We start from the raw sequence: 72,089 nt of genomic DNA on the forward strand, positions 1-72,089 counted from the left end.
GGGTTCGATTCCCGGCGGGGTCAGGGATTTTTTTCTGCCTCAAGATGACTGGGTGTTGTTGTGTCCTTTTCATCATCATTATTCATCCCATCACGGTCGGAGGAAGACAATGGCAAACCATCTCCACTAGGACCTTGCCTAGTAAAGCGGTGCGGGTCTCCCGCATCGTTCCCCTACGCTCTGCAAAGAAGCATGGGACTTCATTTCATTTTTCATGGATGAAGAAGTGTTATTAAAAAGATAAATAATCATCAAAACATACCTCCTGCTCCCTTTATGGTTAGTTCTAGTGGACTGAGGGAGAGCAGCAAACAAGAACGGAAAGCGCTTGACTAGAAGTCGCAGGAGGTCTGACAGGTCGACAGTATTCTCTCTTGCGTCCTACCCGCATGGAGCCTCGGCAAGTTATGTGACAGAGATTGGCCTCCGATGCCTGTTGTTGTTTTTTTTTTTTCTCCTGTTTATCTCGTCATCAGTAGACAAAGCCGTTTGGTCGGCTTCACTTCCGTCACTCGATATTTGTTCACCTGTTTTTACTCAGCGGGCTGCAAGGTTGCATATTTATCGCTTAGCTGCAATAAAGGCCTGAAATAATGGTAGCTGATATGAAGCGGTTATAAGAGAATCTATATTCACACTCTGCGTAAGTGCTCTTCGGTAATTTGCATATATTTGCTAGGAATCTGCTTATCTCACTTGGAAAAGTATTGTGGTATTGTATCATTAATGCAATTTGCTGTCATATGCATCTTAAGTAACTCTGCCTACTGGCATTCGAGATAAGAATAACAACAGGCAACTCAGATCAACAGCAGTCTATTTACGTCCCTTAGTTTTTTTTACAAAGCTCTGTAGACACACACACACACACACACACACACACACACACACATATATATATATATATATATATATATATATATATATATATATATGATGAAAAGTATCCAGACACCTTGCTGAAAATGACTTACAAGTTCGTTGCGCCCTCCGTCTGTAATGCTGGAATTCAGTACGGTGTTGGCCCACCCTTAGCGCTGATGGCAGCTTCCACTGTCGCAGGCATACTTTAAATCAGATGCTGAAAGGTTTCTCGGGGAATGGCAGCCCATTATTCGCGGAGTGATGCACTGAGGAGAGCTATCGATGTCGGTCAGTGAGGCCTGGCACAAAGTCGTCATTCCAAAACATCCCAAAGTTGTTCTATAGGATTTAGGTCAGGACTCTGGGCAAGCCAGACTATTACAGGGATGTTATTGCCGTTTAAACATTCCGCCACAGGCCGCACATTATGAACAGGTGCTCGATCGTGTTGAAAGACACAATCGCCATCCCCGAATTGCTTTTTAACAGTGGGAAGCAAGAAGATGCTTAAAACATCAATGTAGGACTGTGCTGTGATAGTGCCAAGCAAAATAAAACAAGGGATGCAAGCTCTCTCCATAAAAAACACGACCACACCATAACACCACCGACTCCGAATTTTACTGTTGGCACTACACACGCTGGCAGATGACGTTCACCGGGCATTCGCCATACACACACCCTGCCATCGGATCGCCACATTATGTACCGTGATTCGCCACTCCACACAAGGTTTTTCTACTGTTCAATTGTCCAATGTTTACGCTCCTTACACCAAGTGAGGCGTCGTTTGGCAATTACCGGCGTGATGTGTGGCTAATGAGAAGCCGCTCGACCATTAAATCCAAGTTTTCTCACCTCTCGTCTAACTGTCATTGTACTTGTGTAAGTAGGCTGTTTAGGTTTTTTTATTGGTAACGCCACCTCAGTATGAAAATCACCGGCTGTGCCGTGTGCAGTCTGTGGCTGCTTTGCATTGTTGTAATACTCAACCATTGTAGTGTTAGGCAGCTGGCTGTGAACAGCGCGTAACGTTGCGCAGTTGGAGGTGAGCCGCCAGCAGTGGTGGATGTGGGGAGAGAGATGGCGGAGTTTTGAAATTTGTCATGAACTGCTATATTTATAAATGATGATATCAAGGTAAATACATTGTTTGTTCTCTATTAATATCTTTCATTTGCTAACTATCCCTATCAGTAGTTAGTGCCTTCCATAGTTTGAATCTTCTATTTCGCTGGCAGTAGTGGCGCTCGCTGTATTGCAGTAGCTTGAGCAGCGAAGATTTTTGTGAGGTAAGTGATTTGTGAAAGGTATAGTTTAATGTTAGTCAGGGCCATTCTTTTGTAGGGAATTTTGAAAGTCAGATTGCGTTGCGCTATAAATATTGTGTGTCAGGTTAAGCACAGTCCTTGTAAAATTGTTCAAAGGGGACGTTTCACATGTCGACCCTTAGCCTAGGATACCTCACTGGAATCTTCTGATTTTTTCTTGTAGTTTGTGTAATTAGTGTAGATTTTGTTTATTGCTAGCGCGTAATTCTAGAGAGAATCTCCTTTGTAGTTGTAGTTTTTCATTGTTGTATAGTAAAATAGTTGTGGCATGCATGTAGATTTGCACCAAGTATTTCGCAGCTGCAATTAACTAGATATTATTTTCAGTGTTATGTTAATGTGTTCTCTTAATTTTGCTCTTCAAATTGTGTTTTTCTGTGTTGTCGTGTGAAATACTGTGACAATAATGGCGTGTGAAAAACGTAATACTAGGCTCCAAAGTAAACTGAGAAATGACAGTAAAAATGAAAGCAGTGTGTTAGCGTCACCGAGTAATGAATTAACTGATGTTCAAAATAGTAATTTAGTAACTGTGCATAGGGAAATGGAGCGGGCGGCAAACAATGGCGTAGGCGGTGAAACAATTAGTGAAGAGGGAAGCATTATCGATCGATCGGTCGGCGATAGCTCGCCTCAGGAATCCGAAATGACAGGAAACAATCTCACAAATGCTGTGGATTCAGGATTTGGGTCCTCACCGTTTTCTCAAATAAGTCAAGACACATTTTCTGCTTGTCAAAATGTGAATGTTGCCGGTGCAACTTCACTGCCGAAAAGCACTGAGGAACGTGTTTCAGACACCAGTGCATGTTATTACAATTAATGCAACAAATGGAACAAAAGCTTGAAAAATTAGACACAATTGAACAAAATCAGAAACAAATGGAACAAAATCAGAAACAAATGGAACAGCACCAGTTAGACGCAATGGAACAAAATCTTCACACCACGCTTGAACAAACACGTGAAGATTTAACTACTGAGTTACATAACATCGAATCGAAGTGTCAAAAAGTATGTAATGACGTAAAAACACAAATTTGTGAGCATTTTCAACCTATTTTTTCGCGGCATGAAAATGCACTACAGAATCACGAAGCAGCCATAAAAGAACTGCAAACTATTGTTCATGAAAATCATGAGACCTTGCAAGCTAAAATTCACTCAGTTGCGTCTACCGATTCGGTTACGCAACTTGCAAAAACTCAGGAAAACTTAAAGGACACAGTAGAAAGACACATGGAGGAAATTAGTACATTATCAGAGAAAGTAGCCGAACTTTCGGATCAGTTCACTAACTTATCTACGAAGGTAGATGATAATCTGAACGACACAAAACCGGTAGTCTTTAATGACACAGAAGAGTTCGAACAAATTAGGAAACTGAAACAAAATCTGAATCAAATTAATACGCAACACCAAAGAGAAATCCGGGAAGTACTAGATCAGCTGACACAGGTAATACAAGAATTACGTATTTCAGAGGACACTCGCGCTCCAACACGGGAAGAGGGACTTAGAAATACGGAAAAGCCGCAAAATAATAACACAGGGCATTTCGGAAGTTATGATTGAAATTGGCAATGTGCACCGAATTTTGAGATGGAACGGCCGACACGACCTAACAATGACCGATATGCGACTCACCGACATGATGATTTTGACTATAAGCTGTTCATCACTACACGTAAATTCAAAACATTTAAGAATTCTGGCAACGACATTCATCCACAAGCATGGCTCCATCAATTCTCTCATTGTTTTCCTCCCAACTGGTCATTAGAACACAGATTAGAATTTATGTGTGGCTACTTAGAGAATGAACCAGCTGTGAGAATGCGATCGGTCATTCACGATTGCCACAGCGAAGGAGAATTTTACCATGCCTTCCTCTCAGCATATTGGTCTCAAGCCACACAAGACCGAGTAAAACATAGCATCATAATGATGAAACGTTTCGAACAATCTGAATTTTCCAGTATTATGAAATATTTTGAAGACATGTTGCATAAGAATCAGTATCTTTCAAACCCATACAGCCCCTCAGAACTCATCCGCATTTGCTTAATGAAATTACCTGAACATATACGACACATTATTTTGGCAGGACGTTGCAAAGACGACATTGAAGCATTTCAGGGACTTTTACAAGAATTAGAAATTGACACTGACAGTCGCCGGATGCGAAAACAGGAAAACAATCACTACAGGTCACATACGTCACAATTCCGTGACGACAGAAACAAGAACTGGACACGACAGGGCTATTCTCACAACACAAATCGTGACCAAAACAGACACCACCCGTATGACAACCGTTGGCAGAGTAGTAATAGTTACAGAGAAAGATCGCATTTCCGAAGTAATGACTATCACAGAGACAATCAGAGAAACAGACAATATGGGAACCAAAACAATTATTATCAAGGGAGGCAGAATAACTTCAGACGCAACAGTTCGGCGCACAGTTACAATTCAGGGAGAAATTCTCCACCACGTGACGGACAAGGAAGAAACTACGGAACCTACCGACATGACGACAGACGATATATTCGTAACGACAGACCTGAATTGCATCAGAACTGGCGGGATTTAAACACGGCAGGGCCCTCTCGGCAAGGCGAATTTGTAAAGTTCGGTCTCCGAATCTCATTAACGACGCGCGCCAACAAAGAGGCAGGCACTGACCCGCACAGCAGGCAGCCGCGTGCGCCAGCTGGCTCAGGGAAAAATAACATAGCGCTAACCTTGAAAAAAAAAATTCCAGTATTCTTTACCGACTTATACCGCATTCTGCACCACATTTCACATGTAAAACCGTTTATTGAAAGATAATCTGCTTTTTTTTTAATGCAACATTTTGGTTTATTTGAAAATACATTCTGAATTTAAAGTGCTTTCTGAGGGATACCAGATGACACAGAGGTTAGTTTATGTGACAGCTACACGACTATATCACGACGCTATTAATGAGTGACAATTTACAATGTTGCTTTTGCGGTGTATCTGTTTTATATCTGCACAGTTTTTCTGAATTCTTCTGTAAAGTAAAACATGTTTTAGTAGTAACTTTTGTGGTATAGCAACAATGAGACATCCTTTTTCGTAGCACAACAATACGTTACAATACAGTACTTTCTTCATCACAACAATAAGCGTAATAACTAAGATATCTATACGCAAAGCATTTCACTATTGTTTATCATGAGGTAAGTACATTGACTTCTGCAGAACTTAGCTTTCGGAGGACGATAACTACGAGACTTCCACAGAGACTATCTTACAACATGACGCACAGTTTAGCGCTACAGGACACGTATTTGAGTGATTAATTTTGTACTTAAAACATTTATTTTTAAAGATTTTTGAATTGCAAAGAAAGTTTTCCGTGATACATTTCATTCCATTGCTGTAATCTGTAACTCCTGAGGGTATAATTACATTAATCCTCAGGGGGGTACACGCCTACTTTCTGTACCATGTGTTTGGCACGCACAAGGAGCCCTAGCTAATATGGTATTTGCTTATACAACTTTATACATCGGTACCATATTCCTCTAACACATAATTACACAGCTATCTGATTATTTGACAGAGATAAACATTTTTTTTACTACATCAGTGACACATGTTTTACGTAATTACACAGTTGAATAATTTCACACTTATGAAATTGTATTTTGTCAGTACTTTGTGAGCTGTTCACATTTTTTCGGAGCCATTGTGGTACTATGAGAGCTTTGAATGATGTATTTGGTATGAGATAAAGATTTTTAAAGTACGTTTGAGGTAGATGACACTATTGAAATGAGCAGAGAATTTTTCTTAGGTTTTGAAATTATTGGAGGAAGCTACGACGATTTTGAGAATTGACTGAGATGTTATGATATTTTTACGACGACGATGTGTATTATGCTGTTGAGGTATGTTTATGATTAATAAGCTGATGTTATATGAAGAATTTGATTATGCTATGTATCTTATGATGAAGTATTGAAGAAGCATCGACGAATTTGTATATGTGTAATAAGGTAAGGAGTAATGAGTAGCGGTTAGAAACTCTGCCTTGTGAAGACGTATGTTGGAAACCGAGAATCGTACTTTTAGAATTATGAAATGTGTGTAAATGCGTGAATGTATCACAATGCCGACGAAAATTTTTTTGGACACTGTTATATCAATAAGATTTTGTTTCTACAGATTTGCAACGCTAATTCTTGACCTATGAAATTTTTATATGAGACTGTCGCTGTAGCGAAAACTGCTGTCGTAAATATTTCGTTAAGAAAGGTAAGTGACCGTGAAGTAATTCGTTGTGAGTGGCCAGGTGTGCCAGCCGCCTTGAGAAAAAGCCATTATTGCGAGCAGCGGCACAGGTAGAAAAAAAAAAAGTGGCCATTAACCTCGCTTCTGACATTCCTTTGTAGAGAGCATCGCAAAAACGACACGGTCGAACTTGAAAACATATGTTTACACTGTGGAGCTTTTAATTTATGATATTTACAGAAATGCCTAATGAAATGACGAGAAATATTTTTACATCTGCACACCTGATTATGACAAGCGTCTTTCTACGAGAGTTGAGAGAATGTCTACTAACTTATGAAATGTCTCATGACTATTGAATGATATTTTTATGCTTTGCCTTTCATAGTTGCTTATTTCATTTGATATCTAGTTTCCAGCTGTGTTGCAGCATGGGTTTTATAAAAAAAAATTCATTTGCTAATGTGAACACTTTCTGTCAACAGATCTATTAAATAATTATTTTATGACCCACATTCTTCGAAAAAGGAACTCTTGGAATGGAAAGAACAATAAGAAGGGACTAATAACAGGAACTGCATACATAATTTTCTTTTCAACTACTTGGTAATTTTTTTTCCGTAGAGTAAGTTTTTGTGATGCATCACTCTAGTGTTAAGATGTGACATAGGTATTAGACATGGCCATTTTTACTGTAATATTTTTTCTGCTTGAGCTATGTCATGTTTAGGTATAAGTTGCTGCTGTTTGCCAGGCATAGTGTTATTGAATTTGACTTTGTATTATTCTGTTAAGCCAGTTTTACTAATGATTTATTTTTATTGTTTGCTGCACATTGCCTTAGATTAGTTGTAATATTACAATTGCTTTGCTAATTTCTTAATGCTGCTTGCTTCGCAAATCTGCGTTTTTTTATTGCTGTTTATATTAATTGTTTTATGTGATGCTGCATTGCCTCGTTCCTTAGTTTAGCATCTGAGCTCAGTAGATTTAAGTTAGCTTAAGAGGGGGTAGACTATATAAGAAACTAACTATGATGAATTGGAAGAAATACATTGAAAATCTATAAGAAAATGGTTTGGCCAAAACAGTATTTTGAAATAGGATATGAACCAAAAAAAGTAGGGTTTAGGGACAACAGGTTTAGGTAGGATTTTCTTGGAAATAAATGATGAAGTAAGATAATGGAAAATAAATAATGAGGTAAGAAATATGTGAACATATATATACAGAAAGCATGCTTGAATAGGATTTTTTTGGTGGAAACAAATGTGGAAATAAGACGAAAGATCTATGGAATGAAGTTTTGGGTTGGACTGCAGTACCAACAGTTACACTGAAAACGAACCCTGTCCTTTCCATTGTGTTATCCCCCTATGTGTTTGTGTACCCTTGTGTATTTGTTTTCTTCCTGTCTCTGTGTAGTTTCATAGAATTTTTTCTTTTCTAATACTATTCACCATGATGAGGAATACTGTTATCCTCAAATATAATTGGTATTAATAATATGTTATTTACTTTGTAAAGATGTTAGACATTAGTAATTCTGTTCTGTTTTAATGCTCATGTGTGAAGTCGATGTTTCAATAATTATTCTGATCTTTTATGTATGTACTTATGTCAAAATTCCTATAACATTGATGTATATGTTTATTTCTATTCTATTGTAAAACCTGTACTACAAATGTTATCTGTATTGTTATGTTCTTTAATGATGTATTTTGTACCTTTGTAATTGTATTCTTCTGTTATAAAATTGTAATTGACACCAGGTCATCAAATTAAGTAACTTGTAAGTTCCATTTCACTGCACACGTTTCTGTTGGTCATAGTATATCGACAATATGTGAGAAGTAGGGACTGATAGTGTTTGCATGTGTGTTAATAATTCAGCAAGGGACTGGATAACAGCATTGCTGGTTCTAAGGACATTTCAAACAAATTTTTTGTGAATGGACAAGTGGTGGTTTATGGACTTGCTATATTATCCGCAAGACTCTTCAATTGTGATTGTGCACCTGCACAGTCACAACGGATGGCTGCTGGCCGTCTCTACGAGGACTACAGTGGGTCTACGTCGTTGCTGACTCACCAGTACCATAATCTCTACAAGGACTACAGTGGGTCTACATCTTTGATGATCCATCAGTACCATTATTTCTACAAGGACTGCAGTGGGTCTGCACCTCTGGTGGCCCACCAATACCGTAATCTCTACCAGGACTACAGTGGGTCTGCTCTGTGATGACCTACCCACGAATACTCTTCAAAACTTCGACTGACTCCGCTATGGGTTTGCTCTGTTGTGGCCCATGACCTGTCTGCATGTCGAGAGTCAGCACTGTCTTTCCGTTGGAAGGACAACGCTACTTCTTCAAGATTGCATGGAAATCCAATACTTCCGTGTGGATTTTCTTTTCCTGCTCAGACTTTGAGAAAAACACTGTAATTACTATTATGATGAATGATCAGGACTATCTTTATGGACTGTGAGAAAATTTTAGCTTTTGACCAACATTGTATCAATAAGTGTGAGCATTTGATTTCTTTGTTATTGTAATTACGATTATGAAAAATTTTAACAAATATGTATTGGCCAGTGCCCAAAAAAAATTTGTAAAATTTTTTGTGGGTAGCATGGGGGCTATGTAAGTAGGCTGTTTAGGTTTTTTTATTGGTAACGCCACCTCAGTATGAAAATCACCGGCTGTGCCGTGTGCAGTCTGTGGCTGCTTTGCATTGTTGTAATACTCAACCATTGTAGTGTTAGGCAGCTGGCTGTGAACAGCGCGTAACGTTGCGCAGTTGGAGGTGAGCCGCCAGCAGTGGTGGATGTGGGGAGAGAGATGGTGGAGTTTTGAAATTTGTCATGAACTGCTATATTTATAAATGATGATATCAAGGTAAATACATTCTTTGTTCTCTATTAATATCTTTCATTTGCTAACTATCCTTATCAGTAGTTAGTGCCTCCCATAGTTTGAATCTTCTATTTAGCTGGCAGTAGTGGCGCTCGCTGTATTGCAGTAGCTTGAGCAGCGAAGATTTTTGTGAGGTAAGTGATTTGTGAAAGGTATAGTTTAATGTTAGTCAGGGCCATTCTTTTGTAGGAAATTTTGAAAGTCAGATTGCGTTGCGCTATAAATATTGTGTGTCAGGTTAAGCACAGTCCTGTAAAATTGTTCAAAGGGGACGTTTCACTTGCAGTGGATCCTGATGCAGTCTGGAATTCCGGTGTGATGGTCTGGATAGATGTCTGCCTAATACTCATCACGACCCTCTTCAACTGTCGGTGGTCTGTTCAAATGTGTGTGAACTCTTATGGGACTTAGCTGCTAAGGTCATCAGTCCCTAATCTTACACTCTACTTAACCTAAATCATCCTAAGAACAAACACACATACCCATGCCCGAGGGAGGACTTGAACCTCCGCCGGGACCAGCCACACAGTCCATGACCGCAGCGCCTAAGACCGCTCGGCTAGTCCCGCGCGGCTGTCGGCGGTCTCTGTCAGTCAACAGATGAGGTCGACCTGTACGTTTTTCCACTGCACTATTAGATCGGAAACAGTGGACCAAGGGATGTTTAGGAGTGTGGAAATCTCGTGTACAGACGTATGACACAAGCGACACCCAATCACCTGTCACGTTCGAAGTCCGCAAGTTCCGCGGAGTTCCCAATTCTGCTCTCTCACAATGTCTAATGACTACTGAGGTCGCTGATATGGAGTGCCTAGGAGTAGGTGGCCGCACAATGCACCTAAAATGAAAAACTTATGTTTTTGGGGGTGTCCGGATATTTTTGATCACATAGTATATATACGGAGTATTTTCAACGTCGGCGAAAACAGTTTCCCAGTATCTAGACGATCCATATGATTAAGATGGTCATTTTATTTTCGTCCATGTTTTGAAACATTGTGAGCCATTATCCAGTGGCTTTAAGAGGATTTTATTTCAGGAATACATTTATAAGAAACTTTAAAATAATCTGTTTATTATTCTATGTCATTGTCGTTCACATGGAATCCGAACCTTTTCCTGTTGTTAAATATCCGAGTTTACTTGCTTAAATCTGAAAGAATGTTATTAAAAACGAATAATAACTCTAGTTTTTTTGTTTACTGGAAGGTAAAACTGAAAGTAGTGATACCTCAATAAGGTAATTGTTCTGTCGTACAGTAATGTTCAGAGATGAAGTTCAGTTTTGAAATCTAGTTATGTTTAAGTAGTTCTAAGTTCTAGGGGACTGATGACCTCAGAAGTTAAGTCCCATAGTGCTCAGAGCCAACCTCATAGTCTTGTAACGACATTCTGAACGTATTTTCGTCATTTCAGGGTGCAGTTCAATCGTTTTCTGGTCTTCCTTTATGTCCCATGTAATTACGTACATTGTGAAAAGTAATTGTCCTGCAACACTCGCTTGGTGTACGTCGTGCTTCGTCCTTTGTGCCTCATATCCCATATCTCTTGAGGTAGGCCCTCAATGTCTTGTTACGCCATTTTCAACGTGTGTAAAAGCAAAGTTAATTGAAATACTGTGTTACTGGCATGTTACCATTTTAAACTTAATTTATAATGATGGAGCACGCACAAACGAGACAAATAGAAGCTTCAGTTTACAGAGGCAACGATACTATGCTGGTCTGGTGGAATGACTCTGAAAGATAGAGTAGCAGACGATCACAACCGAAGCTCGTTGAAGGAGGCAAACATAGAGGGGAATTTCCCAGAGAATCACCTACGCTAACATGGGCATGACATGCGCCATGAACCAAACCCTATGACACGAACAGTACGTGACATAAAAGAACGTAAAAGAGACCACGGACGCCTACCGAATACAAAGACTAGAAACCTAAAGAAAGACCTGGGAACGATGGAACTGCACCGTGAAACGATACAAATACGTTGAAAATGGCGTAACAAGACATTGAGGGCCGACCTCGAGAGATATGGGCTATGAGGCACAAAAGACGAAGCACGACGTACACCAAGCGAGTGTTGCAGGACCATTACTTTTCACAATGTACGTAATTACATGGAACATAAAGGAAGACCTGAAAACGATTGAACTGCACCCTGAAATGACGAAAATACGTTCAGAATGTCGTTACAAGACTATGAGGTTGGCTCTGAGCACTATGGGACTTAACTTCTGAGGTCATCAGTCCCCTAGATCTTAGAACTACATAAACCTAACTAACCTAAGGACATCACACACATCCATGCCCGAGGCAGGATTCGAACCTGCGACCGTAGCGGGCTCGCGGTTCCAGACTGTAGCGCCTAGAACCGCTCGGCGACTCCGGCCGGCCAAGACTATGAGGGCTGACTTCAAGTGGCATGGGATGTAACTCACAAAAGACGAAGAAAGACGTGCACCAAACGATAGTTGCAGGACCATTACTTTTCGAAATATACGTAATTACATAGCAGGTCCCTCCCGAGAGTCGTCAGCACATTTTATCTGGTATTTCGGCAGATATTTGGAATATATTTTCTGAAAAGTATAGCTGAAGTCAGCCCAAACAAATACACAAATACTGTTCTTCACGCTTTTCATGCGATCCCCAATATATATATATATATATATATATATATATATATATATATATATATATATATATATATATATATAACCGGAAAGCGTCGCTTTGTTTCCCATTAAAAACTAAACGATTTTTGAAGCGGGATTTGAGCTGCTCGTTCGGTACAACAGTTGTAAATTTGTTTAGAACGATATTCGTTTCATCTACTAGGTCTACAACCTTGCTTCCACCGTTTTTTCTCGAAGTTCGGGGCTTTATTGCGAAAAACTTACAAACAAATTATGGTTCATAATATTGCCCATCGCTGGCCACTACATTCCCCCATATTTCGATTAGCATACTAACCCCGTGGCGGAAGAACTGGGCGTCTTTTGTGGGGATCCATGAATCGGTTCAATTTTGCACTTGTTCATATGGTCGGAAGTGCTGGTCAGCCAGACTGTATGCCACTGATCGAAAAAGGTGGTAGTCAGAGAGAGCATTGTATGGAGAATACGTTGGGAGGGATAGGACTTCTAATTTCAACGTTTCCATGTATGTTTTGACGGGTTTTGCGACATGGGGTCGAGGACAGACCGGCTGCAAAATTACCTTCACATGTCTATCGCTATATTGAGTCCGTTTGTGTTTCAGTGCTGGGCTCTAACGCATCAATTGCTTTCGGTAATGATGTTCTGTGACTGTCTTCGTCTGTTTCAGTAGTTACGTAAACGTTCTGTCTTCCACCGCCATGCCGGTCTTCGACATCAAAATGACCATTCGTAAGGCGTTGAAATCATTCTTAGCACGTTCTTCCAGTAATAGTTCCTTCACAAATGGTCTTACCCAGCACGGTAAGAGCCACAGCCGCAGATTTCTTCATGTTAAAGCAGAAAAAAAAACTTCCCGCAAATAGCGAGAAATGGGCACGCAAGTTGACGTACTTAATCGAGAATAACATTATGATGCAGTCACAAATCGACTAATATATTTATGGCATTATGTTTACAGATGCCTAAGTTTACTGTATTACACCTATGACTAACCTCATGAACCCCACTTGCCGCTACTGCCCTCTATTGCAAAACGGCGGAAGCAAAGTTGTAGACTTAATATATGTATTAACAGCGTCAATAAAACATGAAGAACAAGCAGAACTCCAGTAGCGACTGAGCGGCGCTGCTACGTGCGGTAGTAGTTGGCACACAAGTCGCTCTTTGAGTTTTGGTCATTCTTCGTGGTATACTGTGGCTGTTAATACATATCGATTATAAGAATATCTCCTAGCCTAATTTGGGACCGCTCTATCGACTGGAGACGTAAATTTCCTCTTTAGAATCATTTTGTTTGTAGTGGGTAAGAAACTGACGCTTTCCGTTGACACTGAGCACTGCATGAAGGACGCGAAGAGCTATATTTGCCTGGACTGATTCCAACTACGCATTGCAAAAACTGGAAATATCTTCCGAAACGCCTGAGAAATTGCGCCTAACGACTTTTACAACAGACACGAGGTATATACACCAGTGTGCAAAATGTAAGTAGGAAAGTAATATTCGCATTATATGTCGCTGCCAAGTAACATAGCTCCAAGATACTTGGACCAGACAAACAAAGAACTGATACAGTACAGAAGGTAACTGAAAGAAATAGGCAGTGACACTTTTATTCAAAAGCATTATTACGCTGAAGTTATCATGATTCATTATGGGCCCCAGGACAACTATAAACAGTTCTCAATAGGGTTCGACAATGTTGCTGGGTGCATTACGTATTCCTATCCCTCGCCGCATGAGGTTGCGTCCAGCATTGTCCAACATGATCGTTTTGGTGGTCCAGTTGTTATGATGCAGGGAGGCAGGGCGTACTGATCTCTAAATTTTTGAACACGGCACACTCACTGGTCAACGTTATTGTGACAATGTGCTTCTCCCACAAGTGCATCTTTTCAGAGATGCATTCGGCCCTGATTTCATTTTTATGGATGAAAATGCGCAGTCGCATCGAACAGTGCAGGCGGATGAGACGAGACGAGATGATATTCGGCGAATGGACTGGTCTGCCCGTCCCCCCTCCCTCTCCACCGGACTTAAATACACTACTGGCCATTAAAATTGCTACACCATGAAGATGACATGCTACAGACGCGAAAATTAACCGACGGGATGAAGATGCTGTGATATGCAAATGATTAGCTTTTCAGAGCATTCACACAAGGTTGGCGCCAGTGGCGACACCTACATCGTGCTGACATGAGGAAAGTTTACAACCGATTTCTCATACACAATCAGCAGTTGACCGGCGTTGCCTGGTGAAACGTTGTTGTGATGCATCGTGTAAGGAGGAGAAATGCGTACCATCACGTTTCCGACTTTGATAAAGGTCGGATTGTAGCCCATCGCGATTGCGGTTTATTGTATCGCGACATTGCTGCTCGCGTTGGTCGAGATCCAATGACTGTTAGCAGAATATGGAATCGGTGGGTTCAGGAGGGTAATACGGAACGCCGTGCTGGATCCCACGGCCTCGTATCACTAGCAGTCGAAATGACGGGCATCTTATCTGCATGGCTGTAACGGATCGTGCAGCCACGTCTCGATCCCTGAGTCAAGAGATGGGGACGTTTGCAACATAACAACCATCTGCATTAACAATTCGACGACGTTTGCAGCAGCATGGACTATCAGCTCGGAGACCATGGCTGCGGTTACCCTTGACGCTGCATCACAGACAGGAGCGCCAGCGATGTTGTACTCAACGATGAACCTGCGTGCACGAATGGCAAAACGTCATTTTTTCGAATGAATCGAGGTTCTGTTTACAGCATCATGATGGTCGCATCCCTGTTTGGCGACGTCGTGGTGAACGCACATTGGAAGTGTGTATTCGTCATGGCCATACTGGCGTATCATCCGGCGTGATGGTATGGGGTGCCATTGGTTACACGTCTGGGTCACGTCTTGTTCGCATTGACGGCACTTTGAACAGTGGACGTTACATTTCAGATGTGTTGCGACCTGTGGTTCTACCCTTCATTCGATCTCTGCGAAACCCTACATTTCAGCAGGATAATGCACGACCGCATGTTGCAGGTCCTGTACGGGCCTTTCTGGATACAGAAAATGTTCGACTGCTGCCCTGGCCAGCACATTGTCCAGATCTCTGACCAACTGAAAACGTCTGGTCAATGGTGGCCGAGCAACTGGCTCGTCACAATACGCCAGTCACTACTCTTGATGAACTGTGGTATCGTGTTGAGGCTGCATGAGCAGCTGTACCTGTACACGCCATCCAAGCTCTGTTTGACTCAATGCCCAGGCGTATCAAGGCCGTTATTACGGCCAGAGATGGTTGTTGTGGGTACTGATTTCTCAGGATCTATGCACCCAAATTGCGTGAAAATGTAATCACATGTCAGTTCTAGTTTAATGTATTTGTCCAATGAATACGCGTTTATCATCTGCATTTCTTCTTGGTGTAGCAATTTTAATGGCCAGTAGTGTATATTGTTCGGTGTTAAATCGCTTCCACCCGTTAATTTGTTCCTGCTATCAGGTCCGGAATTAAATGTTACGTGCCCTAGTTTAAATTGGCCGTTTATTCATTTGAGTGGTGGTGTGTAAGGGAGAATAGATTTGAATGGCACAACTGGTCTGAAGTTCCTCAGTGAGTGCGTCCGGTTTCAAGATTTTTGTTGTGTGAGTATCGAAACTTGTCCTAGTCGATTCTGTACCTTTTGTTTAGTTCTATTCGATTACGCTTCCGTCACAAGCATCGTTTCTAGCAAGTTTAACCTAGCTGTATTATGCTTGTATCAGGTTTTCCAGAACTTGTTGTTGCTTTATTATGCAAAAATTAATAGCTGTTCTCGTTAGATATAAGCACCATTCCTTTTAGTTATTCTTATTTGTGGGGTTTAAATTATTTATTAGTGTTGTGAAAGGTTATTTTAAACACATATCTTGGCGCCACTAATGCAATGTACAATCCTGAGAAACTTTCAAGAGCCGCCTCTTTTTGTAAACTGCTTGTTGTATGTTTGTTAGATCCAAATGTAATTGTGCTAGGAGTACCAGTGACTGCGCTGTTTGGTCAGCGTCCCGTGGAATGTGTGTCCAGTGCTCTGAACTGGTGCCGAGTATGAATTCTGCCCACCCCTTGGATTGTAAAAGTATGTTAACTGGAAATCCCCTGCATTTATAATTACATTTTAAACGTTTGGACGACCATTTGTATCCTATTACTTATTGAGTGGAGTGCTGGTTTATTTTAATAAAACTGTTACTGAGTAAATGATGTTTATTTGACGGCCTGGCTCTACCACTTCACAAGCGCCAAGCTCTCTGTGAACATTACCTGTTTCCATTTGTTTTACTGTGTTGAAGTGAGTCTGGAAGTGAAACTGATTCTGTGGGTATCCTAACGTTAACTTTGGGTGGCAAAATTTGACTGCTAGAAAGCATAGATAAATTTAACTGCGAATATTAAGAAAATCATACCCAGTCTGACTGTGAACTCTGATAAAAGAAAACTAATTACTTTGGAGTAAAGTTGGTTCAAAAAATGGTTCAAATGGCTCTGAGCACTATGGGACTTAACTTCTGAGGTCATCAGTCCCCTAGAACTTAGAACTGCTTAAACCTAACTAACCTAAGGACATCACACACATCCATGCCCGAGGCAGGATTCGAACCTGCCACCGTAGCGGTCGCGCGGTTCTAGATTGTAGCGCCTGGAACCGCTCGGCCACCCCGGCCGGCTTAGAATTGGTCACTGTGAAATTTGATTAAAGAATTAATCTGTTATCTTCATAATTTGTTGTATCTGGGTGCAAACTGCTCTTGTGGCTACAGCAGAGCTTCAAAATCTAAGTGCAGAGATACGCAGAGGTGCAATGCGTACTCTAAAAGCATTGTTATCATTTTTGGTTCATAATTTTCTGATAATTGTTTTTAAATATTAGAAAATTAATTACCTCTTCCGATGTCGACAATGATTCCAGTTTAAGTGAACTCACTTCGAATTTGATTCCAGTTGACTTAATAACGTTTAACGAAACTTAAACATTGCTTATAACCCAAAAATTACAAATATTAAACTTCCAGAAATTGAACTTCACATGTATATGTCTCCTTAAACGAATTCTCAAAATCTAATTGTTAAATCCATTTCTCTCTCAATGATCGATAAATTATAGCAGAAAAAATGAAAAGCAAAAAGATTTCTGATCTCGATGTCTGACGAACCAAGCATGTAGCACTGTCAAACAGCTGCCGAAAATAAAACAAACTTAATAATTAATTACTTGTAATCCATTCTTCACAAATATTATCGTAGAACGTAAATACAATTATTTTTCTTTCCGGAATATTACTTCTACTGAATCATAATATAATTCCAAAAATCACTGTTGTTTGTTCCTTGCTGCTACTAAACCAAGACTCGACTGTTCATGTCTAACGCCAAAGCTCAACTGATCGTCTCCTCTCCTCGAGATGAACAGATGAATCTGGCCTGCATCTTGGCAGAACAAAGATCACCTCTGACTCACTCTCTGCAGCGCAGCGTCTCTGTCGATGCTGCGGTCGTATGTCTACGCAATTCAAACCTTACGAGCGCGATTCCTGGCATCCAAAACAAGAAAAATCAAAAGGTCATTTTGGAATCGCTTCCCTGGCACGATCGCCATAACTGCTGTACTTGGTTCGCAAGGACGCGGTGTTGGCCGTTCTAGACTTCAACTAAATTCCATTGGCTGAGGATTCGGATCATGTTATAGCCTTTTGTACTGATTGTAATTTAATACTTAAATTTACCCAGCTGGCTGCACCTTTGAACCAGTTACGTAGGAAAGGGGAGGCGTTTTATTGGTTGAAAACCAGCAGCCGGCATTTGATGCATTGAAATCGGCATTAAGTAAAGCCTCTGTTCTGGCTAGCCCGGATTTTCATCAGCCATTCATAGTCCAGACCGATACATCTAATTTACGTGTCGTGGCAATTTTGCAGCTGGATCAAGACAGTCCAGGTCTTTGTGTCCTGCCGAGGTAAAATATTCCGTCTATGAATCAGAGGCATTTTCTGTCCTCTTCGCACTAGAAAAATTCAGATTCTATCTCGAACATCAAGAGTTTTTCCTTGAAACGGATAAGCACTCTTTACGCCAGGTCCTTGCTTGACCACGTAAAACCTGGTTGCATTGCCTATTGGGCCATCCGTATTTCAGAATTCCGTCAAACATATAAAGAGGCTCCGACTATCCTTTGGTTACTGCTCTAAGCCGCATGTTTGAAGAGGATGTTAGGGATCTTAGTAATCCTGAATACACGGTCGGGGAGGCTTGGATTAGCTGAGATACTCTCCTTGTTTGGTAATCTCAACGAGAGACAAGGACAAGACACCAGCCTTCCGGAGATGAAACGGAGACTTGTCACTGGGGAGGAAGTACTTAGTTACCATATACAATAGGACTTGACATGCTATCTTGCTCGTGGGAACAACAGGGTGAACCTCTGCATTCTGTGAGAGTCGGTGCTAGCGATTTTCAAGTATTTTCATGAGTGCGCTACTCGGTGGGCACTTGGGAATATATAAGACCATTCAGAAAATCAAGGAATATCTCACTAGGCCATACTTAAACGAAGATGTGAGGAGATTGGTGCATCAGTATGGAGCTTGTGAGTTTTCCAAGCTGAATTCCGACACATGCAAGGGTTTTCTTCATTCCAAGTAGGATGAGAGACCAACGGAAAAGGTGTTTATTGATTTTATAGGACATCTGTGTCATACGCAGAGGGGTAATGAGTATGTACTCGTCGTTAGTGATGCCTTTACACATTTCTTATCGATGATCCCTAGTGGAGGAGTAACAGTTGTACTAACGATTATATGTCTTCACAAAACAATTTCCGTATTTGGGGTACCTAAGTCTATAGTGAGTGACAATGCAGCTGCTTTTGTTCCAAGGGAATTTGAGAGATTTAGCTTTCATAAAGGATTGTCTCATATGACGACCACTTTTTACCGCCCTCAGTCTTTCCTGACTGAGAAGATGAATCGTAATCTAAAGTCTGGTCTAATAATATTCCATTCTCGAGCTGAGTCAGAATGGCACAGGTGTAATCGTTGCTTGAATCTAGGATTTAACACCACCTCTCACGAGGCCCGTAAAATGACCATGACGTCTTTAATGTCTGCTTATTCTATCAATTCTCCCTTGTCGAATCTTTGGTCAGTGAACGACCTCCTCCTGGGAAAAGCGACCCATGAAGTCATTCTGGACAACTGGAGGTTGGCAAACATTAATATTGACCATGCACATTGGAGGGATGCTGTGCTGTACAACCAAGGTAGGCACCCCGCGAAATTGAATATCGGATGCGTAGTTTTCATTAAAAATTTCCATGTCCAAAGGAAAGTCGATAAGAAAATCTCAAATAAGTTGTTACCCCACTTTGTGGGAGCTTGTAAGATGGTGCAAGTCCTCACACCACTCAACCTCTGGGTGAGTACCAATCCACAGGTAAAAAGCATCATGTTAAGACTGGTTCTGGTACTGAAAATTTTGCAGAATCCCTCCATGGCGAATTTAGTTAAAGGGGGCGGGGGAAATGAACCATGCTGAACCTTGCTGATAGTGCGCATTGTTACGCTCTTTGGCTGCTACCCAGCAACAGCTTTCCTCCCAGCTCTGGAGAGGGCGAGCGCAGTAACTTCCAGGCTTATACAGGTGTGCCGGGCTGGTCGAAAGCGTGGATGGCTGTCAAGATGGAAGTTCCTGCTGGAAACAGGAGCATGGAATACATTCCAGCTGCCAAACTCAGTTGTCACCTCCAGAGCACGCCTTGGCCGAATGCACGACGACGGTGCTGTGCTTATGTGAGCATGCAGACAGGAGACGAACTGGGTGGATCTACATTGAGCAAAGCAGTAGTCAAGTCGTGGGGCACGAGCAAAGGAAGGCTGGTGTACCAGTTACCACTTGGAACAGCCCCAGATCAACCAAACAGAATTGAACATGGTGAGCATGTTTGAGAACAGTTTCTGTTGGTGTTCGCTCGTGCCGTGGTGGGCTCCTTTAACATACAGTCCAGTCTACTTTAGTGCCATTTGCCGGAGCTTCATTCCCTATTGGTTTGCACTTGATTTCTTACTAGGAATTTTTGACTCGAGCCGACGGACTTGAAAAGGATTAATTATCGCACTTGATTTCTTACTAGGAATTTTTGACTGGAGCCGACGGACTTGAAAAGGATTAATTATCTATTGTTTGGTATTAAATCGCTCATGCTCATTAACAAATTTGTGTTGTTGCGGACGGAATTAAATGTTATTTGTTCTATTTTAAATTGGCCATTTATTCGTTTGAGTACAGGGATGTACGGGGAGAACACATTTGAGTAATACAGCTGGACTCAACATGCTCAGTGAGTGTGTCCGGGTTTAAGATTTTTATTATGTGTTTACTGTAACTTGGCCTAAGCTTAGTTCTACTCGATTAGACTTATGTCATCAGCACTGTTTCTTGCGAGTTTCAAGATAGCTGTATTATGCTTATATCAGGTTTCCCAGGGCTCGTTGTTATTGCTTTATTATGCAGAAATTAATAGTTATTCTCGTTAGATAGAAGCATTATGTTTTTAATTCTTCTTATTTGTGGTGTTTAAATTCTTTACTACTGTTGTGAAAGGCTATTTTGCATATCTGTTTGTAGGTGAGCGTAATCCAGCGTGTGAACCTGTGAAACTTTGAAGAGGAACCCGCTTTTGTGAACTGGGTATTACGCGTCTGTTAAACGTATGGTATTTATATGTTTTAGAAGCACCAATGACTGCCCTATCTGGCCAGCATACTGTAGAATGGTGCGTCTGGTATTGCGAACTGGGCCCATGTTTGAGTTACGCCCACACTCAGTAGATCGTAAAAAGAAGATAACTGGACAGCTGCTGGCATTTATAATTACATTGTAAAGTTTTTAGCAACCTTCTTGTATCTTTTTACTTAATGAGTGCAGTGTAGGTTTGTTTTATTGAAACTTTTATTGTGCAAATGATGTTTATTTTGTGGCCTTGCTGTACCATTCCCCAAGCAACTAGCTCACTGCCCATCTCAGTGGTAACAGAGTGTGGTACTCTGTCAGCCGGACCTCGTGTTGAGGCTGTGGCCGAGTGCACGATACCGGAATGGTACCTACGAGGTGCATTCAAGTTCTAAGGCCTCCGATTTTTTTTCTTCGGACTGGAAAGAGATAGAAACATGCGCATTGTTTTCAAATGAGGCCGCGTTCATTGTCAATACGTCCCAGAGATGGCAGCACCGCACGGCAGATGGAATTTTACCGCCAGTGGCGAGAATGAGAACTGTTTTAAATACTTAAAATGGCGACGTTTTCCTTACTTGAACAGCGTGCAATCATTCGTTTTCTGAATTTGCGTGGTGTGAAACCAATTGAAATTCATCGACAGTTGAAGGAGACATGTGGTGATGGAGTTATGGATGTGTCGAAAGTACGTTCGTGGGTGTGACAGTTTAATGAAGGCAGAACATCGTGTGACAACAAACCGAAACAACCTCGGGCTCGCACAAGCCGGTCTGACGACATGATCGAGAAAGTGGAGAGAATTGTTTTGGGAGATCGCCGAATGACTGTAGAACAGATCGCCTCCAGAGTTGGCATTTCTGTGGGTTCTGTGCACACAATCCTGCATGACGACCTGAAATTGCGAAAAGTGTCATCCAGGTGGGTGCCACGAATGCTGACGGACGACCACACGGCTGCCCGTGTGGCATGTTGCCAAGCAATGTTGACGCGCAACAACAGCATGAATGGGACTTTCTTTTCGTCGGTTGTGACAATGGATGAGACGTGGATACCATTTTTCAATCCAGAAACAAAGCGCCAGTCAGCTCAATGGAAGCACACAGATTCACCGCCACCAAAAAAAATTCGGGTAACCGCCAGTGCTGAAAAAATTATGGTGTCCATGTTCTGGGACAGCGAGGGCGTAATCCTTACCGATTGCGTTCCAAAGGGCACTATGGTAACAGGTCCATCCTACGAAAATGTTTTGAAGAACAAATTCCTTCCTGCACTGCAACAAAAACGTCCGGGAAGGGCTGCGCGTGCGCTGTTTCACCAAGACAACGCACCCGCACATCGAGCTAACGTTACGCAACAGTTTCTTCGTGATAACAACATTGATGTGATTCCTCATGCTCCCTACTCACCTGACCTGGCTCCTAGTGGCTTTTGGCTTTTTCCAGCAATGAAAGACACTCTCTGTGGCCGCACATTCACCAGCCATGCTGCTATTGCCTCAGCGATTTTCCAGTGGTCAAAACAGACTCCTAAAGAAGCCTTCGCCGCTGCCATGGAATCATGGCCTCAGCATTGTGAAAAATGTGTACGTCTGCAGGGCGATTACGTCGAGAAGTAACGCCAGTTTCATCGATTTCGGGAGAGTAGTTAATTAGAAAAAAAATTGGAGGCCTTAGAACTTGAATGCACCTCGTATTTGAGTGTGCAGACAGGTGGCAAAATGCGTGGCTGTACTGCAAAAAACTTGAAAAGAGCTGATTAATTGTTGTTTGGTGTGTACGCAGGGAATAGATTTGAGTGGTATAACTAGTGTGAACTTAGTGAGTACGTACATTTTTAAGACTTTAATTACTTAAGTATTGTAGCTAGTTCTAGTCGATGGCGTACAATTTACGTAACTCTATAACCACTCATCAGCAATGTTCCTCGCAAGTTTCAAATTAACTGCCGGCCGGAGTGGCCGAGCGGTTCTAGGCGCTACAGTCTGGAGCCGAGCGACCGCTACGGTCGCAGGTTCGAATCCTGCCTCGGGCATGGATGTGTGTGATGTCCTTAGGTTTGTTAGGTTTAATTAGTTCTAAGTTCTAGGCGACTCATGATCTCCGAAGTTAAGTCGCATAGTGCTCAGAGCCCTTTGAACCATTTCAAATTAACTGTTTACGCATTTCTAATGGCGTTTAAACATTCAGATAACCATTTTTAACTTGCTGCTTGATGAGGATGGTGTTAGTTTAATTTAACAAAACTGTTAATGTGTGAATGATGTTTATTTGACGACCTGGTCCTCTCCATGCGCTCAGCTTACTGGCCATCACAGTAAATAGGATTAATAGAAGAAACAGAAAATAGAGAAGCTATAAAGAAGAGCAGCGAATACCGTCAAAGATTCGTTTAACAAGCGCGAAGACGTCAAGGAGATACTTAACCAATTGCATTGGTAGAGACTACTACAGAGGTGTTCTTCACCCAAATATCACTTACTGTTAAAGTTCTCCGAGCGTATGTTCATAGGAGAGTCAACTAAAATTATGATTAACGCATCGAATATCTCATGAAAAGCCCATTATGGGAAAATTAGGGAGTTTCGACCTCAAGTGGAGGTTGGTAGTATAGCTATAGGGCTTCCAGCGCATGGTATGCTAAGTACCGTACCAGATTTAGTACTGTGCCCCTGACGTCTCACAAAGACGTTGCCTACATGCTGCGGTAGAAGAGCGAAGAGATGCTTTATTGGCACCAGCCTGACATTGCGTCATCAGCAAAACACACACACACACACACACACACACACACACACTACATGCTGCGGTAGAAGAGTGAAGAGATGCTTTATTGGCACCAGCCTGACACTGCTTCATCAGCAAAAAAAACACACACACACACACTACATGCTGCGGTAGAAGAGTGAAGAGATGCTTTATTGGCACCAGCCTGACACTGCTTCATCAGCAAAACACACACACAAACACACACACACACACACACACACACACACACACACACACACCGGCCACTGCTAGCACGTAAAAGCACCGCAACACGACGTGGCATGGACTCAACTAATGTCTGAAGTAGTGCTGGAGGGAACTGACACCATGAATCCTGCACGGCTGTTCATAAATCCGAAAGAGTACCTGGGGTCGAGATCTCTTCTGAACAGCACGTTGCAAGGCATCCCATATATGCACAATAATGTTTGGCGGCCAGAGAAAGTGTTTAAACTCAGAACAGTGCTCCTCGAGCCACTCTGTAGCAATTCTGGACGTGTGGGGTGTCACATTGTCCTACTGGAATTGCCCAAGTCCGTCGGAATGCACGATGGACATGAATGGATGCAGGTGATCTGACAGGATGCTTACGTACGTGTCACCTTTCAGAATCGCTTCTAGATGTATCAGGGGTCCCATATCACTCCAACTACATATGCCCCACATAATTACAGAGCCTCCACCAGCTTGAAGAGTCCCCTGCTGACATGCAGGGTCCATGGATTCATGAGGTTATCTCCATACCCATGAACTTCCATCCGCTCGATACAATTTGAAACGAGATTCGTGCGACCAGGCAACATCAACTGTCTAATGTCGATGTTGACGGGCCCCAGAGAGTCGTAAAGCTTTGTGTCGTGCAGTCATCAAGGGTAAACGAGTGGGCCTTCTACTCCGAAAGCCCATATCGGTGGTTGGTTCAAATGGCTCTGAGCTCTATGGGACTTAACATCGATGGTCATCAGTCCCCTAGAACTTAGAACTACTTAAACCTAACTAACCTAGGGACATCACACATCACCCAGTCATCACGAGGCAGAGAAAATCCCTGACCCCGCCGGGACTCGAACCCGGGAACCCGGGCGCGGGAAGCGAGAACGCTACCGCACGACCACGAGCTGCGGGCCATATCGGTGGTATTTCATTGAATGGTTCGCACGACACTTGGTGGTGGCCCAGCACTTGAAATCTGCAGCAATTTGCGTAAGGGTTGATCTTCTACCACGATGAACGATTCTCTTCAGCCGTCGTTGGACCTGTTCTAGCAGGATCTTTTTCTGGCCTCAGCGATGTCGGAGATTTGATGTTTTACCGGATTTCTGATGTTCGCGGTGAAATGATGATACGGGAAATTCCCCACCTCATCCCTACCTCGGAAATGCTGTGTCCCATCGCTCGCGCGCCGGTTACAACACCAAGTTGAAACTCACTTAAATCTTGATAACCTGCCATTACAGCAGCAGTAACCGATCTAACAACTGCGCCAGACACGTGTCTAATATAGGCGTTGCCGACCGCAGCGCCGTATTCTTCCTGTTTACATATCTCTGTATTTGAATACGCACGCCTGTACCAGTTTCTTTGGGGCTTCAGTGTATATTTGCATTTGCACACACGCACGCATATGTGCGTAGTTTAATGGAATGGGAAAGACATTTATCGAAATATCGTCCACAAAAAAATTACAGATCACACAGGCATATTGTAATATGTAAGCTTGTTTTTTACATTATGCAGTATTATCAGCTCCCCAAATAATTATTCATGACAGTTGTTACCAGCAGCTTTTGATGCAAGTAGCAGAGGTAAACGGTCACCGAGCGCGCAGGCACATAACTCTCTAGCTCAATCTCTCTCTCTCTCTCTCACACACACACACACACACACACTTTTGTCCACAAACAACATGTCAGAAAATGGTTTAATGAAATGAGAGAGACATTTGTTGAAGTATTGTCCAGAAAAAATTTACAGAACACAAATGTGTACTGTAAAACGTAAACTTGTTTCTTACATCTCGCAATATAGCAGCTTCACAAATAATTTCATTGTCATGAGAGTCGTTTACAAACACGCTCACACACACACACACACGCACACACACGCACACACACACACACACACATACATACACACACGCACGAATGTGACAATGGTTACTTTAAGTTATTAAATTAGAACAGAACACTTAATGGTTCCATGTATAAATACGGGGATGAGTCTGGACAATGACAGGCTGACAAGATTTTACTTACGTTCTATTATCTTTCATACTTTACTCTTCCATTATGTTTTCATGCTAATCAGTGTATAAGATCGAGTGGGGAGCGATAAAATGGATATTGTATTTGCCGACCATATGATTGTGTGTATTTCACAAAATTGTCACAAAGTAGTCCATAACGACGCAAATATCTGTTGAACACATTTCGTATCACTCACTCACACATGTCACTACTGCTGTTAAAAATAATGAATGAACCATTCTGGAACTCCTTAGGCAGAAACTGATGTTAACACGGACAATGCCACGTACTTCTCAATCTAAAGCAAAACACATTTTTTGTCACTGGTATCTGAAATGATACAGTGTCTACCAACATTGTCTCCCTGAATTTTCAAGAAGATGACCTGCTCTTATTTGTACCACATGCGGAATATTTTGTCACCAGGGACAAGGTTTTTCGGCGATGAATGATCACTGCTCGATAGCAGGTCACACGAAAAACTTTGACTTATGTAGCTCATAAAAATTATGTAAGTTTTTTCTTTATTTCTGTCTCAATAAGTGTCTTATGATCACCTTTTAACAATCCATCGACAACACGTAGGTTACAGTTACTTTTTCATAATACAGCTACAAGTATGTTTCATTTTGATGGCAGTGGTGATGACAGTTGTCTGACAGCCCAAACTGCAGATTCAGACAATCTGGGTGACACATGCAATGAGGGCGCAGCTCAGATGAAAAAACAGCTTGACAAGATAAGAGACAAGCACGTGACACAATACCGCACTCTCGTTAGGTAACACCGACGTACACCAACTAAGCTCTCAGAGACATTCACCTTCTGTGACGGGCATGTAATATTGGCCCTAGGATTCTGCCTGTGTGTTCAATACTCCTTTGAAATCAAATACGGTCTCTTGTCACCTGTTCCCAAGATCTAAAGCGTGTTGTTTGATACGCGAAATCCCAGACAATAATTGCGTGAGCTGTTTATAAATATTTCGAAATTGCGAACTGAAACTTTTGTAGCATTCTTCCCACCGAATGGTTGTTTTCACACGCAGCTTCCCATTCTGCAGTTGAGTCATTTACTTCATTTTCTGTAACTATCAGAAACATCGGGCAGTAATTGCTGCTTACCGAAGTTCCTCTTCAGTAGATGCTACTTCATTACTACGTGAATTACTGCCTATCGCTTTAGAAGCTAGCAAGAAATATTTTCGCTCTACAAAATGACTGAATTTTCCAGTGGACATAGTGCATATGTGCTGATGTTTAAAAAAAGAGACCATCTTCTATTCTTGAACGTCAAGTCCAATTTCGTTCTCTTGATGCTTGTACATTCTCATGCTGATATGTATGTCTTCGTCTTTCAAGAATTACCCACCACTTTTATCTATTGCAGGATTAACTATATTCCTATACTTGTAGCCTCTGCTGAAATTTACAGGTTTGCAAGAGAGACAGTTTTGCTTATTTGCATTGGTTCAAATGGTTCAAATGGCTCCTAGCACTATGGGACTTAACTACTGAGGTCATCAGTCCCGTAGAACATAGAACTACTTAAACCTAGCTAACCTACGGTCATCACCTACATCCATGAACGAGGCAGGATTCGAACCTGCGACCGTAGCAGTCGCGCGGTTCCAGACTGTAGCGCCTAGAACCGCTCGGCCACTCCGGCCGGCATTTGCATTGGTAGTTCCAAGAATTTTTCCGCAATGTCACAGCTCTCGTGTTGTATAGCTTTCTTTGTTGGGTTCAGTTTTAAACAACAGATTCTATTTCAATGATATTTCCGCCATTGGACTGTACAAACTTCTCTATTTTACATTACTATCATGATTTCATTCTTAAGCCAGTAGGAAGTACAACAGTGTTGGATGTAATTAGACTTATTAAGTGAAATCATCGTCGAGACCTATTGAACTGGGTGCCCCATCGTGTAGTCTTGATGATGACTTCACGTAACAAATTCTAATTATACCCAACAGTAGTGTATCTGGTAACGTCTTAAGGCCGAAATCGTGACAATAATGTAAAACAAAGAGATTTGTACAGTAAAATGTCGCAAATATCATTCAAAACTTATTACCCCACTGTGGCCCAAAAATATAAGAAGAATAGGTTATATAATCCTCTCACTTTCAGGTATCTTAATTTGTGAATTATTAAATCGTCTCCTTCGATATCTATCAGTGAATCACCAATCATTCACATTCTTATTATTGCATCGAATCTGTTGCTGTGGACAGTATCGTGCATTTTGTCTAATGATTTAGCAAATAAGTAAGTATCGCTGCTAGTCTGTCTCCTTTCTCTGCGACAGTTTTCTTTCGTAATATTTCTTTATCTTGTTCAGAATCATCATCGTAATCATCATCTTCCTTATCATATCATCTGCTTCTTCCCCAAAGTCTCCACCTTCTGCCTTCTGCTTTCACAAATACCTTGTTTTCTTTGGCATTAACTTCGTCTTTTTCTTGGTCTTACTTCTCGTTTTGGAGCTACTGCCCTTCTGGGCTCAGTCTCTGTAGAGGCTGAGAAACGCTTTTAAATGCTTTTCCCAGTACAATGTCAACTTCAGTCTTCCTTTTTTGCAGCAACAACTGCTTCTCGGAGATATTTTATCGGTGTTTCAATAAGACCTAGCGAGATTATTTTATATCCAACACATTAGGCACAGACGGAATGGGGTATGGAAGTGAGAACAATGTAATATCTCATTAATATATCCATTAATTGACGATAAGAGATTATGTAAATATTTTACTTAACCTTCTTTTAAATAATGATTCACTGTGTTTGTCGTCGGTAACAGCAATAAAATTGGATACTAGTTTCACGTTTAAATGTTCACCCAGTTACTTTTATGTAAAATAATGATTTCTCAGCTGATTAAACTGTAAAATTTTGTGTAAGTAGAAAAATTATTGTTAGCAGACTCAGTTTTCATTTTACGACAGAACCGCTGTACCATCATAAAATTGTAACAAATTGTCACAAACATTGCCATTGTATACCCAGTTACAGATAAGCGTCAGTCAGGTATTCTATAACAACAAACCTAAGGAAACTGCAATACAGGATGACCCAGAAGTCTGTTAACATTTGAAAACGCACTTATTTACGGAATGATGTACTTGATACTTGGAACACATGCCTGAACTGACATGCGATTTTGTTGAAATCAAAAACCAGTGCAATAACTGCCAAAGAGATGGCGCTAGACAGCGACATGTCAATGATGCCGCCTGCTAATCACGTATAAAATAAGCTGTAGTGAGAAAGGGAGTCGTATGTGCCAGCAATCGCGGCATGTTGACATTACCGGAAAAGGCACTGTTAGTGAAGCTTAATGGAGAAGCCGCTACTACAGCTTTATGATCCTGTTGCCATAAGAAGGATATTCTAACGGGTAAAGGTCCCGTGAGGCTGCTCCCGGCGGAGGTTCGAATCCTCCCTCGGGCGTGGGTGTGTGTGTGTTTGTCCTTGGGATAATTTAGTTTAAGTAGTGTGTAAGCTTAGGGACTGATGACCTTAGCAGTTAAGTCCCATAATATTTCACACACACACATAAAGGTCCCGTGACAAGTGTCGCTGTGGAGAAAATGATCACGAAGTTCGAAGCCGTGGGTTGCTTAGACAATCGGCCGCATGGTGGGCGACCAGACACAAGTGCTACTGCTGCTCGGACAGTTCAGGAAGAAATGGAGACTTCAGGGGGTTCATTGGACAGCACTAAGGCGACCCTCCAGTGCTATCCGTACAAAATGCAGCATCGTCACGAATTGTTGGCCACCATTTTTGTGAGACAGGGAGCATCTGTACTGTGGGCAATTCAAAAAATGCGCGAAGATGACGATTGATTTTCTAACGTACTCGCGACAGATGAAGCCCATATAACTTTCCGAGGGTTTGTCAGCACCAAAAGCTGCAGAATTTTGGCTACCGAAACTCCTAGAACTGTTGTGGAAAACTCAATGCAAGACGCGAAAGTCACATTGTGGTGTGGGTTTAGCAGATCAATCCAGATCGGACCCTTTTTCTTCAAGGAAATGTGGGACACTGCTTATCAAACTGTCAACATGATGGGTACGAGGTACGCTAATATGTTACAGAATCACACCATCCCTAGCGTGGCTTATAAACACTTGTTGGTAGGTAACGACTTTTGTGCAGGATGGCTCTCTACCTCATATTGCTACATCTCTGAAAGATCTTTTGTGTACATCGTTTGCTGAGGATCGTGTGCTGAGCTACCGCTTCCGTATTCCGTAATGCTTGGTCTACCTAGGTACCCTGACCAAAATCAGCGTGTTTATTCGTTGTGAGGTTACTTGAATTCACAAACCAACCCGATCGTCCGACCTCATTATGGATGCTAAAAGACAATATCCGGAGGCTATTTCTCGCCGTACCTACTGATATGCCGTATAGTGCTGTTCACAAAATTGTCCCTCAACTACAGATATTGCCGATGAATGATGGCTGACCTGCTGACCATTTGCTATAAAGAACGTCATCTCTGCTAAAAATCAGTTGTTATGCTAAATACTTCATTTGTATCATATGAAGCTGCTTCTGTTACTCATTTTGTGCACTTAGTTGGTTTCACGTCATCTCAAGCACATGTGCCAATTTTCACCCCTCTACCTACATTATTCCGTGAACTATTGTATTTTCAAATGTTAACGGACTTTTGGGTCACCCTGTGAAATTCTCCATGTTTCGCCATCTCATATCCCGTGACATACAAGCATAAATTATTTTATTGTAATGACTAGCCCCGATATAACTGTAACAAACTGCCCCAAAATCATCATTTTATATTCAGATAACATTAAGCATCAGTTTGAACACGATAACAACTAGTTCCATGGAAACTGTAACAAAGTGCTTCAAACATAACGATTTTATATTCAGCTATCAACAATTTGTGTCCGTACTGTAGTAGGAAGACTGGTGCTATCTCTTACATGGGGAAACATTTTACATTTAAAGCTGAGTTAAATGCTGGTAAAAACACACCTTTCTTCTAATAAATGTTATCACATGACGGTAGTGTTCAGCTGCAGACTAGAGAGCGGGTTGTCAGTATTAGAAAGACTGACCACTCAACCAACCAGGGACACTAGAAGAGTCTAGTATAAAATCCCTGAGGAGGTGTCGAAACGTTGATTATAGAAAGAAGGTACCTGGTTAGGAACATGATGCAGCCTAACAGCCTAGACACTTCAATGACAATGGCCATGGAATCATGAAGACTTATACTTTTAGTATATCTTGCAGACACTGGGCTTTGCACGGTCCAACATGTCAAGAGCATTCTGTCAGTTTGGGGAGAGCCTCAATTTCCAGCTTAACTGCCGTTGTTAACAACGTACTGATGATAGGAGACACTAATGCTTAACGTAGATTACGACAGTATATAGGTTGTTCAATCTTGCACAACAACAATCAGTGACCAGCCATATAATCTACAACCACCTTCACGGAAGGGGGTAAGGAACCCACCGCTCCAGACATGTATACTTCTTTGACGTTACAGTACATGAAAGGACAAACGGAAGCATATACCTGATGACTGCGTAATAGGTGTGCTGTCTTAAGAAATGGTTCTTGTGTCAGGTAAACTTAACTCGGCAGATACGAAGAACCGTGCCTTCTAACAGTCCCTTGTAACGACTCCAGTAACTCCTTAAGAACTGCAGTCTGACATCAGTATGAGAGAACGAAGTTAAACGAGCAGCACAAGACTACATTAATCACGCAACGGAAGAATATCAGACATAGTATCAGAAATTGAACAGCAGTGAACATCGGTTAACAAGATCCCAACAACATCGAAAGTTCAAAAATGGTTCAAATGGCTCTGAGCACTATGGGACTCAACTGCTGAGGTCATTAGTCCCCTAGAACTTAGAACTAGTTAAACCTAACTAACCTAAGGACAGCACAAACATCCATGCCCTAGGCAGGATTCGAACCTGCGACCGTAACGGTCTTGCGGTTCCAGACTGCAGCGCCTTTAACCGCACGGCCACTTCGGCCGGCCAACATCGAAAGTGTTGCAGTGAGCAGCTTATAGTTTATCACTTTGCATCAGGGATGTTGATGTTGTTGTTGTGGTCTTCAGTCCTGAGACTGGTTTGATGCAGCTCTCCATGCTACTCTATCCTGTGCAAGCTTCTTCATCTCCCAGTACCTACTGCAACCTACATCCTTCAGAATCTGCTTAGTGTATTGATCTCTTGGTCTCCCTCTACGATTTTTACCCTCCACGCTGCCCTCCAATGCTAAATTTGTGATCCCTTGATACCTCAAAACATGTCCTACCAACCGATCCCTTCTTCTAGTCAAGTTGTGCCACAAACTTCTCTTCTCCCCAATCCTATTCAATACCTCCTCATTAGTTACGTGATCTACCCATCTTATCTTCAGCATTCTTCTGTAGCACCACATTTCAAAAGCTTCTATTCTCTTCTTGTCCAAACTGGTTATCGTCCATGTTTCACTTCCATACATGGCTACACTCCGTACAAATACTTTCAGAAACGACTTCCTGACACTTAAATCTATACTCGATGTTAACAAATTTCTCTTCTTCAGAAACGATTTCCTTGCCATTGCCAGTCTACATTTTATATCCTCTCTACTTCGACCATCATCAGTTATTTTGCTCCCTAAATAGCAAAACTCCTTTACTACTTTAAGTGTCTCATTTCCTAATCTAATCCCCTCAGCATCACCCGATTTAATTTGACTACATTCCATTATCCTCGTTTTGCTTTTGTTGATGTTCATCTTATATCCTCCTTTCAAGACACTGCCCATTCCGTTCAACTGCTCTTCCAAGTCCTTTGCTGTCTCTGACAGAATTACAATGTCATCGGCGAACCTCAAAGTTTTTACTTCTTCTCCATGAATTTTAATACCTACTCCGAATTTTTCTTTTGTTTCCTTTACTGCTTGCTCAATATACAGATTGAATAACATCGGGGAGAGGCTACAACCCTGTCTCACTCCTTTCCCAACCACTGCTTCCCTTTCATGCCCCTCGACTCATATAACTGCCATCTGCTTTCTGTACAAATTGTAAATAGCCTTTCGCTCCTTGTATTTTACCCCTGCCACCTTCAGAATTTGAAAGAGAGTATTCCAGTTAACGTTGTCAAAAGCTTTCTCTAAGTCTACAAATGCTAGAAACGTAGGTTTGCCTTTTCTTAATCTTTCTTCTAAGATAAGTCGTAAGGTTAGTATTGCCTCACGTGTTCCAACATTTCTACGGAATCCAAACTGATCTTCCCCGAGGTCCGCTTCTACCAGTTTTTCCATTCGTCTGTAAAGAATTCGCGTTAGTATTTTGCAGCTGTGACTTATTAAACTGATAGTTCGGTAATTTTCACATCTGTCAACACCTGCTTTCTTTGGGATTGGAATTATTATATTCTTCTTGAAGTCTGTGGGTATTTCGCCTGTCTCATACATCTTGCTCACCAGATGGTAAAGTTTTGTCATGACTGGCTCTCCCAAGGCCATCAGTAGTTCTAATGGAATGTTGTCTACTCCCGGGGCCTTGTTTTGACTCAGGTCTTTCAGTACTCTGTCAAACTCTTCACGCAGTAAAAAAATGGTTCAAATGGCTCTGAGCACTATGGGACTCAACTGCTGTCTTCACGCAGTATCTTATCTCCCATTTCATCATCATCTACATCCTCTTCCATTTCCATAATATTGTCTTCAAGTACATCGCCCTTGTATAAACCCTCTATATACTCCTTCCACCTTTCTGCCTTCCCTTCTTTGCTTAGAACTGGGTTGCCATCTGAGCTCTTGATATTCATACAAGTGGTTCTCTTCTCTCCAAAGGTCTCTTTAATTTTCCTGTAGGCAGTATCTATCTTATCCCTAGTGAGACAAGCCTCTACATCCTTACATTTGTCCTATTAGCCATCCCTGCTTACCCATTTTGCACTTCCTGTCGATCTCATTTTTGAGACGTTTGTATTCCATTTTGCCTGCTTCATTTACTGGGTTTTTATATTTTCTCCTTTCATCAATTAAATTCAATATTTCTTCTGTTACCCAAGGATTTCTATTAGCCCTTGTCTTTTTACCTACTTGATCGTCTGCTGCCTTCACTACTTCATCCCTCAGAGCTACCCATTCTTCTTCTACTGTATTTCTTTCCCCCATTCCTGTCAATTGTTCCCTTATGCTCTCCCTGAAACTCTCTACAACCTCTGGTTCTTTCAGTTTATCCAGGTTCCATCTCCTTAAATTCCCACCTTTTTGCAGTTTCTTCAGTTTCAATCTGCAGTTCATAACCAATAGATTGTGGTCAGAATCCACATCTACCCCTGGAAATGTCTTACAATTAAAAACCTGGTTCCTAAATCTCTGTCTTACCATTATACAATCTATCTGATACGTTTTAGTATCTCCAGGATTCTTCCAGGTATACAACCTTCTTTTATGATTCTTGAACCAAGTGTTAGCTATGATTAAGTTATGCTCTGTGCAAAATTCTACAAGGCGGCTTCCTCTTTCATTTCTTCCCCCCAATCCATATTCACCTACTATGTTTCCTTCTCTCCCTTTTCCTACTGACGAATTCCAGTCACCCATGACTATTAAATTTTCGTCTCCCTTCACTACCTGAATAATTTCTTTTATCTCGTCATACATTTCATCAATTTCTTCATCATCTGCAGAGCTAGTTGGCATATAAACTTGTACTACTGTAGTAGGCATGGGCTTTGTGTCTATCTTGGCCACAATAATGCGTTCACTATGCTGTTTGTAGTAGCTAACCCGCACTCCTATTTTTTTATTCATTATTAAACCTACTCCTGCATTACCCCTATTTGATTTTGTATTTATAACCCTGTAATCACCTGACCAAAAGTCTTGTTCGTCCTGCCACCGAACTTCACTAATTCCCACTATATCTAACTTTAACCTATCCATTTCCCTTTTTAAATTTTCTAACCTACCTGCCCGATTTAGGGATCTGACATTCCACGCTCCGATCCGTAGAATGCCAGTTTTCTTTCTCCTGATAACGACGTCCTCTTGAGTAGTCCCCGCCCGGAGGTCCGAATGGGGGACTATTTTACCTCCGGAATATTTTACCCAAGAGGACGCCATCATCATTTAATTTTACAGTAAAGCTGCATGCCCTCGGGAAAAATTACGGCTGTAGTTTCCCCTTGCTTTCAGCCGTTCGCAGTACCCGCACAGCAAGGCCGTTTCGGTTAATGTTACAAGGCCAGATCAGTCAATCATCCAGACTGTTGCCCCTGCAACTACTGAAAAGGCTGCTGCCCCTCTTCAGGAACCACATGTTTGTCTGGCCTCTCAACAGATACCTCTCCGTTGTGGTTGAACCTACGATACGGCCATCTGTATCACTGAGGCACGCAAGCCTCCCCACCAACGGCAAGGTCCATGGTTCATGGGGGGATCAGGGATGTAGACCGAAATAATAAAAGTCAAATACGAAAAACTGAGTATCTGGTAGTATTATGATATACAGTCGGTTGAATTATGTCGTAGTTTGAAAGATTTAAATATACATGGTGAACCAAGACGTGCTAGACACCTTTAGAATTATGCTTAGCATTCCTCTAATCAGCATCCATCGTCAAGACCTACTGCAGTAGCTGAAAATGCATGCATAGAATTGAGTTATGTGTTGTTAAAAATGGGGTATTCTATATGTAATATGAAAGTCTCGATGAAATTTATCAAATGCAATATTTAGCTGAGATAAAGATAACGTCTCATAACATGCGATAACGAAATGGTGTCGGACGAAAGTATACGCTAACTTGCATTTAAATACACTGTTCGACATGGGTTCTATTTCTGATATTAAAGTATGTGCTTCTAGACCATTTTACCGTGGGAAATTCAAATATGTAAACAAAAAATCGTTGTCAGGGATACTTTACAATTCATGGCAAACACAGAGATGTTTTGGAGAAATACGGGTATGTTGCCGCATCCAGTAGTGATAGAACGTGATAATTTCTTGTGCAACAGCAGGTGGGAAGAATCAGACATCATTAGGTTACCCCCGGCACACCTATGTCATTAAGACCACCTGAAACATCTCATTAAATCGAACGGCGACAGCCGGTCGCTGCCTCGGCAGTAAAGCTTCACGCCTCCGGGCAGGTGCATCGAGTTTACAACAGTGGTGTTAGCCGCAGTTTGTGTCAGTCTTAACGAGTGGGTGTTTTTGCTGACAAGTAACTGTCTGTCGTATTTCCGAGCACGGATGAATTTTTTAATTCCTGTGTAAACTGATTGAGCCTGGTGCTGAAGGTAAAACGACTGCTTGTTTTTACACATCAGCGTTCCTCTAGTTCCCTACTATTAAGATAATACAGGTGTATTACCAAAGCGGTATTTTTAAATTTGCAGAAATGCCACGTCGTCGTGGATGTCGATATAAGCCGGACAACTTCTGCTACATCTGTGGGAAGTTCACTTTTGCCAGAAATAGGAAGAAAATTTCTTCAGTCATAAAGAAAGCATACAAACATTACTTTGGAGTAGAGGTGGAGACCAAGATAAAGAATGGGCACCACATTTCTGTTGTGCTACATGTTACTGCAAACTAATTCAGTGGAAAGGTAAAGAGAATGTGGCGATGTTTGCTGTTCCCATGGTGTGGAGGGAGCCTAAGCATCATGTTACTGATTGTTATTTCTGTCTAACAAAAATTCAGGGTTTTACAAACAAAAAGTCGAAGGGGCACATTGTTTACCCAGATCTGCCTTCAGCGAGAATGCCAGTGCGGCATTCGGACAACCTTCCAGTACCTTCAAGAACTCGAGATCAAATTCCGAGTGACAGTGAAATAAGTAGTACTGAAGAAATCACAGATGATGATTATTTATATCACTGCACAAGTGAGTCATCGCCACATTTGTTAACACAGGCAGATTTAAATGATTTAGTACGTGATCTAGGGCTAAGTAAACAAAAGGCGCAGCTGCTTGGTTCAAGATTACAAGAGTATAATCTACTGCACCGAAGTACTAAAATCAGTGTGTTCAGGCACTGAGAACATGCCTTTATTTCTTATTTTTCAACTGACGAAGCACTGACATTTTGCAATGATGTTGCTGGCCTCATGAAAGTGCTGAACTTCACTTATATTTCACAGGAGTGAAGACTTTTCATAGATGCATCAAAAACAAGTCTGAAGGGTGTTTTGCTCCATAACGGAAATAAAATACACTCTGTTCCAGTAGCTTACGCTAGTTTGACAAAACAGAATTACGAAATCGTACAAAGGATGCTAAATTCATTAAAATACAATGAACACAAATGGAAAATATGTGCAGATTTCAAGGTAATTGCTATGGTACTGGAAATGCAACAAGGCTACACAAAGTATGCCTGTTTTCTTTGCGAGTGGGATAGTCGAGACCGAAATTCTCACTTCGTGAAAAAGAAATGGCCTAGGCGGAGATGGAAAGTTGGCGAAAGTCTGATAGCTCCTGAATATATACTACTTCCACCGCTTCACATCAAACTTGGCCTGATGAAACAATTCGTGAAGGCCATGGATCCAACAGGCTGTGGGTTTGCATATCTAGCTACCAAATTCTCCTGTCTTTCAGCTGCAAAAATAAAGGAAGGTGTATTTGTGGGCTCACAAATCAGGGAGCTGCAGAAAGATGCAAATTTTGAAGCATGTTTAACTGATAAAGAAAAAACCGCATGGGACTGTTTCAAGATGGTGTCGGAAAACTTCCTCGGAAGAAAAAGAGCTACTAACTACAAAGCAATTGTGAAGGATATGATTGAAGCATATCAGGATTTGGGGGTGCAATATGTCTTTGAAGGTATATATGATGGACTCTCATCTGGACTACTTCACAGAGAGTTGTAGTGACGTATCGGATGAACATGGGGAAAGATTCCATAAAGACATTTCTACCATAGAAAGGCGCTATGAAGGGAAGTGGGTACCTTCTATGTTAGCAGATTATTGCTGGAATATCATTCGAGAGAAGAAAGATTCACAATACAAGAGAAAAAAAGTGATGTGCATTACAAGGCAGTTGTTTGTCAATTTTCTGCAATTTCTCATGTCAAATAAATGCTTCAAAGTGTATAGACATAGGTTACTGTGTTATATGTTAGATCCCACCCTCCATTAATGTGATGAACTTATAACATCATAAAGATGTGCATTTGTTTGTCGAATTTCACCTCACGTTTGTTGCACTATATCAGAAACTGAAAAGAGAAATAAAATTGCGATTACTCATAAACTATCCCTGACAGAATAAAACCAAAAACAGTTTTCAATTCAGCACTCAAAATACAACTAGGATCACAATATTTTTTATCAGAAATAGAAAAAAAGTTTTTTTTTTTTTGTAGAACAGTGATATCCAAGAAATGATGAGGAAGGTTGAAATAAGAAATAGTGTTTGACTTTCAATTATATAATTGGTTCAAAACAGAATAAACATAATAATACATGACCGCTTAGAATCAAAAAGACACGTGAAATACAAGTAATCGTAGGATAAAGCAAACTGAAAGAAAGCATGAGTGGATTAGTGCGTAATGTTTCGAATTAAATAACAAAAGTTAAATTTTGTAATCAGATGCATAAGATTCGTATCTACTGACTTTACAAAAGACGCATACCGTTTGCTACAGCACGCAGAGTACATGTTCATTCCCACCATTCATAACAAATTTAGCAGCGCGAATTAGTAAGAATTAACCGTGGACTATAGGCACCTTTTATATGAAAAGTACCTTCGAATAACCGTGAAGAGCTTAATAGAATGAACTCATCAAAACTACAATCCCGTTTAACACGAGTCAGCCGTCGGAATATTGTGAACAGAGGGTCATTTGAAAAGCTAATGGCCAGCATACTTCTACACGGCCTAAACACTGATTGGCTGAAACGCCAGGAAACGAGTGACCAATGCTTCCGCCAAACATCACAGACAAACCGCATCAATGATCGTGACTGTCTATAGTCGGTACTGGCCACCGAAACGTCTTTGCAAAGTGTCGCGAGATAAAGTCAGAATATACTTGAAAAACTGCAAGACAACAGACAACTTTCAAGCGTAATCCTTGGAAAAAGCCTGGAGAAGGCCATTATCCAGCACTGGCTGTCAAATGGTGGTTGTAGTTGTGGTTGTGGTGATGGTGCTGGTAATAATGTTGATGACCAGAATTGACAATGGAGGATATCCTTCTACTTCCTACTTGCTTGTTACCAGACATACTTTTAGTTACATTTCCTGTATTGTTCTCACTTTTTGGGGGTCACCAGTCTTCTGAGTGGTCTGATGACACCCATATGAATTCCTCACTCTCCAGCGCTAACCTTTTTCTTCACGAATCCTTTCCTCTCCAGTGCTAACCTCTTCATCTCGGATTACCGCTTGCACTCAATTTCCTCAATTATTTGTTGCATATATTTCAGTCGTTGTCTTTTCCTACAGTTTTTACTCTTTACAGATTCATCAAATACACCAGCTATTGCTTGGTGTCTTAGCACATATCATCATGTCCCTTCTTTTACACACAGATTTACATATCTTCCTCTCCTTGCTGATTATAGAGAGACCCTCCGTATCTGGTATTCCATCAGTTCACCTAATTTTCAACATCTTTCTGTGACACCACATCTGCAGACATTTCGATTCTCTTCTTTTCCGGTTATTCCATAGTCTCCTCAAAACACGAAACTGATCGTAGTTGAGGTATTAGTCACAAGCGGAAAACTGCTCATGTCGGGGCACAGAGAAGGCGATTGTGCTCCTCTTTAAAAGGATCTGACAGAAAAGTGGGATATCAGCTGCCTCAACCTTCGCTCCGCCTTCCTCACCAAAAATTTTGGCCTGCGAACATATACAGGCTGTTTTAATACAGAGCATTCTAGATCCTTTCACCCAGTCCCTCTTTGTAATGAAGCCTTCAAACGCAGCATCTCCCTATCTTTGCCACTGTCTACATATGTGTCCCACTCGCTGTCTCCTTTTTCTCCCATTGAAACTTTCTCCTTCTGTCCCTCCCACTGTCACTTCTGCATTCATTTCTCTCACTCTTCCTGTCTCCTTCTCTGCCACTTCCACTGACATTCTGTCCTATTGCCATTGTCTTTGTCCCTTTCTTTTTCTCTCCAACGGTCACTGTCTTTCTTTCTCGCTTACAGTTTACTGTTCTTCTTTTCATCCACCTTTGTCTCTTCTCCACGCATGTTCTTGGGGATGGTTTGCTCGACTGGAAACTCCTCGACTGGGAACTTCAACAACACATGGGCGAAGGGGATGGACAAAATTGGGCAAATTTTTTCGAGTTAACATTCGTTGGTCTAGTTGGGGTGGGGTCCAGGCCCTCCAAAGCGTATGGATGGCCTCTACTCACATCTCTTTTTCATTTCCACTGTCTCTCCTGTCTTTAACTCCCACTGCTACTATTCCCATTCTATCTATCTCTTTTACTGCCACTGTCTCTCACTGTCTGCTCTCTCTTTGGCTCCCACTGCTATTTCTTCATACATTTCTCTTTTTCTTTCACTGTCACTTTCTCTCTCCTTACCATCACTGTCTCTTCTGATTCCCTCCCACTTCCATCGTCACTGTCTCTCTGCTCTTCTCTTTCAGCACAAAAAGTGCGAATATGTTCGCATGCCAAAATGTTGGTGACGAAGGAGGAACTGAGGCAGCTGATTCCCCAGTTGTCTGTCAGAGTCCTTTAAAGAGGAAGATATTCGCCTTTTTTGTGCTCAGACCGGAGCATTTTTCAACAGCTTCCCTTCTTTTCCCTGTTACAGGATGGTGCGCTGCTTACATAAAACGAATTCTGTAGGTCAGTAAAGGTTTGACAGTTGGTTTATATACTTCGACACATGTACACACTTTGAAACATGTCAACAACAAGTAAGTACGTATAATATAAGATTAACATAAAATCACCTCCTATCCAACACTAGTTCACTTTACACTACTTTACATACAAATGCACAATATTTTCAGGCTAACACAAGTGTACCCAAAAAAGTGGCGTTTGATTTGTAAGTACAAAGAATTTCGTATGAAAAAATAGTTTTTTGCAAGGTACTTGCGCGACCAGGTGGCACTGTCTAATAATTTCCATATTAAGACAACTTGTATAGGGGTGAAGGGCCCAGACAGTGCATCATAAGATTTTATTGGTGAAAAAATGGCGACTAAAAACAGAAAAACTGAAACTAACAGAAAAACCCAAAACAGAACACTTGCAATTTGTTCATTACTTCAGTTAAAACTGCATTGATGTATAAGACCGTCCCAAAAGAACCTAACCAATTAAACTAACGAGGGAACGGCACAATCCGACATGACGAAACGTGCTTTGCAGTTTTTTATACAGCAAGAATACACTGAAAGAAACACAGCGTTAAAATTTGGGCTGCTAATCACACTTCAAGTATTTTTTTTAAAAAATGGTAACAATTGCCAAATTTGTAGCTTGTCAGGCGGCTGGAGAAATGTACACCCCTACAGTAGCATGCGGAACATGGTAGGCCATATCTTGACTAATGGCTCATTTGCAAACAAGTAACATGGCACAGTGCGATCGTAATTTGTGATGCGAATTTCAGTGTCCGTTGATGGATTCACTGACGCAGCTGTTCACGGTTACTATTCATTCGAATTTGCAACTCACTTAATGTGCCCAATAATTAACTATTGCCTCTGTGGTGTCGCTAAGTGCTAACAGCGGAGTTAAAAATGAATTCATTTTCTTTGTGTTTTCTTTGTATCTTCTTCCTAGCTGCATCAGTCTTTGCGTAGGTTTTCAATCTTCCAAGGATGAAATACGAAGAACATGTTAGTAATCGAAATCACCTACTTCTCGTGACGATCTACGTAGGTTATAGCCTCGGTTTCCCACGGTATGATTTATCCATTGCTTCGGTTTCCCAACGATTTGTGAGCTTTCTACATCTACATCTATACTCCGCGAGCCACCTTACGGTGTGTGGCGGAGGGTACTTATTGTACCACTATCTGATCCCCCCTTCCCTGTTCCATTCACGAATTGTGCGTGGGAAGAACGACTGCTTGTAAGTCTCCGTATTTGCTCTAATTTCTCGGATCTTTTCGTTGTGATCATTACGCGAGATATATGTGGGCGGTAGTAATATGTTGCCCATCTCTTCCCGGAATGTGCTCTCTCGTAATTTCGATAATAAACCTCTCCGTATTGCGTAACGCCTTTCTTGAAGTGTCCGCCATTGGAGCTTGTTCAGCATCTCCGTAACGCTCTCGCGCTGACTAAATGTCCCCATGACGAATCGCGCTGCTTTTCGCTGGATCATGTCTATCTCTTCTATTAATCCAACCTGGTAAGGGTCCCATACTGATGAGCAATACTCAAGAATCGGACGAACAAGCGTTTTGTAAGCTACTTCTTTCGTCGATGAGTCACATTTTCTTAGAATTCTTCCTATGAATCTCAACCTGGCGCCTGCTTTTCCCACTATTTGTTTTATGTGATCATTCCACTTCAGATCGCTCCGGATAGTAACTCCTAAGTATTTTACGGTCGTTACCGCTTCCAATGATTTACCACCTATGGCATAATCGTACTGGAATGGATTTCTGCCCCTATGTATGCGCATTATATTACATTTATCTACGTTTAGGGAAAGCTGCCAGCTGTCGCACCATGCATTAATCCTCTGCAGGTCCTCCTGGAGTACGTACGAGTCTTCTGATGTTGCTACTTTCTTGTAGACAACCGTGTCATCTGCAAATAGCCTCACGGAGCTACCGATGTTGTCAACTAAGTCATTTATGTAAATTGTAAACAATAAAGGTCCTATCACGCTTCCCTGCGGTACTCCCGAAATTACCTCTACATCTGCAGATTTTGAACCGTTAAGAATGACATGTTGTGTTCTTTCTTCTAGGAAATCCTGAATCCAATCACAAACCTGGTCCGATATTCCGTAAGCTCGTATTTTTTTCACTAAACGTAAGTGCGGAACCGTATCAAATGCCTTCCTGAAGTCCAGGAATACGGCATCAATCTGCTCGCCAGTGTCTACGGCACTGTGAATTTCTTGGGCAAATAGGGCGAGCTGAGTTTCACATGATCTCTGTTTGCGGAATCCATGTTGGTTATGATGAAGGAGATTTGTATTATCTAAGAACGTCATAATACGAGAACACAAAACATGTTCCATTATTCTACAACAGATTGACGTAAGCGAAATAGGCCTATAATTATTCGCATCTGATTTATGACCCCTCTTGAAAATGGGAACGACCTGCGCTTTCTTCCAGTCGCTAGGTACTTTACGTTCTTCCAGCGATCTACGATAAATTGCTGATAGAAAGGGGGCAAGTTCTTTAGCATAATCACTGTAGAATCTTAAGGGTATCTCGTCTGGTCCGGATGCTTTTCCGCTACTAAGTGATAGCAGTTGTTTTTCAATTCCGATATCGTTTATTTCAATATTTTCCATTTTGGCGTCCGTGCGACGGCTGAAGTCAGGGACCGTGTTACGATTTTCCGCAGTGAAACAGTTTCGGAACACTGAATTCAGTATTTCTGCCTTTCTTCGGTCGTCCTCTGTTTCGGTGCCATCGTGGTCAACGAGTGACTGAATAGGGGATTTAGATCCGCTTACCGATTTTACATATGACCAAAACTTTTTAGGGTTCTTGTTTAGATTGTTTGCCAATGTTTTATGTTCGAATTCGTTGAATGCTTCTCTCATTGCTCTCTTTACGCTCTTTTTCGCTTCGTTCAGCTTTTCCTTATCAGCTATGATTCGACTACTCTTAAACCTATGATGAAGCTTTCTTTGTTTCCGTAGTACCTTTCGTACATGATTGTTATACCACGGTGGATCTTTCCCCTCGCTTTGGACCTTAGTCGGTACGAACTTATCTAAGGCGTACTGGACGATGTTTCTGAATTTTTTCCATTTTTGTTCCACATCCTCTTCCTCAGAAATGAACGTTTGATGGTGGTCACTCAGATATTCTGCGATTTGTGCCCTATCACTCTTGTTAAGCAAATATATTTTCCTTCCTTTCTTGGCATTTCTTATTACACTTGTAGTCATTGATGCAACCACTGACTTATGATCACTGATACCCTCTTCTACATTCACGGAGTCGAAAAGTTCCGGTCTATTTGTTGCTATGAGGTCTAAAACGTTAGCTTCACGAGTTGGTTCTCTAACTATCTGCTCGAAGTAATTCTCGGACAAGGCAGTCAGGATAATGTCACAAGAGTCTCTGTCCCTGGCTCCAGTTCTGATTGTGTGACTATCCCATTCTATACCTGGTAGATTGAAGTCTCCCCCTATTACAATAGTATGATCACGAAACTTCTTCACGACGTTCTGCAGGTTCTCTCTGAGGCGCTCAACTACTACGGTTGCTGATGCAGGTGGTCTATAGAAGCATCCGACTATCATATCTGACCCACCTTTGATACTTAACTTAACCCAGATTATTTCACATTCGCATTCGCTAATAACTTCACTGGATATTATTGAATTCTTTACTGCTATAAATACTCCTCCACCATTGGCGTTTATCCTATCCTTGCGGTATATATTCCATTCTGTGTCTAGGATTTCGTTACTGTTCACTTCCGGTTTTAACCAACTTTCCGTTCCTAATACTATATGCGCACTATTTCCTTCAATAAGAGATACTAATTCAGGAACCTTGCCCTGGATACTCCTGCAGTTTACCAATATTACGTTGACTTTTCCTGTTTTTGGTCTCTGAGGACGGACGTTCTTTATCAACGATGATGATGTCCTCTCTGGTAAGCCGTCAGGTATTTTATCGTTTCGCCCAAGGGGGGGTCCCTCTAACCTAAAAAACCCCCGTGTGCACGCCACACGTACTCTGCTACCCTAGTAGCTGCTTCCGGTGTGTAGTGCACGCCTGACCTGTCTAGGGGGGCCCTACAGTTCTCCACCCAATAACGGAGGTCGATGAATTTGCAACCATTATAGTCGCAGAGTCGTCTGAGCCTCTGGTTTAGACCCTCCACACGGCTCCAAACCAGAGGACCGCGATCGACTCTGGGCACTATGCTGCAGATATTAAGCTCAGCTTGCACTCCGCGTGCGATGCTGGTTGTCTTCACCAAATCAGCCAGTCGCCGGAAGGAACCAAGGATGGCCTCAGAACCCAAGCGGCAGGCGTCATTCGTTCCGACATGTGCTACTATCTGCAGCCGGTCACACCCAGTGCGTTCAATAGCTGCCGGAAGGGCCTCCTCCACATTACGGACGAGACCCCCCGGCAAGCACACCGAGTGCACACTGGCATTCTTCCCCGACCTACCCGCTATTTTCCTAAGGGGCTCCATAACCCGCCTAACGTTGGAGCTCCCTATAACTAATAGGCCCGCCCTCTGTGACTGTCGGGACCTTGCCGGAGAATCGGCCACTGGCCCAACAGGCGAGGCATCCTGTGGTGGCTCGGAAACGATGTCATCACCACTAGGAAGTACCCCGTACCTGTTGGAAAGGGGTAAGGCAGCTGCCACGCGGCCAGATCCCACCTTCGCCTTTCGGCCAGGCACGCGCGAGCCCACCACTGTCCGCCATTCACCCTGGAGTGATGGCTGACCGGTAAGATGCTCACTGCCGGAAGACGCAGCGACATCAGGGGTTCCATGCGATTCCAAGGCCACCGAAGTAGGCATAGGTCTCACCACAGTTGCCCCAACGCCACTACGAGCCGACGCCTGCGCCTCGAGCTCGATGAGCCTAACAGACAAAGCCTCCACCTGCCCCCGAAGAGTGGCCAATTCTCCTTGCGTCCGCTCACAACAACCACAGTCCCTACACATGACTATGTTTACCCTACAAGCGAACGGTGTACTCGCCTTATTAGCAGCAGGAAATCGAAGTGCTCTCTCACTGACGGTCTAACCGACACTGAGCTGTTCTAACCAAACAAACAAAAGCCTGTACGATACGAGGGTCGATAGCAACGGCGATACTGTACACTACACTGTTATTAAAATAAAAGGTTGTGTCTAGTAGGCACTCAAACACGCAAGAAATTACAAAAATAAAATAGTAACTACCCAGATAACTGAAATAAGTTGTACCTGTTTGAAGCTCGTAAAAATGTGTAACAAGCGAACGGTGTACTCGCCTTATTAGCAGCAGGAAATCGAAGTACTCTCTCACTGACGGTCTAACCGACACTGAGCTGTTCTAACCAAACAAACAAAAGCCTGTACGATACGAGGGTCGATAGCAACGGCGATACTGTACACTACACTGTTATTAAAATAAAAGGTTGTGTCTAGTAGGCACTCAAACACGCAAGAAATTACAAAAATAAAATAGTAACTACCCAGATAACTGAAATAAGTTGTACCTGTTTGAAGCTCGTAAAAATGTGTAACAAGCGAACGGTGTACTCGCCTTATTAGCAGCAGGAAATCGAAGTGCTCTCTCACTGACGGTCTAACCGTCACATTCATTTCGTCAAATCTGAGCGTGAATTGTATAAGTGGAACAAAGATCTGTATAAAGTACGATATATGCACCAAAATGAACTTCGCAAAAGTGTGAAAGAAAACTGTTTGAAAGAATTGGAACTGTACGCGAGAGTTAGTGCATCGTTACTGAGGGAGATCAATGACGCTGAGCCCTCTGAATTACAAGTGAGACAGACATTACTGGTTTCCAGGATTCTTCTAACTGGTGAAAGAGGTTCGGGAAATTAACAAAAAGGAAGTTGCAGTATTATGAAATTTACTTCAAGTAAACGTGTAGTGTAGGTGTGATTGAATTGGGTAATACTATAAATTCGTAGCTGACATGAAGACGAAGCTTCTTGTTATCCCCTAAAATGCTGCCGGCCGAAGTGGCCGTGCGGTTAAAGGCGCTGCAGTCTGGAACCGCAAGACCGCTACGGTCGCAGGTTCGAATCCTGCCTCGGGCATGGATGTTTGTGATGTCCTTAGGTTAGTTAGGTTTAACTAGTTCTAAGTTCTAGGGGACTAATGACCTCAGCAGTTGAGTCCCATAGTGCTCAGAGCCATTTGAACCATTTGAACCCTAAAATGCTGTCACCTACATAAGTGTTACATATTAGTTTCTGGGATATCCATCTAATCAAGTAGACATTTTGTTAGAAATTGTGGAAACATAAGGAGAAATACTAAATTACTCTGATGATTCCATAAAGTGTGATTTGAACAATGACTGTTGTGTTAAATAAAGTCCGGAACAAAGATACGGTACCTTCCTAGGCCAAAGAATACATGTGCAGTAATAGCTTTCAGTGACCATGAAATGGCTGTAAGTTTTTTGATTAAACAAAGGAGGCAGAAAACACCCAAAGCAGTGCGAAAAGACACATTCATTTCGTCAAATCTGAGCGTGAATTGTATAAGTGGAACAAAGATCTGTATAAAGTACGATATATGCACCAAAATGAACTTCGCAAAAGTGTGAAAGAAAACTGTTTGAAAGAATTGGAACTGTACGCGAGAGTTAGTGCATCGTTACTGAGGGAGATCAATGACGCTGAGCCCTCTGAATTACAAGTGAGACAGACATTACTGGTTTCCAGGATTCTTCTAACTGGTGAAAGAGGTTCGGGAAATTAACAAAAAGGAAGTTGCAGTATTATGAAATTTACTTCAAGTAAACGTGTAGTGTAGGTGTGATTGAATTGGGTAATACTATAAATTCGTAGCTGACATGAAGACGAAGCTTCTTGTTATCCCCTAAAATGCTGCCGGCCGAAGTGGCCGTGCGGTTAAAGGCGCTGCAGTCTGGAACCGCAAGACCGCTACGGTCGCAGGTTCGAATCCTGCCTCGGGCATGGATGTTTGTGATGTCCTTAGGTTAGTTAGGTTTAACTAGTTCTAAGTTCTAGGGGACTAATGACCTCAGCAGTTGAGTCCCATAGTGCTCAGAGCCATTTGAACCATTTGAACCCTAAAATGCTGTTTATAGAGCCAGTCAGGTTTCGTCCAAGAACTGCGTGCAAAGCGCACTTTATCTTTTAGAGCGAAATTGAATACAGTCACTTGTGCAGTCAAGGAATACTATGACACATTCGTGTACGAAAATGCCAGTCATAAGTGTCAGTGGATTATTGTTTCCATAGCTTTTTATCTGTCTTCAACTACCTCAAGGCAAATTACGACCAAAAATTTAAAAAAAGGGCTGTATAGTTGCAGAAATCTTGTAACTGAAGTATCAAAATCTGGAAAAATGCGAGGGAATAATTATCAGTAATGTATCAGAAATGTCTTCTTACAGTTTGCAGAAGATAATTCATTGTGTTTGTTGGTCTCTTGCCATTGACATAACGACACGTCCGTCTTTTGGTGAGCCATGAAAAGACCGTTAATTTAATTCGGATTCCATCCGGAACTAATAGTGTGATTCAGCCTCTCGATAAAAAAATATATTCTTGACAGTGTAAAATAGTTTTCAGAAAGTTGTCGTACAGTATAATTTGCGATAGCCCTTTTTCATTTCAGATTTAGCAGTGGGGCAGTATTGTCATAACTTGATTCAGTTATGCATTGTCAATTTGTATCACCACATATTATGAACTTCATTAAATATGCGGAATTATCGCCATGATCATTTCTTACCGCAATTCAGTTCTGTACAAGTAAAATTAGTAATTACTGTGAAGTACTTGAATGCATTAATTTTTCTTTTATCTGGTGTGCCTTGTGTAAGGGAAAAGTTTGGTTCCATCATCCAATAGATACTACTACTACTACTACTACTACTACTACTACGTGATCAGGCCCAGTGGACCGCACGCATCTACAAGTTTCCTCCTCCACAGTATTCTGTCCATAGCTGCTATCCGCCATTCGTCCACATCTATTGACATTTGTTTTAAATCTTCATGGAGTCCATCCCTCCAACGCTTCTTGGGTCTCCCTGGCGGTCTCTTTGCTGTAGGTGTGAAATACAGGAGCTTCCGAGGCCATCTGTGATCCTCCATCCGGGCCACATGGCCGGCCCACTGCATTCGTTTGGCTTTGACAGTTCCTGCTATGTTGGGCTGCTGGTATAGTTCCTCAAGCTATTGGTTGTATCCAATAGATACTTCACATTTTTCTGATGACTGCAGGAAATAAATGCGGAACTGTTTCGTTGTTATTAAAATATTCGTTATTCAAAAATTATCATAAGAACTGTGCTACAGAATTGTTATGACATGTCTCACGTCAACAAATTAAAGTCCCCGACTGATGCAAGCCGTGTGTAATGTAAAATCTTGCACTTCCTAGATTTTGTTTCCTCTGCTAGTGAGTTGTGTAACAGTTACCCCTGCAACAGTTTATCTGACGAAATGAACCCCAAATTTTCAAAGAATTAATGATCTGAGACTTTTTTGGTATGACTGAAGTGCTTAAATTCGCATGTGTGCACTTTGGACTTCGCGCTACGCTGCGCTACGTCCTCTTGTCACGGGTGTTTCTGCTTATTCCCCGATGAGTAACTTTAGCATTAAAAAACATATTTGCAGTGCGCCTTGGTTGCTAAAATTTTGACGGTGCATTTATTTCGACGTATTCTTCTTGAGTGAAAAATTTCAGGGTGGGTTTCGACATGTCAGATTGGAGCATTCCCTTGTAAGCTTCAGGACGACACGTACCCGAAATCAGAATGAACACTTTTGATATGGCACGGTTGTATAAAATATTTGAAGGGTCTCTACATGAGCATCTTCATCGTTCTGCTTAACATTTAACTTAATGTACACACCTGTGGCACCTCAATTCTGGGGGTTAACTGTAAACTACACTCCTGGAAATGGAAAAAAGAACACATTGACACCGGTGTGTCAGACCCACCATACTTGCTCCGGACACTGCGAGAGGGCTGTACAAGCAATGATCACACGCACGGCACAGCGGACACACCAGGAACCGCGGTGTTGGCCATCGAATGGCGCTAGCTGCGCAGCATTTGTGCACCGCCGCCGTCAGTGTCAGCCAGTTTGCCGTGGCATACGGAGCTCCATCGCAGTCTTTAACACTGGTAGCATGCCGCGACAGCGTGGACGTGAACCGTATGTGCAGTTGACGGACTTTGAGCGAGGACGTATAGTGGGCATGCGGGAGGCCGGGTGGACGTACCGCCGAATTGCTAAACACGTGGGGCGTGAGGTCTCCACAGTACATCGATGTTGTCGCCAGTGGTTGGCGGAAGGTGCACGTGCCCGTCGACCTGGGACCGGACCGCAGCGACGCACGGATGCACGCCAAGACCGTAGGATCCTACGCAGTGCCGTAGGGGACCGCACCGCCACTTCCCAGCAAATTAGGGACACTGTTGCTCCTGGGGTATCGGCGAGGACCATTCGCAACCGTCTCCATGAAGCTGGGCTACGGTCCCACACACCGTTAGGCCGTCTTCCGCTCACGCCCCAACATCGTGCAGCCCGCCTCCAGTGGTGTCGCGACAGGCGTGAATGGAGGGACGAATGGAGACGTGTCGTCTTCAGCGATGAGAGTCGCTTCTGCCTTGGTGCCAATGATGGTCGTATGCGTGTTTGGCGCCGTGCCGGTGAGCGCCACAATCAGGACTGCATACGACCGAGGCACACAGGGCCAACACCCGGCATCATGGTGTGGGGAGCGATCTCCTACACTGGCCGTACACCACTGGTGATCGTCGAGGGGACATTGAATAGTGCACGGTACATCCAAACCGTCATCGAACCCATCGTTCTACCATTCCTAGACCGGCAAGGGAACTTGCTGTTCCAACAGGACAATGCACGTCCGCATGTATCCCGTGCCACCCAACGTGCTCTTGAAGGTGTAAGTCAACTACCCTGGCCAGCAAGATCTCCGGATCTGTCCCCCATTGAGCATGTTTGGGACTGGATGAAGCGTCGTCTCACGCGGTCTGCACGTCCAGCACGAACGCTGGTCCAACTGAGGCGCCAGGTGGAAATGGCATGGCAAGCCGTTCCACAGGACTACATCCAGCATCTCTACGATCGTCTCCATGTGAGAATAGCAGCCTGCATTGCTGCGAAAGGTGGATATACACTGTACTAGTGCCGACATTGTGCATGCTCTGTTGCCTGTGTCTATGTGCCTGTGGTTCTGTCAGTGTGATCATGTGATGTATCTGACCCCAGGAATGTGTCAATAAAGTTTCCCCTTCCTGGGACAATGAATTCACGGTGTTCTTATTTCAATTTCCAGGAGTGTACATAAAAAAGACTTAGTAGATGAGTGTGTCTATAGTGACCACAAGGTAGAAAGGGCGTTGAAAATGTTTTGCAAAGTCGTCACAAATTTTTTTATTTTTTGCAGGAGGAGAATGAAATTTTTTGTGAACATACTTGGAAAATTTAGCTATACATTGAGCCTACTCAACGTAGCCTCCATTAGCTGTGACGCATCTGGCCCAACGTTCTTTTAATTATGTAAACGCATTTTTGTAAAATTCTGACGATTGACTTTTACACCATCGCATGCACAGGAAACGAGGTTTTTCTTACTATCAAATGTTTTACCGTGCAGATGGGCCTTCAGAGGAGCAAAGAGGTAAAAATCAGACCGGACTGTAGGAAGGATGAGGTACAATTTTCCAGCCAATTTTCCTGATTTCTCGTGCCTCGTAAGACGGCTTTTTTGGGATTTGGCATTGTCACGGTGTAGTCTGATGAGCTGACCCTGAAGCTGTGGTCTGTGGGTCTTGATAGCACGTCGCAGATTGTCCAAAGACAAACAGTAACGGTCTCGGTTAATTGTGAAACCAGGTTCCAAAAAGTCAATGAAAATGACACCACACTGATCCTAGAAGAAGGAGGGCATCACCTCTCGGCCTGCTGTTCGTGAAAGTCTTGGTTTCTTCTTCCGAGGGGAAACCGGATGAAGCCACTCCATGGATTGGGTTTTGCTCTCAGGTTCGGACGAAAACAACCATGTTTCATCCTGGGTAATGACGCCGTCAAAAGTCTGTTTCCACTCTTCAGTAACAGTCTTCATGAGACCCTTGCACACATTCTTCCTCATCGTTTTCGTTTCTCTTGTTATTAATCTAGGCACCCGACGTGCAGAGATTTTTCTGTACCCTAGTGACTGTACCAGTGATACCACACTACTCAATGACAAACGAGTCATTTCAGCAAGCTATCGTGTCGTCACACATCTATCATTTTGGATGATTTGATCAATGGTCTCCTTATTCACATCACTCACTGTCGTCGATGTTCTACCGCATCATTGTTTGTCTAACCTGTGCAACCACAGCTGGAGACTGCTGCGATTCACTGTGTCCACCCCATAAACAGGGAGCAACTTCCTGTGAATCGATGTGGCAGAGTCATCGCCGGTCTTGAAGAGGAACTCCATCACCAACCGTTGTCGCAACCTGACATCTACTTCACTGTCCATTATGGCTCACTTGTAAATAAAATAAAATAGTTTTATGTACCAACTTAGAGCTAAATGTTCCAAGTATGTTCATAAAAAATTTCATTCTCTTTAGGCAAAAAATAAAAAAATAGAGACGACTGTGCAAAACTTTTTGAACGCCCTATGTATATTATCTTTATTTCACTTCACATTTTACTAAGATTTTTGGTAATTATTGGAGCCCCACATGCATATTCATTACATCTATGTGCAATATGTCAATATATACATCTTCTCCTCCTGTCACTTGATGAATGAAAAGCATCAATGAGAGTGTACGAGATAATTTCAGTATCTAGGTCAGTGGGAGTAAAAGTAGGTCTGTGGCAGAATACCAAACCCTATAAACCACGTACCAGGTAGCAAAGAGGTTTCTGTTCGTCTTGGACGAATCTCTTGTACAGGTTGGCGCCACACAATAGGGAGCTCTCTGGGCACCGTCTCCTTGGAGATTATATGGGTTAATTAATGATTATTATGTTACAATCCTCTTGTTGTAGTTGACCATGTATATCGAGACTTCGTTCATTGTTAAATGCAACGGTGTGGTACTAACTGACGGAGACGCATTAAGAACTGGTAAAATTTAATTTATTTCCTTTATCACACGGTACAAACATAAACACACTATTATTCAAACTGTGTGCCATTACTATTAAACATAGAGATAAATCCATCGCTACGCAACTACCTTTGGCTCACGCAGCCCACACCTTCCACGGCCTCTTAACAACTGTCTCTGCTTGCGACTCTCTGCGCCACTGGGCATTGTCGCCCACCAAAGAACAACCACTTACAGATACTACACACCAGTACCCTCACAGTGGGTTCCATAAGAGGTCGCACGGCAGTGTTCCGGTAGACGCGAGACAGGCGACATCGACTAAGTGTGAATGTGCCTGTTCACAGTTAATACGTCATCTTATTTATGTAGATTTCAGCTCCAGTTAAAATTAAAGTCTGGCTTTGATTGCTACTGCTTGTTGAGCGATAAACGGAATTTTTATTGTTAATTTCGGAGCATTATAACCAGTTGCACTTAGTCATGCATGCAAGCCATTGTTATGCTCTATCTCTGTTCAAAACATGTGGACTCGAGATGTATCTTCTCAGTTCAGTCTGATTTAGTTCGTTGGTGATCTCACGAGTATGGTATAATTGAACAGATTTCTGAAACTTCGCTAATTTCGATTTCAGTTCGCAATCTAATTTTCACATGTCTTTGTTGTCTCAGCACGTGTTGTCGTGCGGTAGCGTTCTCGCTTCCCACGCCTGGGTTCCCGGGTTCGATTCCCGGCGGGGTCAGGGATTTTCTCTGCCTCGTGATGGCTGGGTGTTGTGTGATGTCCTTAGGTTAGTTAGGTTTAAGTAGTTCTAAGATCTAGGGGACTGATGACCATAGATGTTAAGTCCCATAGTGCTCAGAGCCATTTGAACCATTTGATCTCAGCACGTGTAAGGTACGGATCTAGGAGCCTTATGTTCGCAGGTCGTGTCCCACAGTAACGCACCCTGTCCAGTTTGGTTAACTATTCTGAATTTTACCACTTATTTTATGCAGAATTTTTGTTTGTGACGCCCACGTGTTCGCGGATTGTGAGAATAGTACATGTCACGGTTACTGATTGTCGGAGTAAAATTTCTTCTACGGTGCAACTATTAACAGTTTATTCTTATCGATGAAGTCTTGTTCACTTGTTTTGTGCACTCAGGCCAAGGAAAAGACCGTTTGCCAACCACGTGCTTACTGGGAAGTTTTTCTTTATTCTTATATTTGTTCCGAATATCTGTTATATGTGTATATGTGCGCGAACGTCGCCATTGGGAGATTCCTCTGACCCTTCCATAATTAATAATTAATGGTAAATCGTGGTAGGGTCTCCAAGACGCAGTAGTAAATGTAATTTTGTAATTCAGCCGAGAGTGTTATGAATAATAGCAATCATAACCCATTTATTAGTGGTTCAGTTTATTAGTTTGTTCAGTTGTGTCTTCAATAAACGTGATATTCTTACCAGAGCACGTGCTTACGTATTGCCCCGCAAGCCTCCATTTTTAAGTCCTACTGTTATCCGTAGTGCAAGTTATACTAATTTATTTATTTAATATTTATTCAACTGTCATAAATGTGCAGAACCAGCAACTCAGTTCATTTAAACATAAAAAGTTTTCGCTTATGTATATCAAGATACTGTCTTCCCACCTTCCATGTTAAATAGCTACCTCATTACCCTTCACATTCTCGGACACCCTGCCGTGTCAATTCAGGGTAAAACCCCGAGCTTCGTCAGGAGCAACTGACGGTCAAAATTGCTGCTGTGGTGACCTTCTGGAGCCCACATACGACTTCTGATTGGTCGATAATTACGTCACGTTGTCGCAGATGGTGTCAACGTCTGCGCTCGTGGCGCCACCGCTCCCGCTGTAGCGTAAACACAGCGACGAATATCTCTGGCTCTTCTCTGCATCGACAGCTCGTTTCCATGCATCGATAAGATTATATGCGTCGGCACGGTTGAAGATTTTCTCACACATTCTTAGTTCTCTCCATTCTTAGTTCTACAGCATCTTTAATTACATAGTCGAAGTATGTGGGAGCCTGGGACAAAATGACAGTCGGATGGACGTTTCGGCCACTCAGTGTACCGCAAGCCGACGCACACTAATTTATATCTTAGCGCCCAGAGTTTTCACCATGCAATCCAGTAGAGAGCAGCTATAAATACGTGCTACACACAGCTAAAACTGTTTCTGATGGGGACCTCTTGGATTCCGAAATTAATCATGTGAAGTATGTGTTCCGAAAGAACGGCTATGGGTCACGTGATATGAAGTCAGCCTTCTCCAAGAAAAGAAAACGTGAAAATGTTGAACATTCACGCAACAAGCCACCGATTACATTTCTTCCCTTCTGCGGCGTTACATCCAGCAAAATAGGCAGAGTCCTGGGAAGACGAGGTATCAGATCCATTTTCCGAGCTCCTAAGACGATAAACGAGATGCTCAACCTTTTAACGACAGTCTAGGCCTAAAGATTCCTGGGATTTATAACATGCCGTGTGATTGCCGAAGTAATTACACCGGTCAATCCATCCGCACCGTTTCCGACCGCTGCACAGAACATCAAATGCATACCAAAAATCGAGAACTGGAGTTGTTGAGCAGTTGTTGAGCACAGCCACAAAACTAAAAATAAAATACTGTTTGACAGAACAAAAGTTTTTCCCCGGGCTCCCACATACTGGAACCCTGTAATTAAAGGGGCTGTAGAAATAAGAACCATGACGGCGGATATAATCTTAGCGGTGCATGGAAGGGCCAGAGATATTCGTCGCAATGTTTACACTAAGGCTGGCTCCACCAGTGCAGACGTCGACACCGTCATGTAATTCAGAATTCAACTAAATACCAAGAAATTACGATTATGAACAACTGAAATTGGAAGGAACACGTAGAAAATGTTATGGGTACCGCTAACCAAAGACTGCGTTTTATTGGCAGAACACTTAGAAAATGCAACACATCTACTAAAGAAACTGCCTACACTACGCTGTCCGTCCTCTTTTGGAGTACTGTTCCGCGGTCTGGGATCCTTACCTGGTAGGTTTAACGGAGGACATCGAGAACGTTCAAAGAGGAGCAGCACATTTTGTATTATCGCGAAATAGGGGAGAGAGTGTCACTGACATGACACAGGATTTGGGATGGATATCATTAAAACAAAGGTGTTTTTCGTTGCGGCAGAATTTTCTCACGAAATTTCATTCACCAACGTACTCCGCCGAGTGCGAAAACATTTTGCTGACGCAGATCTACATAGGAAGAAAGGATCATCATCATACGAGAAGAGAAATCAGAGCTCGTATGGAAAGATGTAGGTGTTCGTTTTTTCCGCGTGCTGTTTAAATTATAGAGAATTATCGTGAAGGTGGTTTCATGAACCCTTTTCCAGGCACTTCCCCAGAGCTGAACTCTCTCCAGTACCAGGAGACAATCACAACAGCTGAAGCTAGTTAAATTACGAAAGATGACGAGCAGCCTTCCAAAGATGCGAGAGTTTCTCAGTGGACATGCAAAGAGCTTATTCCTATCAGTCAAAACTGAGTGTAGTGGAGATACCCAAAGTGTTCCAAAGATAACTGTTGCTATCTACTAAAACAAAAATATAGTGGGTAAAAAAGAACATGCCGAATGAACAGGCACATTCAAGCTACTTGCAAATATTTATGAATATTAGGCTAATGCTTTAACTACAGTTAGTTTCAGGTTTGGACGACAATGCCCAACGCTTAATCATGGCACAAGTTAAATCTTAGAAGTTTAGGGGTACCAGAGATAAAATACTGGTATTGAAAGGTTATCTACAAGTTATACTGAAATCAGAAGCTATAAAAGTTCAAGGATATGAAATGGATGAAGTAACTAAAAAGGTAGTGAGATACGGTTGTAGTCTGACTACCTTGTTATTCATTGAGCGAACAGCAAAGAAAACAACATATAAATTTGTAAAGAGAAATAAAGGTCAGGAAAAAGTTATACAAGCTTTAAGATTGCTTGTTGTTGTTGTTGTGGTCTTCAGTCCTGAGACTGGTTTGATGCAGCTCTCCATGCTACTCTATCCTGTGCAAGCTTCTTCATCTCCCAGTACCTACTGCAACCTACATCCTTCTGAATCTGTTTAGTGTATTCATCTCTTGGTCTCCCTCTACGATTTTTACCCTCCACGCTGCCCTCCAATGCTAAATTTGTGATCCCTTGATGCCTCAAAACATGTCCTACCAACCGATCCCTTCTTCTAGTCAAGTTGTGCCACAAACTTCTCTTCTCCCCAATCCTATTCAATACCTCCTCATTAGTTACGTGATCTACCCATCTTATCTTCAGCATTCTTCTGTAGCACCACATTTCGAAAGCTTCTATTCTCTTCTTGTCCAAACTATTTATCGTCCATGTTTCACTTTCATACATGGCTACACTCCATACAAATACTTTCAGAAACGACTTCCTGACACTTAAATCTATACTCGTTGTTAACAAATTTCTCTTCTTCAGGAACGCTTTCCTTGCCATTGCCAGTCTACATTTTATATCCTCTCTACTTCGACCATCATCAGTTATTTTGCTCCCTAAATAGCAAAACTCCTTTACTACTTTAAGTGTCTCATTTCCTAATCTAATCCCCTCAACATCACCCGATTTAATTTGACTACATTCCATTATCCTCGTTTTGCTTTTGTTGATGTTCATCTTATATCCTCCTTTCAAGACGCTGTCCATTCCGTTCAACTGCTCTTCCAAGTCCTTTGCTGTCTCTGACAGAATTACAATGTCATCGGCGAACCTCAAAGTATTTACTTCTTCTCCATGAATTTTAATACCTACTCCGAATTTTTCTTTTGTTTCCTTTACTGCTTGCTCAATATACAGATTGAATAACATCGGGGAGAGGCTACAACCCTGTCTCACTCCTTTCCCAACCACTGCTTCCCTTTCATGCCCCTCGACTCTTATAACTGCCATCTGGTTTCTGTACAAATTGTAAATAGCCTTTCGCTCCTTGTATTTTACCCCTGCCACCTTCAGAATTTGAAAGAGAGTATTCCAGTTAACGTTGTCAAAAGCTTTCTCTAAGTCTACAAATGCTAGAAACGTAGGTTTGCATTTTCTTAATCTTTCTTCTAAGATAAGTCGTAAGGTTAGTATTGCCTCACGTGTTCCAACATTTCTACGGAATCCAAACTGATCTTCCCCGAGGTCCGCTTCTACCAGTTTTTCCATTCGTCTGTAAAGAATTCGTGTTAGTATTTTGCAGCTGTGACTTATTAAACTGATAGTTTGGTAATTTTCACATCTGTCAACACCTGCTTTCTTCACGATTGGAATCATTATATTCTTCTTGAAGTCCGTGGGCATTTCGCCTGTCTCATACATCCCGCTCACCAGATGGTAGAGTTTTGTCATGACTGGCTCTCCCAAGGCCATCAGTAGTTCCAATGGAATGCTGTCCACTCCCGGGGCCTTGTTTCGACTCAGGTCTTTCAGTGCTCTGTCAAACTCTTCACGCAGTATCTTATCTCCCATTTCATCTTCATCTACATCCTCCTCCATTTCCATAATATTGTCAAAAATGGTTCAAATGGCTCTGAGCACTATGGGACTCAACTGCTGTGGTCATAAGTCCCCTAGAACTTAGAACTACTTAAACCTAACTAACCTAAGGACAGCACACAATACCCAGCCATCACGAGGCAGAGAAAATCCCTGACCCCGCCGGGAATCGAACCCGGGAACCCGGGCGTGGGAAGCGAGAACGCTACCGCACGACCACGAGATGCGGGCCATAATATTGTCCTCAAGTACATCGCCCTAGCATAAACCCTCCATATACTCCTTCCAAACTTCCGCCTTCCCTTCTTTGCTTAGAACCTGGTTGCCATCTGAGCTCTTGACATTCATACAAGTGGTTCTCTTCTCTCCAAAGGTCTCTTTAATTTTCCTGTAGGCAGTATCTATCTTACCCCTAGTGAGACAAGCCTCTACATCCTTACATTTGTCCTCTAGCCATCCCTGCTTAGCCATTTTGCACTTCCTGTCGATCTCATTTTTGAGACGTTTGTATTCCTTTTTGCCTGCTTCATTTACTGGGTTTATATATTTTCTCCTTTCATCAATTAAATTCAATATTTCTTCTGTTACCCAAGGATTTCTATTAGCCCTCGTCTTTTTACCTACTTGATCGTCTGCTGCCTTCACTACTTCATCCCTCAGAGCTACCCATTCTTCTTCTACTGTATTTCTTTCCCCCATTCCTGTCAATTGTTCCCTTATGCTCTCCCTGAAACTCTCTACAACCTCTAGTTCTTTCAGTTTATCCAGGTCCCATCTCCTTAAATTACCACCTTTTTGCAGTTTCTTCAGTTTCAATCTGCAGTTCATAACCCATAGATTGTGGTCAGAATCCACATCTGCCCCTGGAAATGTCTTACAGTTTAAAACCTGGTTCCTAAATCTCTGTCTTACCATTATATAATCTATCTGATACCTTTTAGTATCTCCAGGATTCTTCCAGGTATACAACCTTCTTTTATGATTCTTGAACCAAGTGTTAGCTATGATTAAGTTATGCTCTGTGCAAAATTCTACTAGGCGGCTTCCTCTTTCATTTCTTCCCCCCAATCCATATTCATCTACTATGTTTCCTTCTCTCCCTTTTCCTACTGACGAATTCCAGTCACCCATGACTATTAAATTTTCGTCTCCCTTCACTACCTGAATAATTTCTTTTATCTCGTCATACATTTCATCAATTTCTTCATCATCTGCAGAGCTAGTTGGCATATAAACTTGTACTACTGTAGTAGGCATGGGCTTTGTGTCTATCTTGGCCACAATAATGCGTTCACTATGCTGTTTGTAGTAGCTAACCCGCACTCCTATTTTTTTATTCATTATTAAACCTACTCCTGCATTACCCCTATTTGATTTTGCCGGCCGCGGTGGTCTAGCGGTTCTGGCGCTGCAGTCCGGAACCGCGGGACTGCTACGGTCGCAGGTTCGAATCCTGCCTCGGGCATGGGTGTGTGTGATGTCCTTAGGTTAGTTAGGTTTAAGTAGTTCTAAGTTCTAGGGGACTTATGACCTAAGATGTTGAGTCCCATAGTGCTCAGAGCCATTTGATTTTGTATTTATAAATCTGTAATCACCTGACCAAAAGTCTTGTTCCTCCTGCCACCGAACTTCACTAATTCCCACTATATCTAACTTTAACCTATCCATTTCCATTTTTAAATTTTCTAACCTACCTGCCCGATTAAGGGATCTGACATTCCACGCTCCGATCCGTAGAACGCCACTTTTCTTTCTATTGATAATGACGTCCTCTTGAGTAGTCCCCGCCCGGAGATCCGAATGGGGGACTATTTTACCTCCGCAATATTTTACCCAAGAGGACGCCATCATCGTTTAATCATACAGTAAAGCTGCATGCCCTCGGGAAAAATTATGGCTGTAGTTTCCCCTTGCTTTCAGCCGTTCGCAGTACCATAACAGCAAGGCCATTTTGGTTAATGTTACAAGGCCAGATCAGTGAATCATCCAGACTGTTGCCCCTGCAACTACTGAAAAGGCTGCTGCCCCTCTTCAGGAACTACATGTTTGTCTGGCCTCTCAACAGATACCCCTCCGTTGTGGTTGCACCTACGGTACGGCCATCTGTATCGCTGAGGCATGCAAGCCTCCCCACCAACGGCAAGGTCCATGGTTCATGGGGCGTTATTTTTATGAGGTTATAATTCTGTTAAACAAGGCAAAGGACTAGGAAAATCAGCTGAACGGAAGGGATGGTGTCTTAAGAAGAGGTTATAGAATGAACATCAACAAAAATAAAACACGGGTAATGGAGTGTGAATTAAATTATGTGTTGGTCAGGGAATTAGGTTAGGAAGTGAGGCATGAGAAGTAATAGACGATCTTTGCTCGTCGTATAGCAAAATTCCGGACGTTTGTGGAAGCAAAGGGGGTATAAAATGCGGACTGGCAGCAGGATGAAAAGCATTTCTGAAAACAGAAGTATTTTACTGTCTAACTCAGGTGTCAGGATATGTTTTCTGAATGTATTTGTCAGGAGAGAACATTTCTACGTGAACAATAAACAGAACAGACAACCGAAGAATAGGAGCTTTTGAAATGTGTTTCTACTGGAGAACGCTGAGTACTAGACGGATAAGTCGAACAACAAATGGACAAGTACCGAATCACACTGGGAAGAAAGGAAATTTACGGCACAACTGTACTAAAATAGAGGACACATCTTAAGGTATCAATGATTAGCCGATATGATGATGGAGCGCAGGGTAGGAGTTAATTTTAGAAGGTGACCAAGGCTCAGCTACGACAATCAAGTTCAAGCGGATGTAAGTTACAATAAACATGCAGATATGAAGAGGTTTGCACACGATAGAGTAGCGTGCAGAGATGCATCAAACCAGTCTGCGGACTAAAGAATGCGACAACAAATCAGCATTAAAATTATAGATAAATAAATCACTGTGAAACAAAAACATGAGAAGGAGCTCGCAATCACGGAAAAAGTTGTTGTATATAAGAACCTGACATTTTATTACAGCCAATGTGGGCGTGCAAACTGTGGAGGAGAAAACAGACACTCGATTCGTAAGATCTGGATCAGCAGAGAATACGCGAGAAGCACTAGAAAAATTAGGGCTCATTATATCACTGTCCCAGTCAAGTAACTCGTATTTCGCCAGTTTCGTAGCAAACGAATTAAAAGAAGAAGCTAAGACGTTCTATTTTGGAACTTACTTTTACAATGAAAACGTAAGTAAATATGTATTAGTAATTAGTAATCTTCCAAATAGTGCCAGAAAAATACGCTATAGAAAGTGATAAATGTCCAGTCCATGTCATGGCACGCAAAGAAAAAGATAACAGGGATTCAGAACATGAACTGAAATTTACATTACTTTGTATAATAGCAGACTGTGTTGAAATTGTGGATTGAAATTATGGTATGCATGCGAAGGCAGGTAACTGGAAAACTTCAGTTATATGGTCTGAGTGATTTGAGAAATAATTCAAAACAGTCGCCGGACTAATTCTTCATTCTGTTGCTGATTAGAGAATTCGCAAATTCCGGAGCCAGTTGTTACACAAGATGACAGCTGTCTTGTTTGTGCAGTAATATCAGTTTTGCCTTGTCCTCAGTTCCAGCCAGTCACAATCTCTTCTTGGGAGAAAATCTTCTGCGTCGTTATTGGACTGTCAGCCGCCGACTGGAAATAAATGAAAGTCTGTCAAACTTCAGAAACTCCCGATTTGAATATGTCAGGAAAGATCTCTTGCAAACAGAATGTCCATTGGAAATAATGGACTTCAGGCTCGAGGGAATGAGTATTACGTTTCGTCACAGACTGATGATATCAGCAGAATAGATTCAAATCATATGAAAAATAAAGAAATTTTCTGACTCTCCTTGTTAGTAGTAGCGATGTACATATGTAAAGAAAATCATGTTGAAAATACTGACAACTTCTGATATGAATAACTTTATTTTTTTTGACCGTTTTGGGTCATAAGCTATCAACCTCAGACCCTGGTACCCTTAACTTCGTAGCCCTGTATGGAAACAGTTATGACGTCAGAAATAACCATTCTGTATCTGGTTGGTTATTGTACTGTCACACCACCTTCAAAAACTTTTATCATCCATAACAACATTTGTAATCAAATAGAAATTTTGCCATCCCTGACAATTTTTTTAAAAGTGAAGATTTGACCTTAAATAACTAATTAACAAAACAATGTGATTCATTTTAGCAACTGTCGGTGTTTTCAATACGACCTTCATTAAATATTTAACAGTTGTAGAGCACTGTTCATCTCAGATCTTACATATACACTGACGAAAAAAAATCGTTGTTGTTGTTGTGGTCTTCAGTCCTGAGACTGGTTTGATGCAGCTCTCCATGCTACTCTATCCTGTGCAAGCTTCTTCATCTCCCAGTAGTTACTGCAACCTACATGCTTCTGAATCTGCTTAGTGTATTCATCTCTTGGTCTCCCTCTACGATTTTTACCCTCCGCGCTGCCCTCCAATGCTAAATTTGTGATCCCTTGATGCCTCAGGACATGTCCCACCAACCGGTCCCTTCTTCTTGTCAAGTTGTGCCACAAACTCCTCTTCTCCCCAATTATAGAAAAAAAAATCACAACACCAAAAGTAATTAATGAAGGCTAACGAAATTTTGGAAATACATTTCTTAGGTAACATATGTAATTGATTAACATTGCACATCACAGGTTAATGTAAGCATGAGATAAGCAAATGAAAATGAGAAATACTGGTACGTTAATAACCGGTGTAACCGCCAATATATTGAATACTAGCATGTAAACGTGCATTCATTGTGTTGTACAAGTGCCGGATGTCAGTCTGTGGGACGGTGTTCCACACCTGTTGCTCTTGGTCGGTCAGTACAGGGACGATTAATGCTGTTTCTGCATGACGCTGGAGTCGTCGTCTGATGATGTTCGATAAGCGGTCGACTGGAGACAGATCTTGTGATTGGATAGGCCAGGGAAACATGTCGACACTCTGTAGAGCATGTTGGGTTACAACAGCGTTATGTGAGCGAGTATTATCCTGTTGGAAACAGCCCTTGGATTGCTGCTCATGAAAAGCAGTACAACATGTCGAACCACCAGACTGACGCACAGACTTGCAGTAAAGGTGCGCAGGGTAACCACGCGAGTACTCCTGTTGTCATACGAAATCACACTGCAGACGATAACTCCACGTATAGGACCAATTTGTCTAGCACGCAGATAGGTGAGTTCCTGCCCCTCAACTAGCCTCCTTCTAACCAACTTATGCTCATCACTGGTAAGGAGGCAGAACCAGCTTTCAACGGAGAACACAAAAAGCCACCATCCTGGCCCCCAATGAGTTCTAGCTTGACACCACTGAAGTCGCAAATGGCGGTAGTTTGGGGTCAGAAGCGCGCAAAAGAGCATCTCGTCAGAGCTGCCCTTGATGTAATCGTTTTGTAACAGTTCGTTGTGTCAGTGTGGTGCAAACTGCTCCTCAAATTGCTGCTGCAGATTCAGTTCGGTGCACCAGAGCTATACGCCGAACGTTATGGTATTCCCTCTCGACAGCGCCACGTGGCTGTTTGGAGCCAGGTCTTCTTGCGAAGTACATTCTCGTGACCACCATTGGCAGCAATCGTGTACATTGTCTACATTCCTGGTAAGTCTTTCTGCAGTATCGCAAAATGAACACCCAGCTTCTTGTAGACTTAGTATACGACCTCGTTCAAACTCAGTCACGTGTTGAAAATGGTACCTTTGTCGCCTTAAAGGGATTCTTGACTAGTATCATCACGTCCAACCTCAAAGGTAACAAACTTTCACCCCAGTTGCAGCTTGTTTTTAAAGCAAATCTGTTTTGGTTCTTCCTAGTGGCGCTACTAGCGCCACTCTTATGCGACTTGCACGAAACTTGAATAGACACCATCCTTTAGATGTGGGAACACGCCTAACAACTTTCGTTTATGACGCACAACTTCTTTTGGTGTTGTGATTTTTTTCCGGGAATATATTTTGCTGGAATTGGTACCAAACTCATCGGGGTCATATACTTTCTCAATGTAGTTTTTAGGATGATATGTTAATGACATTTTTGTGGACATTAATAACTGGTTTATGGCCAATTTTTTGTCACTGAAGATCGAAAAGTCGCACTACATACAATTCAGAGCTTGTGGTGTCCACCCAGCATATGCCTAAATTATGAGGACAGCACACCTCTTTATACAGGGTGTAAATTTTAAGCTTACAAACCAGAATAACTCGAAAAATAAGCTACATACGAAAAAAATGTGTGGAATCCGAAGTTGATTGTTTTCGAAGGGGACACCTGCTGGTGCTAAAATTAGCCTCCTGGGCTGTAATTCAAGAAGTTGCATGTTTCATTTTTGCGTGGAAAATGGTTATGGATAAATAAAAAATGAGCTCATTCGTTAGTAAGTAGGATGTTTGGTTAGTTAGTTTGCTAGTCAGATGATTTGTTTGATAATTAGAGGTTGTGTGGCCTCATGACCACGAAACAAACAAAACTGATCCGAATCTACGGAAAAAATTAATATTTGGGTCAACATTTGTAAAACTCTAATTCCTCTCTCTCAAACCCCACCCTATGGAGAGGGAGGAAAAAATAAGTATTTTTTATTGTCCCCCTCGAAAATAATAAACTTTGGCTTCTACACATTGTTTCGTGTGAAGCTTATTTTTCGAATTATTCTGATTTGTCAACTTAAGATTTACACCCTGTATATAGAATTTATCAGTGTAATTGGTAGCATTTAGCCACTTCAGTAATATTAGACGAAATTCAACAACGCGTCTCGACAGACAGTGATCTCATCACCAGGCTGTCAACTCTCCGACTGTCCGATGTTCAGCGACAGCTCTAATGATCTCGTCGTCGACGTAGCGTTAAACCCTAGCCTTCTTCGCTTATTGCTGCTTTGCTGTGTTTTGGTGCTGTGATGTTCTGTTTCCTATCACCTTTTCCTGTCAGACAGTAAGTTACACTCACTTGCTGATCTGCTGTCCCTGGACTGTAAAGGTGTCGGATTTCTTATCTCGCCAGGTGTTTCGTAGCGTAATGGAAAACGTGAGGATTACAGAATGTTAAAGGCTGTAATGAGATAAACTGGGCTCATATTTTGCAGTAAGACACACGAATGGGAGGTAGCCGCGTTACAAGTTTTCTAACATGTACCCTCTAATCTGAGAGATTTGGCAGGAAGCCATCTTGCTGTAGCACAAGGAATCATACATGAAATCACCTCAGAAAAAGTACCTTATGGTAAACGATAATACACTGAAGAGCCAAAGAAACTGGTATTGGCACGCGTATTCAAAGCCTATATGAGACAACAAGTATCTGGCGCAGTTGTTACATCGGTTACTGCTGCTACAATGGCAGGTTATCAACATTTAACTGCGTTTGAACGTGGTGTTACAGTCAACACACGAGCGATGGGACACAGCATCTCCGAGTTAGCGATGAAGTGCTGATTTTCCCGTGCGACCATTTCACGAGTGTATCACGGAATATCAGCATTCCGGTAAAATATCAAATCTCCGACATCGCTGAGGCCGAAAAAAGATCCTGCAAGAACGGGACCAACGACGACTGAAGAAAATCGTTCATCGTGACAGAAGTGCAACCCTTCCGCAAATTTCTGCAGATTTCAATGCTGGGCCATCAACAAGTGTCAGCGTGCGAACCATTCAACGAAACATCATCGACATGGGCTTTCGGAGCCGAAGGCCCACTCGTGCACCCTTGATGACTCTAAGGCACGAAGCTTCACGCCTCACCTGCGCCCGTGTCACCGACATTGGACCGTTGATGACTGGAAACATGTTGCCTGGTCGGACGAGTCTCGCTTCAAATTGTATCGAGCGGTTGGACGTGTACGGGTACGGAGAGAACCTCATGAATCCAAGTACCCTGCATATCAGCAGGGGGGTGTTCAAGCTAGTGGCGGCTCTGCAATGGTGTTGGGTGTGTACCGTTGGAGTGATATGTGACCCCTGATACATCTACATACGACTCTGATACGTCCAGTCCCTAGAGACAGCGACGAATGGTTGAGCGAGAGAATGATAAGATGCTACCCATGAGATCCGAATTACAAAAACAAGCGCAGGGGGGTGAGCGAAAAAACTTACTTCATAACATTTTGTGAAGTAGCGATTTAGGGTGCTCGCGGGGCAAACTGTGTAACTGCGCGGTAGCAACCAACGTCACGCCTGCAAGTTTTCGACACGAACCTACTAAACCACCCTAAAGGTCCTATCACACGGCTGCACACACGGTAATAAGAGATACACTCCTGGAAATTGAAATAAGAACACCGTGAATTCATTGTCCCAGGAAGGGGAAACTTTATTGACACTTTCTTGGGGTCAGATACATCACATGATCACACTGACAGAACCACAGGCACATAGACACAGGCAACAGAGCATGCACAATGTCGGCACTAGTACAGTGTATATCCACCTTTCGCAGCAATGCAGGCTGCTATTCTCCCATGGAGACGATCGTAGAGATGCTGGATGTAGTCCTGTGGAACGGCTTGCCATGCCATTTCCACCTGGCGCCTCAGTTGGACCAGCGTTCGTGCTGGACGTGCAGACCGCGTGAGACGACGCTTCATCCAGTCCCAAACATGCTCAATGGGGGACAGATCCGGAGATCTTGCTGGCCAGGGTAGTTGACTTACACCTTCTAGAGCACGTTGGGTGGCACGGGATACATGCGGACGTCCATTGTCCTGTTGGAACAGCAAGTTCCCTTGCCGGTCTAGGAATGGTAGAACGATGGGTTCGATGACGGTTTGGATGTACCGTGCACTATTCAGTGTCGCCTCGACGATCACCAGTGGTGTACGGCCAGTGTAGGAGATCGCTCCCCACACCATGATGCCGGGTGTTGGCCCTGTGTGCCTCGGTCGTATGCAGTCCTGATTGTGGCGCTCACCTGCACGGCGCCAAACACGCATACGACCATCATTGGCACCAAGGCAGAAGCGACTCTCATCGCTGAAGACGACACGTCTCCATTCGTCCCTCCATTCACGCCTATCGCGACACCACTGGAGGCGGGCTGCACGATGTTGGGGCGTGAGCGGAAGACGGCCTAACGGTGTGCGGGACCGTAGCCCAGCTTCATGGAGACGGTTGCGAATGGTCCTCGCCGATACCCCAGGAGCAACAGTGTCCCTAATTTGCTGGGAAGTGGCGGTGCGGTCCCCTACGGCACTGCGTAGGATCCTACGGTCTTGGCGTGCATCCGTGCGTCGCTGCGGTCCGGTCCCAGGTCGACGGGCACGTGCACCTTCCGCCGACCACTGGCGACAACATCGATGTACTGTGGAGACCTCACGCCCCACGTGTTGAGCAATTCGGCGGTACGTCCACCCGGCCTCCCGCATGCCCACTATACGCCCTCGCTCAAAGTCCGTCAACTGCACATACGGTTCACGTCCACGCTGTCGCGGCATGCTACCAGTGTTAAAGACTGCGATGGAGCTCCGTATGCCACGGCAAACTGGCTGACACTGACGGCGGCGGTGCACAAATGCTGCGCAGCTAGCGCCATTCGACGGCCAACACCGCGGTTCCTGGTGTGTCCGCTGTGCCGTGCGTGTGATCATTGCTTGTACAGCCCTCTCGCAGTGTCCGGAGCAAGTATGGTGGGTCTGACACATCGGTGTCAATGTGTTCTTTTTTCCATTTCCAGGAGTGTATTACTTGTATCTAGAGTTGACGGCCGTCCCGATATATCGGGACAGTCACCGTTATTAATCTTCATGTCCCGACATCCAGACAAGACCCAATTTTGCCATAATTTTGCAGAGACTGTTACGAGCTTGGCACAGTGGACCAATGAAAGAAATCGACTCCTGCTAGGTGCTGAGGAATCTGTCTTATAGGGCCACTTTAACTACAAACTGACTTGCATCGAGTTTTATATGAAGGGCTTATTTCAATAGTGGTACGACTCCATTATCTCCACTTTTCTGCCTATAATGCTTCTGAAATTCATGATCCAAACAAACAGAAAGAAAGGTTCGTCTCCATCACGAAGCCATATGCTTGAATATTTCTGGTTATCTCAACTGCAGATTTTTCAGCGCTCATTTAACTTTAGGACTCTGTATCTCAAAATGAACAAAAATTGACTTGTACCACTATTGAAATAAGCCCTTCATATATGCGTAACAGCGAAAAAGAACTCGATAGAAAATGTAAAATCTTCCAAAAAATGTCGTATACCAACTACTTCTACGGCAACAAGTTCCATGTAATTGTGTTCTAAATGAAAAGTAATTTTATTAAATAAATTTTTTACTTCGTTTCTACACCCATGTCTCAATCTGTCCCGACGAGGTCCCAGCTAGATATGGGAATCCTACTTGTATTACATAATGGCGGCAACTTCAGTAATACTACTGTCCACGATGTGAAGGCGTCTGAGATCGGCAACCGAACGACCCCAGTGCCTGGCTGTCGGTCCCACTTGTAAACTCATGCAAAGAACAGTAGCGCGCGTCCGCAGTTAAAAAGTAGGTCCTCTGAGGCAGTGTGACAGGGGGAGGGAACGAACGGTAGGTGCAGCTTCACTCCGGCGGGCGGTCGGTTCCCGCGGGCTCTCAGGTTCGGACAGAATTAGCATTCAAATGTAACGTCCAAGGAAAGGCAAGGAAGAGTAAGGAAATTCGACATTTAGAGCGTTTTCTACATTAAACAAATGGAGAACGTGAAAATTACTTTGGTCCTTCAATTTGATTGTCCTTATAGGCAGCCGGCCAGGGTGGCCGAGCGGTTTTAGGCGCTACAATCTGGAACCGCGCGACCGCTACGGTCGCAGGTTCGAATCCTGCCTCGGGCATGGATGTGTGATGTCCTTAGGTTAGTTAGGATTAAATAGTTCTAAGTTCTAGGGGACTGATGACCTCGGAAGTTAAGTCCCATAGTGCTCAGAGCCATTTGAACATTATAGGCAATCCCTCGGTGATAGTAACTGGCTGCAGAAAATTAATCTAACAGTGTGAGTGATTTAGTTTGATGAATTGTTTACTCATAATCTGACCGCCTTAGATTATTATTAGTTTAGCACCCGGTGCTTCACTCGCGTAAAATGTATGCCCTTCAGAGGTTTTTTTTATTTAATCGGATTTTTATGTTATTCACAAATTGCAACACCTTCTAAGTTTTCACTCTAAATAAGGCAAAATAAGCATGATCTTTTCAGAATGTGCCGGCCGAAGTGGCCGTGCGGTTAAAGGCGCTGCAGTCTGGAACCGCAAGACCGCTACGGTCGCAGGTTCGAATCCTGCCTCGGGCATGGATGTTTGTGATGTCCTTAGGTTAGTTAGGTTTAACTAGTTCTAAGTTCTAGGGGACTAATGACCTCAGGAGTTGAGTCCCATAGTGCTCAGAGCCATTTGAACCATTTTTTTCAGAATGTACTTCTGATCAAAAAGTGATTTTGGTAGCTGGAGTCCAAAGTTTTTGTTAATCATGCCTTTGGCTTTCTTGTGGAGATACTTCCACAGCAAATTTCACCCCCTAGCAAATACTTTTTTATATACAACCGATTAGTGAAGTATCAGTTTTCATAAGTTTAGCTTTGAAATTTTTTCGAGAAGTCAAATACCAGTTGTCATACGTGTAGCCTTAAAATTCCTTTAGTAGTTATTTAGTAATTACTTATCAAAACGAGCTTAACCCACTGTTTTACCCGATAAGTCGCTGAAATTCCAAAAACGATGAAAAGGTATATGATATTTTCTGACTGAGAAACCAAATACGAATTTCTGTAGTTCTAGCTTCAAAATTCCCTTAATAGCGGCATATTTTCAAAAAACCTTTTATCCCCTATTTCACCCCCTTAGGAGTGGAAGGTCGGAAAATCCCTTCTTAAACGATGCCTACAGTATAGAATTCACCCCTCTCCAAACTTCAAGTTTCTTTCGTTAGTGGTTTGGGCTCAGCGAAGATGAGTCAGTGAATCAGTCTCAAACTATTTCACCCCATTAGGAGTTGAATTTCCAAAAGCAGTGACATACGTATGTTTTATTTTTGACTGAGAAGCCAAATTTAAATTTTCATAGATTTAGTTTGAAAAATACTTTCATAATTAAATATTTTCACAAACATGTCAGCCCCTTAGGGGTCAACTTCCAAAAGCACTGAAAACCGTATTTTTTAATTTGTAACCGAGAAGTCAAATCCAACGATTATTGATGTATCTTTAAAAATACTTTAGTGCTTCTTTATAATGACATATTAAAAAAAAAGCTTACACCCACTATTTCACTCACATGGGGTTAAATTTCCAAAAATTCTTTATTTCTGACCGTGCAACCAAGTAACAATTTTCGTTGATCTTGAATATTGCTGTAATAGCGACATTTTTCAAAAAATCCCTTCATCTCCTGTTTCATCCCCTTAGGCTTAGAATTTCGAAAAATTCCTTCTTAAACGACACGTACAATTTAAGCTCCACAGCTTCACAACACGTTTCTATCCTCGGTGGTTCGGCCTGGGCGATGATAGTCAATCAGTCAATTACCTTTATATATATATATAGGCAGCTCTACTGTTGTGATTGAAATTATGAAACTGATTTTATTTTGCTATCTTTCTTTGTGATGTGGACTGACTGGCACAACCGTCATGACTGTGCCATGCGCGTTGTATATCCTCAAAACTCTGTGCGTTACAGGGTGTGGAAGTAATGACGGGAGACTATAAATTTTTCCTCATACAGCTATTGCCCCTTCAGCAAACGGGTGAAGTGGATTTACATATACGGAACGAGCCGCTAACTAAATCAGAGCTCCACTTCTGGTGACCTCATGATCACGGTTAAATCACAAACGTCCTTCCCTCCTTTCACCCGTGTTTTCCATTACATCAGGACTGCTTTAGACTGTGGTGCCAGTGCTCTCAATAAGGAAGTGCAGGATGTGACGAAGCTTTCCACACTTAGCCTCTCTACTGGTATCGATGACGCGAGAAATGTCCCTCTGACATCACCTATCGCTCTGCTGGAGGCCAACACATCACACGAGACAGTACGCCACACACGCAGATGCCCACGTCCGTGCCACCTTGTTCAGATCGCTTCTTGGAATTCTCTTCCTTGTTAGAATGCTGTTTTTTCTTACGATCGACGAAAGCCGAGGAAAGAACTCTGGATACAGTAATGGAGGCGTCAAAACATAATTGTTTCCTGTATTCTCTGTCCATATTTGTACAGTCCGTGTTAGTAGGGACCGGTGTAAACTCCCGTCCATAAAAGAAGGAAAATTTAATGGCCTACATATGCTTTATTTTATTTTTCAAATGCTACTTGTTTCTGAGTCCGACCGCTCGTGGTTTCGCGGTAGCGGTCTCGCTTCCCAAGCACGGGGTCCCGTGTTCGATTCCCCGTGGGTTCAGAGATTTTCACCTGCCCTGAGATGACTGGGTTTTGCCGTGTCGTCTTCATCAACATCATCCCCATTACGGTATGAGGAAGGCAACGCAAACCACCTCCATTAGGACCTTGCCTAGTACGGCGTTGCGGGTCTCCCGTTTCGCTCCCCTACGCTCTGTCAAGAAGCATGGGACATCATTTCCATTTGTCTCTGAAAGAGAACTCTGTGTGTAAGAACTCGTCTACTCCTTATTATCACTCAAATTGGCTGACAGTTTACGATATTTCCTTTTTC

This window comes from Schistocerca nitens, chromosome 1 (genome assembly GCF_023898315.1).
Source record: "Schistocerca nitens isolate TAMUIC-IGC-003100 chromosome 1, iqSchNite1.1, whole genome shotgun sequence".
In the NCBI taxonomy this organism is placed as follows: domain Eukaryota; kingdom Metazoa; phylum Arthropoda; class Insecta; order Orthoptera; family Acrididae; genus Schistocerca; species Schistocerca nitens.